Genomic DNA, 72089 nt, shown 5'->3' with positions numbered 1-72089 from the left:
TCATGGTCAGTGGTCCACATCATATCCCACACTCTCCCACATTCCACCCAGTGGGCCATGGGAGGACATACAATGTCCGGTAACTGTCCCTGCAGCACCACTCAGGACAAATTCAAGTCCCAAAAACGCCCCCACATCTCATCTTTTCCTCCCACTCCCTACCCCCAGCAACCACCATGGCCACTTTCTCCACAGTAATGCCACATTTTCTTTGATTACTAATCACAATAGTTCATGAATAGAATATCAGTAAGTACACTCTAATCCATACTCTATTCCTCTATCCTGTGGACCATGGAATGGAGGTAATTCTTAAGTACCCTGCAGGTCTACCCCTAGTTGAAACTTTAAACATATAGGCTTATTAACATAGTCATCTGTACCAAGGGCCCATCATTAAACCATCCTTCTTCACTGATTCTTTGCCCTTGCACTTGGGGGATTGTTGCTGTTCCATTGGGGAATGTGACAGAGCTCCCCAGAATGGGAACTCAGCACTCCCTCAGTTGTGTATAACTCGACCAAAAATGACAATACCCAATGAACATCTGAACATATCTATATACCTTATATGCATGTCCTGGGGAAATCCCTCCCACCCATGCATCCCCCATCAATGACATCCCACACCAGTGCTCCTCCCCTGCCATAGTTGAACCCATCTGTGATCCAAAAGTTCTCCAAAAATGAAGCCTAATATATTGCCAAATTCAATTGGTAGGAAAATGAAAGAGTGATAGGTTTAAATATTAGAAATAGAATACATAATAATTTAGGAAAACTAAAAGTAAAAAATACATTGGGTATTAAAAAATGAAAATTATCATAAAACTTTTTTTTGGACATGTTGCCTTTCATCACTGTAATAGGTGTTGCCCTGTATGTACAGTGGCAAGACAAACTCTTCCATTTCTTCTTCAGTGTCTAAAACATTAAAAAAATTTTCTTTATTATGTCTTCAAAAAAATTTTACATCACAGTTAAATCTAATGTAGAATGTAGGGGACTCCCATATACACATCAAACTCTTTTCCCCCTTCTTCAGCAATGGTCTTTTTATATATGGATGTTACATTTGCTGCAATTGATGTACAGATATTGAAACATAGCTACTAACTATGGTTCCATTGTGGTTTACATTATAGTTTACATTTTAGACTGTACACTTTTATAAATTTTTTATGAAATTTAACATGGCTTATATCCATCATTCTACAATCTTGTGGAACACTTCCATTCCCCCCAGTTACCCCACCTTCCATCTATTCTATTCCTCTATTCCCCTCCCCTTGGGGCCCGCAGTGACAACCAAGCTTCACTGCTTGAAGGATAAGGTTCATAGATACTTGCAAGAATGTGAGGGGTTGACACACTATTCTGTCTTCCCCCATTGGCAGTTACCCATGCCCTCGAGAGACACCATCCCCTCTGTTTGAGAATATCAGGCCTCCCCATGATGGGGGTACAACACCTTCCTGCTTATTTTATAGGTCTCCACCCACTGATATAACACACTATGACAACATGAGCACTCACACACTCCATAACAGCCTGCCCCAGGTGGCCCCTGTGCCAAATGACCCCTGTCAAACACCTTAAACCAGTAACCCTTTATTTTCTGAAGATTTTTCTCAACATTATAGTTTCAACCACATACCTAACAATCTCCCACGTTCACCTGCTCCCTCTCAACCCTCCCCCAATTCCATGGACCATCTGACCCATCCTCCCAACCCTAGCCCCCCTTCAAGCCTACAAAGCCCAACCCAATAATATTCCTATGCCCCTGACTTATCCCTTCACCACACAACTCTTTACCTCCACTTTATCATAGATTTCACTCCTGTAGGAATCTACAACTGCCAAGCAGATTTGTATCCATCAACCATGTGGTATCTAAGCCCCTTCTCGGTTTAGAGGTGGAGTGGACATCACCATCCCAGGGTCCACAGAAGGGAGGACTAAAATATGGATTAGAGTTGACTTACTGGTATTCTACTATAGAACTATTGTGATACTAGCAAATGAAGAAATTTTATCATCTATATGGAGACAGTGGTCATGGTAATTGCTGAGGGCAGGGAGAGGGAAGAAGAGATGTGATGGGGGAGCATTTTTGGACTCGGAGTCATCCTAAATGATATTGCAGGGACAGATGCCAGACATTATGAATCCTGCCATAGCCCACTGGATGTACTGAGGGAGATTTTAAACAACAATGTAATGTATAATCCATGAGGTGCAGCAGTGCTTCAAAATGTATTCACCAAATGCAATGAATGTGCCACAATGATGAAAGAGGTTGTTGATGTGGGAGGAGTGGGGGAGAGGGAAAAGGTGTGGAGTATGTGGGAACCTCATATGTTTTAATGTAACATTTTTTGTGATCTCTGTGTCTTTTTAAAAAATACAATTAGAAAGAATTTTAAAAAATAAAAAACAAAACAAGAAAAAAAAACTACCTCTGAAAATGCAAAAAAAAATCAATTGAATCTTGGTAATGAAAATGTCTTGAAAACTAGATAGCAGTTATGATTGCACAATATTGTGAATGTACTAAATACCACTGAATGTACCCTTTAAAGCATTTGATTTTATATGTATTTCATAATAATAACATTAAAGAAACCATTTAAAAAAACTATACAGAATGGTCTAATGTTATTTTTGAAAATGTAATAATATGCCTACTTCAAATAGGAAGTTTCATTTCAAAAGAGACATCTGGAACATTGTCACTAGAGTTATGGGAAAGATCACCATTACCAGAGTCTTTGGCTTGTTTTGAATACATTGTAAGGGTCCTTCAGCCACAGGAAAATTAAGCTCTCACAGTTGGCACCTATTTTGGCTCCACTACATCCTTGAGCACCTACAGTAGATATTACAGGGAGGCTGGCATTCTGTGTGAATTAATTTCCTAATAAAGAGATATGCTATGAAGAATATAAGACTCTTGCTGAATAGACACCATTGTACTGAATGTACTGAATGGACAGGAAAAGACTATTTTTAACATTAATGAGGAAATACAAGGCTTTAGAATAATGTAAGTTTACATAGATCCTGAAATACCTAAAAATCTTGCTTCTGTAAAATTGTCCATTCTTCAGAATCTTGACAACTTCTGCCCTATAGTTTGCAATTCGGAAGACCCTCAACTGGAAAGCTTCATATAAAATATCAAAAAGTTTCTAAACTTTTCACATAGCAAAATATCCATGCAAAGATCCACCCAGAGCTATGTGAATTACTTAAATCTATCCATAAACTATGTTTGTTATTCTTAGGTATTATGAATATATATTTAGTAAACGTTCTTCCAAGTAACTTTCTTAAGGTGACCTTTATAATGCCTTGTTCTTTCCATCACTATATCTCAGTGGCCCAGGTCAGGTCAGTGGCAGTTAAGAAACCCAGCCAGGTTGGGGGATGCCAGGTCCAGTCACCAGTCACCAACAGCTGGTCCCCCAGGAAACTGATCATTGTTTTAGGTGAAAGACCTCAAATAGAGGTAAAAACATTCCTGCTTTACAAATGTTACTCTTATAGGTATCTATTTTCTAAAAAAATAACACCCTAATGATTTAGATTTTTTAATCTGTTTAGAAATTCATTTCCTGGAGAATCAAGGCTAGGTATGTTCAGAACCTGCAGCCAGGCAAGCTCTCCTGAAAGCCTGTAAGCCCCACATTTCTGCAGCTTTGGGGAGAAGTAGGTACAGCAGCAGCATAGACATTGCTCTTGCTGCTCAGCCACATACCAGGTATCTACCACCACTCTTTCAACTCCAGAGTATCTCTGAGGAAGGGTGTTGTAAAGACTACAAATAGGATACAAACCCCAGAAGAGGAAAGGGGTCTCTTCTTTTACACCCCAGCTGGATCCAGACTACACTGGGAGGCTGGAGGGTACCTGGCAGCCAACTCTGAATGTCCCAGCATCACAGTCAGGGATTCTATTGCAAACCTGAAGACACGAGACATTTAACGTGGGGAAAGTGGCTTGGCCATGAGGCTCCTCTGGGCAGTCCGCAGGAGCCACGGAAGGCTAAACTCAGGAATCAGCATCCTGTCAAATTTTACACCAGGGAAACTGAGGAAAGATCCTCCAGTGAGGACAGCGAGTTTCTTGTAACTCTCTCACTGCAATTTCCTCTGCCTCAATGGAGTGTCTCTTCTTCCCCTAAAGTGCCAAAATTAAAAACGTAAACACTGTGTCTCTTTGGGAGAGATGTCCATATGGACATATGAAGTAATTACGTCAATGTGAGAGGTTCATTGTAAATGTGCGCCCTGGTGGTCGTACACTTTTTGGTGGCTTTTAAGGTTGCTCTGACACTGCTCATTCTGAATTACAGGATGAGACACATAAAAGCAGGAGGCCCAGGGCCTCCTCTTGAGGGCAAGCTGGCCCACATGGCAAGCTGGCCCATGCAGAGTGCCAGCCCATGCTGGAATGCCACCCTGCAGAGGAGTACAATCCTGCACAGGAATGACGGCCATTGTGAGAAAGTCACCTCGTGTGAAAGTGTCAGCAGACATTGAGAGCTGGCGCATTAAGATGATGCAACAAGAGACACAGCAGAGAGAAAATAAGACATAACAGAACTGGAAGCTGATGTGGCGCAAGAAAGTAGTCGCCTCTCTCCCACTCTGGAAGGTCCTACGATAGGTTCCTAGAGCCAATAATGAGAATACAAGCAGACACAGAAGAACACACAGAGAATGGACATGGAGAGTAGACAACTGGGGGCATGAGGTGAGGAGAAATAAATTAAATTAAATTAAATTTTAAAAAATGAATAATTTTTTTAAAAAGGGAATTGACACAGAGTCCTTACAGCAGAGCATGCCAGGAACTGGAAGACCTGGGCTGCAGCCTGAAGCACCTTCACCCACACTGCCCAGCACAGGTGTGGGGTGTCAGGTCACCTTTACAGGTCTGAGCTCCCTCCAGGCAGATACTAGCCCCTCACAAGCCAACACTTTTCTCCCAACGTCTTCTTCCTGGGGCCTGCACCCTTCCCTAGCTCCACCCTATAGTCTGCCCATTCCTGCCAAACTGGGTCAGGCCTGTGCAGTGCCTGCTGAACTCAGACCCCAGTGGGGTCTCTCCCTGGGTAAAGTCCCTCATTGACTCAGAGAAAGTGACCTGAATCCCGGAGGACTGGGAGCAGGCTCTGAAATCCTTGCTGCCCTAATCCCGCCCCTCCAAGCCACCCTTTGCCCACAGCTCCCTGCTCCTTGCTGGTGGGGCAACACCTTCAGGGTAGGGGGCCTTATTTATTCAGAAAACATTAAAACTGCCAAAACCAGGAAAAAATCATGGCATACTTTAAGGGCTTACTGGACTTTATCAAAGATCCCTTAACATACAACTTAGGAATATACTCAGTTGGAGATAAGGTCAAATCTAAATCTGAGTCCATGTGGAACAAGAGATCTAGGCCCTGCCCAAGAGTAGTCATGAAAGAACATGAGAAGAGATCTTGTTTTCTTTGCTTACTTGATTCACAATCTGGTATGTTATACACTAAAAAACTGTTATTATGGTAAATCATGGGCAACTTGAGTGTGTTTAATCCCTAGCAGGCCTAATTAAACGCAAGAAAATAAGGTTATTATTTCACTCAGCTATAAGAATGAATTAAAACATTTATTATGATTGCCATTAAACGATGGGCCATTTACTTTACATATATGTCCTTTCATATGAGATGAAATGATAATCCTGCTGAGACCTGAAGAATGAGGAGACAGCCAAGCAAAGTGCTAAAAAAAAAAAAAAAGCGTGCATTCTTGGCTCTAGTCACAGAAAAGGAGAATGAGCAGAATGGGTAAAGCAGTTTACTAGTTCAAGGAACAGAAGTGAGAATGGGGGAAGTGGTTGGGGATTCAACTGTAGAGTTAGTCTGAAGGCAGTCCATATGGAAAGATTGTATCCAAGAAGTTTCCCACCCTTGGCCTGATGTCCCTCAAATGTATTCTCTACACTGCTGCTAGGACATTTATAAAATAAAAAAGGGCGCTTATCTAAAATCTTTCAATACTTATTGCAGTCTGCATAATAAAATTCAAAATCTTCCACATTTTAGATCAGAAATCTAATAGGCTGGCTGAGATCCACCTCTGCAGCTCATCTACCACCAACACCTCAGCGTTAACTCACAGTAGATGTCAGCATATTTCAAACAGAGTCCTAAGGAGCAGTTCCTCAAGATGGTAATAAAATTCTGGTCAAGTAAGTTTGAAAAAGTGGGGAAATATTTAAACACAGTAATGGGCATTGGGAATATACAAGAGCCTCAGAGAAGGTAGCACTTGAGAAATGAACTCTGGTTTTTCACTGAATACCTACTAACATCTCTAAGAAGTCAGTTGGAGAAATATTGAAGGCCTTCGGGAAAACTAACATTTCTCACAAGGTGATATGCTCTCTTGCGTCTCCACCTCTGGCTGGGTTGCCATCCATTTATTCAGTCATTTGTTCATTCCAAAATAATCATGCTGTGAGCCACACTAGTGAACATATGACTAAAACAGTCACGATAAATGCTTTGAACTTGGCAGCATAGTGGGTGCACCTGTGCTGGGCAAGATCAAGAAATAGTCACCTTTCCTTCTCCTTTGGAGAGGTATCTCTGAGAAAGGTTCAGTGTTTTACTTCATGTAGTTTGAAGTTTGTTATGTGTGCATATATTTCACTTATTATATATTCCTGACAAATTTATCCTTTCCTGGATTGGGAAAAAAATAATTTCTGGTGATATTCATCCGTTCCTTCTTCCACAGCCATGTGCTGAGCAGCCATCCTGAGGCTCCATGTGTCCTAGAATTCTGTCATCGCCCCTACTCACCTCTACTGCCTCACCCTTCCCAATCACCCACGGGCATTCTCCTCTTCAGGCACAGTGAACTTCACTCAGTCATTCTTTAAGGAAGTCATGCTTATCCTTGCTTCTGGACCTTTGCATGTACTCTTCCCTCTTTGGACCAGCAACTCAGTGGTCTCTTCCCCATGGAATCTTCCAACCCACAGGACAGGCTGCTGCCCCTCCTCTGGACCTGCTCCATTATAGCACACCCCCTTGTACTGTATTTGCTTCTTTAAATATCTGCTTCCTCCACTAAACAAGGCAATTCTTAGGGCAGAGAATGGATGTGTTTTGATTGTTGCTTTACCCTCAGGAAACACCCCAGAGCTTGGTACTAAGGAGATTCTCATCAAGTGTTAAAAGCAATAGTGAATGCTCATAAAGTCCTGGGACCCAAAGTGGGAAATCAAGCCAGTACAGTTGCTTCTATAATCAGGAAATACCTAGGACAAGCATTCACATTTAGCAAAATGGAAACTGTAGATTAGAGAAGTCATTGATCACAGATTGAAGGCTAGGACCTGGCAATTCACTGAGAAGGAAGATTTATTATGACCAGGTGGGCCTGGCAGACTCCTGTCCAAAAAATCGATCCCCGCACCAGTTTTGTAGATTGCTTTTATACATAGAGTATGGAGGGGATGGAGTTAGTAAGCATTTGGAGTGAAGAGTTAGGTTTCAGTTTCTCGGGGCTTGGGGACTTTCTGGGAACTAGTCAGGCTGGACTGGATGGTGTAGTTATAAGAGGCAGGGCTGCAGTTCTTGTTCTTTGCATGGACACATGGCTTATGCTTGAATGTAAAGTTTTGTGAGGTTACACCCACAGCCCAGGTCATTCTTGAATAAACACACAGCCCATATCATTCCCCCTTTGAGCCTGCTTAAGTTTCTTAAGCTTTGACGTCACTATTTTTGGAGTCATGAGGTGGGTGGCTGTCTGTTTTAACCACATCATCTATTAAAGTGTGTATCCTAGCTATTATTAAGGGGAGGAAGCAGGGAAGTATGATGAGAGCATGGGAGGAGTTCCAGTTCCTTACTGCCTTTACTACTTATTTTTCCCACTAATTTTCCAGGAGGGTTCAATGATAAAGTTTTTGCGGAATTTTGGTGGTCCACCCTGGCCTCAGGATGAAGTCTTCTTCCTAGCGGCAGAATCTTGGGGATGGTTTTCCAGCAGCCATATTGAGGGCCACTGATGTCCACGTGGACTTGCCAGGTTTTAGATCCATCCACCAATTTTCTATCATACTAGCCTTTTTTATTCTCTCCTTAGAGAGTGTGATGGTTAGGCTATTGTGTCAACTAGACCAGGTAATTGTAGCCAGTTGTTTGGTCAAGCAAGCACTGGGCTAACTGTACTACAAGGGCATTTATAGACTTTAGTCACCATTGACTTTACTGCAGTGGTAAATCATAGATAGCTGGTTATAATTACATCAGTCAGGGAGATTGCCATCAGCAGTGAGTGACACTTAACCCAATCAGCTGAATCCCTTAAAAGGGGAATGATTCCAGCATTGGGAGAGAATTTCTCAGCTAGTTTTTGGATAGGCAGCTCTCCCAGAACTCATCAAGAACCTTCATTGGACTTTCACTGCAGCCCCTGGCTGTGGCCTGCCTGCAGAATCTGGGCTTGTGCATCCTCACAGCTGTGTAAGAGACTGTCATAGAATTGCATACTATTGACAGATATCTCTTGTTGATTCTGTTTCTCTAGAGAACCCTGACTAGTACAGAGAGATTACACTTTTAATTTTAAAGGGGTCCTGATGGGAGATGATCTTTCTTCTGTAGCTACTTCCTGATGGTATGGGGTAGTTATTTCTACCTGACAAGGTGTAAAACCCTCTCTGCTATTCTAGGTTGGAGGAAGATGGATCTGGCATCTGGGGTAAAGCTAGATCAAGTTCCCATATGGCTCACAAGATGTTGATTCTGGAAGAAATAAACTTAATTAGAATTTTGAGAATATATGGTTCCACTAAGAGGACACTGGATAAAAGGTCAGATGATGGCAAAGGCTGCATTTTCCCAAAATTGGTGGGAAACAGCATTCTCCCTTGATTTATTTTATGCTGTTAGTTAACTTTAGAGAGAAATGGCAATAGACAGTGGGGTTAGGTATTAATTGCCAATTTTAATTTTTATGGTAGGAGAGAATGGAAAAAGGCATTGCCCTTTTAGTTAAGTTAAAGGAGATGAAAACAGACAAGGTCTGGTTTGCCTTCCCCCTAGCAATAGGCATTTGGGTTAGAGTTAGAGGGAACAGTTGTTTTTGACATAGACATTACTTAGCTTTATTTCCTGAAGTGGTATTTAAGTTCGTCCAGTGACTGGCATTCATACATCCCATCAGGTGCTTCTTGTGAACTGGCACTTTCTTGGGCAGCTGGCTTCATTCAGGATAAGTGCACCAAGCTGGATATTCCTTTAACTTTAATAGCTCTGGGAGGGATTAGAACTACAGAATAAGTCTTTTGTGTGTGTTTTTTTTTTGTTTTTGTTTTTGTTTTACATTTTTGGCTTTAATTGAGTAATTCCTAGTAATTCTTTGAACTGTTTTTACCTGGCTTTGTCTTTTTGAAAATGCATTTGGCTAGGCTAGTTAGGGCATCCTTCCCCAGATGAGTGGCTTGGCGAAGGCCATGAAGGACTTTACACTGAACTGTTCCTGGCAGGTAGCCTTGAGTATCTTTAACAAGCCACCCATCAGTTTCCAGGGTGAATTCCAGGCTAGCTTTAAACTTCATGTAAGGGCAATTAGCTCTGCTTTCTGGGCTAAAGTTCCAGGGGGAAGAGCTTTGGCCTCAATGGTTTTAAATTGAGAAACCACTACATAGCCTGCCTTTTAAATTCTTTTCTTAATAAAACTGCTTTCATTTGTGAACCATTTAATGTTTGGGTTCACAAGAGGTTCATTCTTTAAATCTGTCTTGCTTGAGTAGTTTTGATTAAGGGTCTCAAGGCAGGAGTGCAGAAAGGGTTTTTTAGGATCTGACTTTGGGTCCTCCACTGGTAGTAGGGTGGCTGGGTTGAGAGTTTGGCACACCCTTATTTGCACCTTGTGGGTTTTTAGTAATTGAGCCTGGTATGAATTAACCATCTACCTGTGAGCCACTGGTGGCCCCTGGCCTCAAGCACATCCTTCACCTGGTGAGGGATGAAGACTGTGAGAGGTTGCCCCCAAGCTAATTTGGTGGCTTTTTCAATTAAAAGCACTGTTGGCCTCACTGCTTTCAGGCAAGGTGGCCATTCCTTTATGTTACAGACATGTTCAATAACTACTCAGAAAATGCAGTTGACCAGGACTTTTGACATGCTTAATATCCTTCTGCATGATTTACTAGAAGTATTACCATAATCATCAGACATATATCTAGAATAGGATATAGGTACAGTATTTAATACTAATTAATATACTACTCAATGCATAAGTTTTTCCTTGAGCTTTAATTAGTAGCTTTAAGTTTCAGGTTTGCAATACCATACATGTTATCTCTCCATGGAAGCAAGCTATAGTGCCAACTGTGTTAAAGTTCTACTCACAGTACTTTGGTATTCATTGCTCCTCTTGGTATGTTCTTCTCAGAAGCTGCAGCACCATTGACCCTAGAGAGAAGCTAGGAAAGCAGGTTCCAGTATTCCACTAGCCTTGTGCATAGTGCTCTTTGGCACTATGAAACAGTGCCGGTCTGGAGGCGATATCCATTGTACATTTGGCTGTACTGAGTTATTGTTGGCTGCTGCAGGAGTTTGAAACTGCAATGTAGTTCCCATCCACTTCAGGAGCACAACCAGAGATGTAGTAGATACTTTTATTATTTTAGGGGTCAGTGACAAACCTAGCCAATAACTCATATGGAGAAGTACCCTGCAGTGTATTGAAGGTCTGGTTTGAATGCACAAGAGAGTTTGACAATACTGAAGTCTATCTCTTGATTTGTACATACCTTTGAAACATTTTTAATGCAATGTATTACATATGAAATGAACTTTTCGTACTTTGCTTTTTACTTCTACACTTTTACCATGACGATGTTAATTACACAGGTATTTTACTTTAGCAGTAGAGGAAAAACTACTTTTTTCTATTTTTAAAATGAAAACTGAAGATTCCCAATGGAATTAACTTTTCATTACTACCACTTGAATATGCACATTGAGGTGACTTCCAGACAGGTTTTATTGCTATGAAGTTAGTTTTTGCTGCTAACATCAATTTAGGTTTTTAGTTAATAATGGTTTCTTAGAACTAGCCATTTAAATGCTTCAGCTTAGAAGATGCTTTTACAAACTCTTTATAATTAACCACAACTACATAGACTGGTTAACTTACCTTAGATTACACTTAGCAACTGATGGATTTTACTTTATTCAGTTAAGAGGGGGCAAATCTATATTTCTTCACCTTAATTTCATTAGATATGAACTTAGAATTATCATATTAAAGACTTAATATATATAATGTTAATTTATTAACTTGGTATTTTATAAACCAAAGAGTTAACACCCAAGCTAAATAAACTGAAACTATTATAGTTTATACAGAGAATGTTTTTTTCATTTCTTTACAGGAGGTTAAACCCTTTTTTAATATAAACTGAATTTTTAATCTTTCTGCTTAGAAGAGTTTTAATCTGTTACACCTAGCCCCTCCCTCAGATCCCCCCACACACAAACACACACACACCACACAAAGAGAAGAGAAGGCCCTAGGGGCTGGATAGGTTAAAGAGCTCAGGAAAATCCTTTCTCCCCTTTTTAATAGTCCCAATATTCATATTTCTGTATGACCTTTTATCCTCCCCCTTTTTTAGCTTAATTCGGGTTCTAGAAATATTTATTATATATAAAACTGCATATTTAATTTTTAACAATTTCAACAGAGCTTTTTATTTTTTTATTTTTTATTTTTTAAAGATTTTTATTTATTTATTTATTTAATTCCCCTCCCCTCCCCTGGTTGTCTGTTTTCTGTGTCTTTTTGCTGCGTCTTGTTTTCTTTTGTCTGCTTCTGTTGTCATCAGCGGCTCGGGAATCTTTTGTCCGCTTCTGTTGTCATCAGCGGCTCGGGAAGTGTGGGCGGCGCCATTCCTGGGCAGGCTGCTCCCTCCTTCGCACTGGGCGGCTCTCCTTATGGGTGCACTCCTTGCGCGTGGGGCTCCCCTACGCGGGGGACACCCCTGTGTAGCACGGCACTCCTTGCGTGCATCAGCACTGCGCATGGGCCAGTTCCACACGGGTCAAGGAGGCCCGGGGCTTGAACCGCGGACCTCCCATGTGGTAGACGGACGCCCTAACCACTGGGCCAAAGTCCGTTTCCCCTCAACAGAGCTTTTTAAAGAATTATTTGTTAACGATATTATTATCCTGATATATGAAGACACATACTAAGCAAATAGGCAGACATGAATAGTTTGACACAGAAACACAACTTAGTTACTTAAAACTTTCATTCTTTTACAAAACAAGTTTAACTGTAAAACAACATTTGAATGATTTTTCAGAAGGCTTTTTCTAATTTGCACTATGACCATGCAATTTTACACAATAATTTCGTTTTTTAATTAATGGCTTATAACCAAAATGTTCCAAATGCTCTAATACAAGTTTCTTTTTCCTCAGAACTTTATATTTTACCATGATTTCAGCAGACTCTGGATGAGCAAGACTAATTACATATGAATTCACTAAGACTATTAACGCCTCGGAGGAACTCGTTTCTCTCATGGATTGCTACTTTTAGGAACCCTGACACTCAAGGCAGGTTTGTTTTACTTCCCAGTCCTCAGAAATACAGAGGCTACTGGACTGGAGAGTGGATGTTTAACCTCAAGGGTTAAGAATTCTACCAGGCAGCAATTTAGTCCACACTTGGAGTCGTGAGGGAAAGCAGGGTTATTAATACCAGTAGAAGAGGAGACAGTGATGCCTCAAATATGCTTTTCCTGAGTCATAGGGACAAAAGTTGTTAAGAAATAACCATAATCAGGGGGAAAGGGTGGGGCCAGACTTGCAGTACCATAAACAAACACAAACTCAGTTTAGAATTACCATTACAATAGCTGAAGTTTAAGGGTCAGGCTAGTTATAAAGTAACCATAATTAAAGGTAAGTTTAAGTTATAATTACCATTACTATAGTGAGCACAAGATAGACTTGAAGAAGCCATAAAGAAAGGTAAATTAGTTTAAGATTACCACTATAACACTCAAAATCTAGGCTACAGCCACTCTGCTATAACAAATTCAGTTCTTTTCTTTCTGCTGTTTTATATATAAAGGCATTTATATAATGAGTTTAACTTTTAGTTTTTAGAAAGTTTTCACTTAAAATCAATCTGGGCACTTTAGTTATTAACTAAGCAATTAAATCAATTTCATTAGTAACAACTTTGTGAAGTTTCTGTTTGTTTTTTTTCCCAGCAATTAAATAAATTTTACTTGTGATTTATGCATTAAATTCATTATCAAGACAGTATTGACATTTAAACTTTCATTTTTAGGTTACCTTTCACTGTTATTAAATTTTTAACAGGTGAATTTCAAATCTGATTTTCTAGGCATAAGCAAACTCACAAAGTTAAATGCAGATTTTAAAGCTGAACACAGAGTTAAGCACAGATTAAAACAGGAGAAAATTCTATACCTTTAGCATTTCTAGGAACTGTTTCATTTTAATTTTAATTGATGGCATATGAGCTATTTTTATCTTGATCACTATTTACACCTTTTATAGGCACAACCGAGTTAACACTAACGGAAATTTGAGGTTTATTTTCTTTTTTTTTTTTAAGGAGACAAGATATGAGGTTTCTGGGCCTCAGATCTATCTGTTGCTTTGTTTCTTTTACACTGGCTTAACTGGAATTCAGGTTTTTATACAGAGGCTGCTCTGTGGCCATGCAGAACAGCAGCAGGCAGAACTTCCCAATTCCTGAGGAGACTCTAATGGGGAGCCCGCTGGTATGCCAGAAGCCACGCTTATCATTCTAGGAAGAATGAAGAGACATGCTTTTAGTTGACTGACCCGGCGTCCCAGAGTTCCAGCCTAAGCAAAGTTCACCATTTCACACAGTTCAATACCACCATCCAGAGGCATGAAAACATACACTGGCACCAAACAAACGGACAAACACTAAAGAGCCACAGCACACAGACAGAAATATAAAGTTCATTAATTTGACTCATAATTCTTACTCTTTTAGTATGGTTGTTTTTCAAGCTTTCCATCATTTCACATTTTTTATTTTTATTGCTTTTAAGATTTTTCAACTGTAGCCAAAGGGACTCACATAGTATTAATTCACAACCTTGGGGAAGTGTCCTATTCTCAGACATGTAAGCTATGGGAAGGGGATTGTGAGGGGGGGAGCCTCCAACAGGACCCCTCGCCCACCCTTGTCATCCACAGAACAAGCTCAATTGCAATCCAGCACCAGAACAAAGACTATTTCTGGCCAAACTTTTCCACCGCTCAACTCATATTCAGACCAACCTTCGTTACAAAAGCCAATCCACTTTTCTGTAACCAAGACCCTCCAAATCCAGACCAATTTTTCAGGATGTATCCCAGTGGGAAGCACTGGGGTATTGACAAGGGAGTGGGACTTCAACCCGCAAAACCTCCCTCACCACCGCCAAACTTTGGACTTGCAGTTAACCAGAACCAAATAGCAGGTCGGTATAAACCCCTACTTGGATGAAGAGCCCTGGAGGGTGCCTTCACTGCTCGTGACCAGATGAGGTAGCCACAGAACTGCGGATTAGGACTCTGCTCTAGCCCTGTGGTCTCCACAGTTAATTGCACAGCCACCTGCTTTTATTCTTTTCACACCTGGAAAAGACGGCTTCCCCTCCAGCTTCCTGGAAGTACAAGGGTCCTCTCAGGGGATGATCAGGCCCCCCTTCTAACATTTGGTTAGGCTTTTCTTACACTATGCCCCCAGGGGACTTACCTCTCTGGCATGCAGAGCTTTTCTGTTCCCTTCTCAGGGTTACCCTTTAAACCATTCGGTGTCTCGGGTTTCTTCTGGGAGGGCTCCATCAGAGTCCACAACCTCTTTCTGGACTAAAGGTATCCAGGGGCGCCCTGGGCTCGGGTTCGCCTGGGCCCTCCCAGCTTCCCCAGAGGCATCTGGAGGGGCAACCAAATGCTGCAGTCCCTGGCCTTCGCAGTGATCCCAGACGAGCCTCCAGAGATGTAAATTAGAGAAGTCGGTGATAGTGTATTGAAGACTAGGGTGTGGGAATTCTCTGAGAAGGAAGATTTATTACAACTGGGCCCTCTGCAGAGTCCTGTCAAAAAACTGAGCCCTGCACCAGTCTTGTAGGTTGCTTTAGTACAGAGAGTATGGCAGTATGGAGTCAGAAGCATTTGGCTTGAACAGTTAGGTTTTGGTTTCTCGGGCTTGGGAACTTTCTGGGAACTAGGTATGCTGGACTGGGTGGCGTGGTTATAGGAGGCAGGGCTGCAGTACTCGTTCGCATGCACACATAGCTTATGCTGGAATGTTAAGTTTTGTGAGGTTACACACATTAGCCCAAGTTATTCTTGAATAAACACACAGCCCATATCATAATCAGGAACTAATTTGATTGCATTTAAAACTATGAGGCCCTGAGAGACGACGCACTTCCCTCTCAGCGGTGGGGAAGAAAGGCAGGAGTCCAGAGAGAGCTTCCTCCAGCCTTGGTCGTTCAAGAAAGAGCTGATCTCAGGCCTAAAATCCTACACAGCGAAGGCTCTTAGCTTTCCAGAGTTTTAGCTGGAAGGTAGAAACTGCGCTGGAACAGAAGGTACAGGCTACTAGGGCTGGACATCCATCCCTCCTGCCTGACATAAGAGAGAGATGCAGCTTGTGAAGGGGGTCTGCAGGGCATCCAGGGCCTTGTTCACACCAAGCCCCCCTGAGTCCAAGGGTCTCCCCACGGCCACCTGAGCGGTCGATGCTAGACTCTCTTTCGGCGTGGCCCTGGGTTCACTCTACCCCTATAAGCAGGGCGTTTGCGGAAGATTGGTTTGCAAACTTCATCAGGGAGAGACCCACCTGCTGCCCGTCGGGCCCTGTGAGCCAATGCATGAGGGCGCGCGGGCCAGAGTCAGCGAAATGCAATGCGCAGCCGCCACCGCCAAACCGACATGTTGGAGCCAGCGCCGCCGCCTCCTTCCCGGCACCCTCCGACCGGGACTGAGAGGGGGCCGCCACTCCTCCGCCTCTGCGCCCGCCGCCCGCCCGCCCCGCCTGGGCCGCAGCCTCTTCCGCCCCAGCCCCGGTCCCAGCCCCTGCCCCAGCCCCAGCCCCGCCGCTCGCCGCCTCCGCGCTCTCCAGGCCCCGCCGGTTCCCCAGGCCCCGCGGGTCCCCCCGCCCCGCTCCTCCGCGGGCCCGCAGCGGCCGCCGCGCCAACATGGACGCCGCCAGCGCCTTCGCCCGGGAGGTGAGGGGTGCGCGGGCAGCGGGCCGGGGCTGTGTCTCCCACCGCGGGAGATTGAAGGCTTTGGGCGGGCGGGGGTGCTTCCTGCCCGAGCTCCCGGGCGGCGGGGTCTGAGCCGACAAGCCAGGGATCCCGGGCGAGGTCGCGGCGGTGGCCCCGGGCGCGGACCCCACCCGCCTCCCAGCGCCCGCCCTGGTCCGCTCCGGCCCCTTGGGCGCGGGGTCCGCTAACGTCACCCCTGGAGGTCCCGAGGCTCCTGCTCGCTGCGCCCGGCCCGCCCTGGGCCCCGCGGCGCCGGAGCCAGCACCGGGCTTAGGACGCGGCGCCGCTGGCGTGCGGGGGCGGGGGCGGGGGCGGGAAGCGGGAGGGTCCCGGGCGCTGGGCGGAGCGGGGCCTCGGGCCTCCGGTTGCTCTGGCCGCCGGCGGCGCTTGGGTTCTGATCCCCGGGAGCGGAGTTGGAGAGCGTTCACCCTCTCCGCCGGGATTCGCACGCCTGGGAAACGGGGTTAGTAAACGGGGTGGCTTCTTTTCCTTTGGAGTCGTGCCCATAACCCTCTTACAGCTCTATGACCCAACGTAACCCCGAAAAAGTTGGATGAGAGAGAGGATATTTGCTCTTCCTCAGTCCACTAGTAATCCAGCTTTGCCCTCCAGTCCGCCACCCTAGGCCCCCCTCTCCAGGTCATTCATTCTGGGCTTCCACCAGAGGATACGTTTACGTGTGAAAAGCTCCCCAAACCCGGAAGGAAGCTGTCTGCCGCCTTAAAGCTCTCCAGTTGCCTCTCAAATCATTCCAGGTGCTGGCCTTGTGTAGGGCCCCATCCTAGTTACCAGAATGGATTGGGGGACGGGGGGGGGGGGCGGCTTGACCACTGGTGCTTTATTAATAAAATACTGTTACTGGTGTTATAGACCAGCGATATTGACCAGACTCAGACTTTGAATAGAGTTCTAATTGAGAGCTTCATTAGCCGCTCGGTGACTACTTCATCACATCAGAGAGAGCAGCCCCCGATTCTCAGGGAAGGGGTGGTTTTATAGCTTTAGGAAGGGGGGCGTTTACTATTAAACAAGCAAGCAGGCACAGAAGCGGAACACTGCGTTTAAGTGAAGATAGCGTATCTATTTTTTTCTTTTTGAAAAGCCTCTTCTTGTGAGCAGTCCCATGTTATTTTATTGGCACTCTCCTTGGCGGCAGCCCTAAGGTAATTATTGGCACTCTCCTTGGAGGTCGCCCTAACGTATTTATTGGCACTCTCCTTGGCGGCAGCCCTAAGGTATTTATTTATCTGAAGGCACTTGCAACTCCTATTTCTTAATGTAGTTCTATTCCTGTTTTCCAAAAGTGGCCTTACCCTTATACTGGTGGAAACTATTGTCACGTGTTGAATTGGATTTTCTTCCACAAAATATAAATCAAGTTTGAAAAAAATCCGATGTGATAGTTTAAGATGTCTTGATAACGTTATTGGAAAAACTTGCTGCATGCATCGCACAAGATTTTTGTAGTTTGGTTTATAAGAGTTACGGTCAGTAACTCTTCTTTCCATTTGCAGTGCCATAATTCGAGAGCCTCTAGTTATGGGAGCCTCTAGTTATGGGGCATTGAAGACTGTTTATTGCCTTACAAATTATTTGTTTTCCATTAATGCATACATAAACTATCGTAACTGCAATAGTTGTAGCATGTATTGAACAATGTCTTGCAAAGTTCATTAGTGATGATTTTCAAAGTAACACAATATTTCTAACTTTGATAGAGAATTTGTGATACTACCCTAACTATTTCAGGTTTGAAAGTTGGCTTTGTTTTTTGAAGGTATGATTCATTGAAATATGGCTCCAAGAGGGCAAAGAGCCCCCATCCCAGCAGGTGTGCGGCAAATACTTGTTTAATGAATGAGTATTAAATACAAATGCAGATCAGTTTGTTGTTTTTGTTTTTTTTTTTACAAATTTGAAGTACATTTCCCTCCCAAAAGAAAACCTAACTATAGAATATTTTTAATGGCAAGTTTTAATAAACAAAAGGAGTTTTTAGAGTACTCAACATCAAAAGTATTTAATTCTGATTTAGGCCTTAGGGAATGACATTAAGCATATTAAGCAAAGCATCTTCTATTAACTCTGAAAATGTGTGATCCATCACTAGTTTTTACTTTGAAAAAGCAATATTAGGAATGGTATTGACTTCTTGAAAAGGGGAAGTGGGATTTTTAACGTCTTAAAATGTGGAAAATTAAAAATTCCTTATTGTTGCTCTTATTTTCCTCCTTAAATAATTTTCATTTATATTCCTTGGCTTTTTTATGTGAACTGAAAATTACGTTATATTAGGTTTGTGTTCTCAATTAAAGCTGTCTTTTGCTAAATTTAAACTTTTTCTAGAGACAGTAGTCTTACTTTAAAATCCATATTCTTGATTTGTAGTGCTTAACTATTTCTTCCCATTCATGATATTGAAGTCAGAAGATGCTGGATTCCACTAGGTTCTTGGCTATGTCCTCTAAAGAATGTAAGAATATCCCAGTTTAGTTAGGCCAATAAAAAGTGTTTATTGAGAAATGAGAGAAAAGAACAGGAACCCATACCCAAGATGTGTATGCCTGCTCCTCCTGGCAAAGAGAAAGAATTTGGTTTGAGGGGCTGCTTTTATTAAACCATCGTTCTCCCCTCCCCTTTCCTAATGTTGGGGGGAAAACCCCAGCTCTTTGTTGTCCTGATTGGTTGCCCCATGTGTTAGCTCTCATGGGACTAATGATGAGACCTTTACTTAAGGGTTATCTGAGACCAATGGGGAGGCCTGTTTGGAGTTATTGGGATTGAGGAAAAATGGTTGGAACTGATGAAATCCCAGCTTGACTAATATCTTGTTCTGGAAGATGTTGATTCTGGAAGAAATAAATTTAGTTTGAATTTTGAAGATAAATGGCCCCACTAAAAGGATAAAGAAGATGGTAAGTGGCCCAAAAAGGGGGCCAGCCGTGACATACTGGAGCACAGGAGTGAGAAAGGCAGGTGCCCCCAGAGGCTGTGTCCTGAAGTTGGTGGGCTTCATCTTGAGGTTTCGAATGCTGTCTAGGACTATTCCGGAGTGATTTATAATACATAGAAATGATGTTCCTTGAGAAAAGGCAGGGTCCTTCCTGTGCTGCCGTTAGCATGTTTAGTGCTCTGCGACTTTGCAGCTCCACAGCAGCAAGAGAGCCTGTTTGCCGTCTGAGGGCTTCTAAGGCATGGCTCTTGGGTAACTCCGTGGAGCGGCAGTGTAGACCTGCTGGGTTTGGTATAAACTGCCAACCCCAGCTCCCACGGCAGTGGTGACGCCTAGGACAGGCAGGAGGGCGATGGGAAGAGACACTGGCCTTTCATTACTGCATGGTGAGGTTTTCAGGACCATAGTAGATAGAGGGGTGATGTATGCTCGTGAGCAAAAGTCCGTCAAAGAGGAGGCGAGGAGAGGTGGCCTTGTCTCCACAGAGAAAGAAAATTCTGTCTTGATCGTTTAAAGTAGCAGCAAATGTGAGATTGGTTACTGGTGAACCAGTGAACCGGAGCCCTCTTCAGAGCGTTCAGTACCAGCTCTCTGGTTAACCTGCTAGCAGTCAGCTGACAAACACCTGCAGGGCCCTGGGCTACAAAACAGGATGCCGCTCTGTGTGTCCCTGACAAGGTTGGTTTCTCCTCCCAGGCCATGGGGGTCTAGTTTATGATAGGCCTACGGCCTCTTTGGTGGGGTGTCGTGGTCAGCTTAAGTTGGTTTTAGGAGCATAGAGTTTCTAGAGCTAGCACGGCATCCCCAGTGGCACTGGGCAGTGTTCAAATACTGCCTGTTCCTCCCCTAGGCCGCCAACTGTTAAGGTGGTCTTTGGTGCCTGTGAGCATTGTGGCGTTGATGGGTACTGGGTCAGGTAGACGTCTGGCCCCCAAACCTGAGGGGAGGCAATCAGCATACCTCAGTGTTTGACCAGCTGGGGGGCCACCCAGAAGGTGTGGTTACAGGAGGTAAAATCAAGTTGGCCCTGGGAAGGAGGGGAGGAGGGGTGTTGGGAGGCATTGGAGTAGGTACAGATGGAGAAGGTATTGTAAGTACAGATGCGGAAGGTAGTGTAGGTACAGATGGGGAAGGTAGTGTAGGTGCAATGGGGAAGGTGGTGTGGTAGGTGCAGATGGGGAAGGTGGTGGTGTAGGTGCAGATGGGGAAGGTGGTGGTGTAGGTGCAGATGGGGAAGGTAGTGTAGGTGCAGATGGGGAAGGTGGTGTGGTAGGTGCAGATGGGGAAGGTGGTGTGGTAGGTGCAGATGGGAAGGTTGTGTAGGTACAGATGGGGAAGATAGTGTGGTGTATGGGGGTTGGAACAGGGGGAGAGAGGTAGGTTCTAAGGTGATGCTGCCAGCTCAGAGTGTGGTGAGAAGCTGGTGGATGGGTGGTCGGTATTCTGCCTGTGCATGGGATGATATGGTGGCAGTAGGCAAGATGCAGTGCCAGTACAAAAAAGTCCACTCAGGAAAGTTCCTTGTGGTGTGATGATGCTAATCATGGGCACATCTTACCAGAAAACCTTATGTCAGATTTTATAAAATACCTCTTTCTAGTAGTATTTGTCAGACTGATTTTTTTGGGACTATATCTTTTGACTGTTTATCTCTTATGGAATATTAGAATTGATGTATAGAATCTGACCAGCTAGGTAAACCATGCACTCTATTTAATAGTACAATTATAAAAATGTGTTTTTATCAATTGTAACAAATGCATTAATGCAAGATATTAATATTAGGGTGGTGCATGGAAATTCTATGTTATGCATGATAATTCTTTAAATTCACAACTACTCTAAAAAAAATAATAATAATTATGATTAAGGCCATTAAGATCAATCAGATTTGATAAATGTGGCAATATGGATGAACCTTGAAGACATCATGGTGAGTGAAGTAAGCCAGACACAAAAGGACATGTATTCTCTAATCTCACTGAGCTGAAATTATTAGAAAGCAAACTTAGAGAGTCAGAATCTGGAGAATACATTACCAAGGGACAGGTTGGGAGTAGGAAATGATTGTTAATTCTTGAAAAGTACAGAGTTTCTATTTGGATTGATTATAACATTTTGGTAATAGATGGAATGATGGTAGCACAACATTGCAAATGTCTTCAAAGACACTAAAATATCCAAATATGGTTAAAAGTGGAAATGTTAGGCTGTATATATGGTTTTACAACAAACTAAAAAAAAAATGGAACTGCATTATATAAAAAGTGAATCCTAAGTTAAACCATGTACTATACTTCATAGTAAAATTATAAAGATGTTCTTTCATCAGTTGTAACAAATGTACCACGTAATGCAAGCTGTTACTATTAGGAAGGTATATGGGAATCCTGTATTTCATGCATAATGTTCTGTAAACCCACAACTTCTCTGATAAAACATATAAGTATGAATAGAAAGTAGGATATACACATATGAAGATACTTCCTAATTTTGATGAGTTACACTCAGCTTATATTAATTTTATTATAAGTAGCTTTTAAGTAGCTTATATTAATTTAATTTATTTATTTACTTTGCCACAAAGCAATTTATATCCCAAATGTAAACAACAGCCATTTATTATCCACCAGTTTCTGTGCATAAGAAGTCCGGGAGACCCTAACCGGTTCTTCTGCTTAGGGTGTTACCAGGCAGAAATCAAGAAGTTTTTCCCTGTAACTTCTAGGGAAGTTCCAATGTGTCTGTTTTTATGCCAGTACTGATGTGGGCTATGGGTGGGAGCCTCTTTGTCTCTTAGTACATAATCTAAGCTGTCTGTGACTTGTGGGTGTGGGACGATAAGAGGCTGCAGTCCTGCCCTTGGTAACCATGGCAGCGACTCCAGTCCCGGGAAACGGTTTAACAATGCAAAGTCTATATACTTTAAATATACAGGGAAAATGCAGACCAAATGGGCTAGAGGCTTATCTGGAATGTGTGAAGTCCATGCTGGGGTCTTACCTAAGATGTGGAAGATATATGCTAATTCAAGCCTATTGAGAACTGGCCTTTCTTCCTGTATAAAAGGGACTCAGGAGTCTTGTTCAGGGCTCGGGTTTGCAACAGGAAGCTCCTGAGTCAGGCCGGCCATCAATAAACCATTTTTCCTTCTCAAAATCATTCCTGAGTCCTGGCCTCTCTATACGCAAATAATTGAACCTCTCTCAAGTTCTACAACAGTACCATGCTATTTTTACCATTGTAGGTAAGTAAAATGTTTTAAAGTCAGGAAGTGAGAGTCCTCCAGCTTCATTCTTTTTTTTTTCCTTTAAGACATTTTTGTCTATTTGGGACCCTTTACCCTTTCAAATTTGATAATTGGTCTTTCCATTTATGAAAAACAAAGGCTTTTGGAATTTTGGGATATTGCATTGAATCTGTAAATCAATTTGAGTAGAATTAACATCTTAATGATATTTAGTCTTCCAATTCATGAATACAGAATTTCTGTCCATTTATTTAAGTCTTCTTTGGTTTCTTTTAGCAATGTTTTCTAGTTTTCTGAATACAGGTTCTTTATATCCTTGGTTAAGGTTATTCCTAAATATTTGATTGTTTTAGTTAGTATTTTAAATGGAATTCTTTTCTGATTTCCTCCTCAGATTGCACATTAGTAGTATATATAACTGCTTTTGATTTTTGCATATTAACCTTGTATCCCACCACTTTGCTGAACTCGTTTATTAATTCTAGTAGCTTCGTTGTGGATTGTTCAGGATTTTCCAGATGTAGGCTCATGTCAACAAATAGTTACGTTTTACTTCTTCCTTTCCTATCTGAGTACCTTTTATTTCTTTGTATAGCTTAATTGCTCTAACTGTAATTTCTGGCACAATATTGAATAATAATGGTGACAGTGGTCATCCTTGTCTTATTCCTGATCTCAGTGGGAAAGCTTTCAGTGAATTGAGTACAATGTTAGCTGTAGATTTTTCATATATGCACTTTATCATATTGAGAAAGCTTCCTTCTGTTTTTATATTTTGGAGTGTTTTTTTATTAAGAAAGGGTTCTGTATTTTTCCAGTGAATTTTCTGCATCAATCGAGAGGATCCTGTGATTTTTCTTCTTCATTTTGTCAATGTGGTGTATTACACTAATTGATTTTCTTGTGTTGAACCACCCTTGCAAACCAGGGGTAAAACCCACTTGATTGTGATGTATAATTCTTTCAGTGTGTTTTTGGATTTGGTATGCAAGTATTTTGTTGAGGATTTTTACATCTATATTCATTATAGAAATTGGTCTATAATTTTCTTTTTGTTATAGTATATTATCTGGTTTTGATATTAAGGTGATGTTGGCTTCATAGAATGAGTTTGGTAGCACTTTTTCCTGTTCAACTTTTTGGAAGAATTTCAGCAATATTAGTATAAGATTGCCTTAGAATGACTGGTAGAATTAACTGTGAAGCCATCTGGTCATGGGCTTTTCATCTTTGGGAGGTTTTCAATGGCTGTTTCAATTTCTTCACATATGAATAGTTCGTTGAGGTCTTTTATTTCTTCTAGGGTCAGAGTAGTTGTTTCATGTTGTGATGGTTAGGCTAATGTGTCACCAGGTTAATTGTGCCCAGTTGTTTGGTCACACAAGCACTGGGCTAATTTTAGTTACAAGGGCATTTATGGACTTCAGTCACCATTGACTTCACTGCAGTGGTAAATCAGAGATAGCTGATTACAGTTACATCAATCAGGGAGATGGCCATCAGCAGTGAGTGATGCTTTATCCAATCAGTTGAATGCCTTAGAAGGGGGAAGTGATTCCACCATTGAGAGAGAATTTCCCAGCTCCTCTTTGGACAACTAGTGTCTCCCAGATCTCATCAAGAACCTTCACTGTACTTTCATCAGAGCCCCTGGTTGCAGCCTGCCTGTGGAACCTGGACTTGTATATCCCCACAGTCACATGATAGACTCTGATAAAATCTCTTACTATTGACAGATATCTCCTGTTGATTGTTTCTAGAGAACCCTGACTAATATATGTGTGTTTCTAGTAATCGGTTTCGTCAACGTTGTCTAGTTTTTTGGCATACAGTTGTTTATAGTATGGTCTGATGGCCTCTCTTATTTCTCTGAGGTCACTGGTAGTGTCACCCATCTTATTTCTGGTTTTTAAAATTTGTGTCATCTCTTTTTTTCTTTGTCAGTCTAGCTAAGAATTTGTTGATTTTATCTCCAAAAAGAACCAAATTTTGGTTTTGTTTATTTTCTATTTTTTGTTTTTTTGTTCTCAAATTCATTCATTTCTGCTCAGATCTTTACTATTTATTTCCTTCAGCTTGGTTTGGGATTAGTTTACTGTTCTTTTTCTGCTTCCTCCAGGTGTACAGTTAGATCTTGAATTTTAGGTTGCTCTTCTTTTTTAATGTAGCTTTCAGGGCTATACATTTCTCTCAACACTGCCTTTGCAGTATCCCAAAGGTCTTAATATGTTGTGTTCTCATTTTCATTCATCTCAAGATATTTTCTGAATTCTCTTGCAATTTCTTCTTTGACCTACCGATTGTTTAAGAGTGTGTTGTTTACTCTCCATGTATTTATGAATTTTCCTTTTCCATCCATTATTGATTTCCAGCTTCATTCTGTTATATTCAGAGTGTTTTGTATAATTTCACACTTCCAAAGTTTATTGAATCTTGTCTTGTGACCTGATGTTTGGTCTACCTGGAAAAGGATCCATGAATGCTTGAAAAGTATGTGTATCCTGCTGTTTTGGGGTACAGTGCTCTATAGATGTCTGTTAGGTCTAGTTCATGTATCATATTATTCAAGCTCTCTTTTCATTTGTTTTTTCCAGTTGTTCTGTCCAGTACTGACAATGGTACATTGAAGTCTTCAAGTATTATTTTAGAGAATCTATTTCTTCCTTCAGTTTTATCAGTGTGTACCTCATGTATCTTGAGGCACTTGGCTTAGGTGCATAAATATTTAGTATAGTTATTTCTTCTTGGTGAATTGCTCCTTTTATTAATATATATTGACCTTCCTTATCCCTTATAACAGTTTTGCATTTAAAATCTATTTTTCCCAATATTAGTATCACTACTTCAACTCATTATAGGTTACTTTTTGCATGGCATATCTTTTTCTAAACTTTCACTGTTAACCTGGTTGTGTCCTTATGGCTGAGATGTGTCTCTTATACACAGCATATTAGACAGTAATTTTTTTTTTGTCCATTCTATCAGTTTGTGTCTTTTGATTGGACAGCTCAAGCCATTAACATTCAATGTTGAGTTGCTGGAAGATGGTATCTGTGGCAGTTTGGCATTGTTTACGAATTCCAAAAATAGATATTGGACTGTGTGTGTAAACTGGTCTGTTCCTCTGGGTATATTAGATTGTATTAAATTCAGAGGTTTCACTTGATTAAATTATGATGAAGGCTTTGATTTGTTACATCAGTAGGACCAAGGGGGCGGGGACTTAAAGAGAATACGATACCACAGAAGAGAGAGTTGGAATTTTGATGTGGGGCTAAGCCAGGCGAGTAGCCCATGTAACTAGCGCCGCCGCTCAGCACATTGTCGGATGAGAAAACTCTGGCAAGCACATGCTTTGGGGAACACCCTAAAGATGGTGCTGAAGCCTGAGGCGAAAGCATGCGGGTCTGCCCCTGTACTTGCCTCACCCCCCAGCAACAAGAGCAAACGAGCCTACCAGCCTTGCTGAATTATCATAGCCAATCAGCTTTAGACACGCCTGCTAACAGCATATAAAAGCTATAGCACTTCCTGAATAAACCAGACCTGTGTCAAGAACCAGCGTTTCCGGAGTGGTTACTGAGTGTTCTTTTGCTCCGTCATCCTTACCTCTGCCTGGTCCCAGTTCCCCGACCCAAGCGGGCAACAACTGGCACCCGAAAAGGGACCCTGCAGTAATCCTACAGTGAGCCACCCCGCGGCTGTCTCGTCTATAGTCGGTAAGTGACCCTTGCCATGGGTAATCTTTCCTCAACTGAAAAGGCCCCCAGGCGCATGCCCTGCATGCTCTCTTGGCAAGTAGGCATGTAAAAATCTCTGAAAAAGACCTAAACCAATATTGGGATCTTGTTGTGTGCTTTAACCCCTGGCTTTCTACTACTGCTTTGTAGGATCCCGCCACTTGGGCAAAACTGCTTAAGCGCGTGCATTCAGCAGAAGTTCATGAAGGAAAAACCTTTCCTCTCGGTCTCATTCCTGCTCTCTTAGCTATCCATGCTTGCCTTACTGGTGCCCTGTTAGAAGAGCCTCCCCCAGTCCCCCTTATGGTCATGGCTGCTGCTCCTTCTGTCCCGGCACCTCCTTATGAGCTGCCTAACCCTCAGTCCCTAGACCCATCTCTAAAAGAAGTCCTTGGGAAATGGACTTGGCCCAGTGGTTAGGGCGTCCGTCTGCCACATGGGAGGTCCGCGGTTCAAACCCCGGGCCTCCTTGATCCTTGTGGAGCTGGCCCATGCGCAGTGCTGATGCACGCAAGGAGTGCCAGGCCATGCAGGGGTGTCCCCCGCATAGGGGAGCGCCACGCGCAAGGAGTGCACCCGTAAGGAGAGCCGCCCAGCATGAAAGAAAGTGCAGCCTGCCCAGGAATGGCGCCGCCCACACTTCCCGTGCCGCTGACGACAACAGAAGTGGACAAAGAAACAAGACACAGAGAACAGACAACCGGGGGAGGGGGGGGAATTAAATAAATAAATCTTTAAAAAATAAATAAAAGAAGTCCTTAACAACTCTGAGACTTCCCCTCCCTCACCAATGAAAGCCTCTGAAACTTCCCCTTTGCTTGCCCTGCCATCTGCCGGTAGCTCCTCTGAGCAAAAACCTTCTGTTTGCTCAACAGCGGCAGGAACCCCTAACTGCAACCTCCCTGCTCCCCCTCCCATTGAGGAGGAGCTAATCAGCTTTACCTCGGCAGAACCTCCGCCTCCCTGTGCCTCCACTTCCTGGCCGGTGGCCATTTTACCTTCTACCTCTGCTTCCTGGCCGGCAGCCATTTTACAAGCCGTACCTTATACCCCCATTGCCACTTCCGATGCCAATCCGCCAGGCCCGTATATTGATCTTTATACTCAAGCTTGCCAGTGCCGTGATATGCTTCCTCTTCCCTGCCAATGGCTGCAAGTCTTCCCTGTCAATCAGAATCGCGGCCCAGTGCTACCTAATATTTGTTACCCACACGAGCACAAAACTATTTCTGCTCTTAGAAGAGCTGTTCAAGAAGATGGGCTTAGCAGCCCATATGTTCAAATGCTTTTAGATAATCTTTCTACTGAACAAAATTGTCCCACTGATTGGAAAAACTTAGCTAGAGCCATCCTGCCTATCAGAGACTATCTCACCTGGAAAGCTCTATATTATGATGAGGCAGAAATAGTTGGGCAGCGCAGTGTAACAAATAACATTAATATTCCTCCCGACGTGCTGAAGGGAGAGGGACAATGGTCTCTGACTACAGTACAAGCTGCTGGCCCTGCCAGTTATTTTGATCACTGCCGCACCTGTGCCAAAAAGGCTTTCCAACAAATTAATCCCAAAGGGAAGCCTGTTCAACTAACCAAGCTAATCCAAGGACCCAATGAAGACTTCTCTAACTTCTATGGCCGTGTAAAAGAGACAGTAGACAGAAAAGTCTCCCATGCTGCGGATACGGATGCATTACTCAAAGATCTGCTCTGGGAGGGAGCAAATTCAGAATGCCGCCGAGCAATTACGCCATTGTGCAAAAGCACGCCTGGTACATTCAACACATTCGTTCCCATACTGGACTCCCAGGTCCTCTTGCCAGTGGCAATGCCCTAGCAGACTGTTCGTTAGCCATCCGACTTGTAACCACAGATATTGATCAAGCAAGAGAACTCCATGCAAAATTCCACATGTCTGCTCACTCCCTACGCTGACTATTTCCTTCTTTAACACACCAACAATGCAGACACCTCACCCACGCATGCAAACACTGTGGCCCTCTTCTTCCGCTGGGCCCACTTCAGCCACGAGGAGTTAACCCTCATGGCTTGCATCCAAACGCCATTTGGCAAATGGACATTACTCATGTACCAACCTTTGAAAAGACAAAATTTCTTCCTGTAATAGTGGACACCTTCTCCAAATATGTTTTTGCTACTGCACTAGCTGGGGAGAAAACCAAACATGTTATCACTACCTGTCTTCAGGCCTTTAATCAAATGGGCATACCATGGACTATAAAAACGGATAACGGGCCCTGCTCTTCTTCTAAGCAATTACAGGAATTCTGCAAAACAAAGCACATTACACACAAAACTGATATACCATATAATCCACAAGGTCAAGCCATCATAGAAGTACACACGCTATGCTCAAACAACAAATCAAAAAACAACAGGGGGAATTCCCCCAGGACACTCCCAGAGATACCTTAAACAAAGTCCTAATTACCCAAAATTATTTTTCATTCGATGATACAGGCTATAACCCCGCCAGCCGACATTGGGGTGGGCTTAAAGATGCCCCAACCCCCTTGCCTCTAGTTAGGTGGAAGGACCCCCTCACCAATGAATGGGAAGTGCCCCACCCCCTATTAACCCAAGGGAGAGGGTATGCTTGCCTCTTTCCAGAGAATGCAGAACAGCCAATCTGGGTTCCCAGCCGGCTCGTTGGACCAGCCAACAAGGATGAGCTCTACACCTAGCAACCCCCCTGCAACTGATGCCAACAGCCATCCCTCTTCTTTGCACCAGATCAAAGGAGAATAACCCATCAAATGACTGCGTGCCCGATGACCACGGAGACACGCACCTCAACAACTAGTCAACGGGAGACATCAAAAATTTATGCCGCGAAGCTCAACGCCTCGCACCCCTAAATCCAACACCCGAGCAATAGCTTTAAATGCCACTCTATTCACTGATGTTCTCAATGAGTTATGTTCCTTCTTCTCCCTCCCCAACCTTGTTACCTTTGCTATAGTTGGAAGTGCCTTTATTATCAGTGTGTTTTGTCTCAGATGTGTAATGCTTCAGTTGTATAAAATGCAAAAAGATATTAAGGCCTTAGCAATTGTTCAGCAGGCAACAGTAAGTGCTCTGGAAGCAGAAGAAGGCAATGCAGAAGCCCTATCACAAGCCGCAAATATATTCAGCCTTGCTGTTCTGCAAAAACTGCAGAACAAAAATCATCAATAGGATTGCCACAGAGCTTGACTGGTAGCCAATGACGGGTAAGATCCTCAGAGAAGGACAACCTAAGACAGGCACAGTCACCTTGGCCCACCCATTATACAATGTTGGCTCTGCGCCTCGCTTCTTGAATTAAAAGGAAAGGGGGAAATGAGGCTAAGCCAGGCGAGCAACCTATGTAACTAGCGCAGCCACTCGGGACTTTGTCGGATGAGAAAACTCTGGCAAGCACATGCTTTGGGGAACACCCTAAAGATAGTGCTGAAGCCTGAGGCGAAAGCATGCGGGTCTGCCCCTGTACTTGCCTCACCCCCCAGCAACAAGAGCAAATGAGGCTACCAGCCTCGCTGAATTAGGATAGCCAATCAGCTATAGACACGCCTGCTAACAGCATATAAAAGCTATAGCACTTCCTGAATAAACCAGACCTGTGTCAAGAACCAGCGTCTCCAGAGTGGTTACTGAGTGTCCTTTTGCTCCGTCGTCCTTACCTCTGCCTGGTCCCAGTTCCCCGACCCAAGCGGGCAACATTGATGCCAGAACCACGGGAAGTAAACACACAGGAGAAGAACAGGGAGGAATAAAGCTGGCTTTATAGACACAGCAGATGCCCTGGGAAGAGAGAGAGCCTGATAGTCCACAGCTGACCCTGTGGAGAGACCAGAGCAGCTGAGCCCCAGGGAGAGAGACAAGCTTTATACCAGCCTACAGCTGAGACCAGAAGAAACTGGGACCACCTAGCCTTAAGAGGAAGGGGAAGGCTGAACCCTTACAGAGACCGGCAGCCATCATGTTCCCTCACTTTGGTGAGGGAAGTAACTTATGATTTATGTCCTTGTGACTGTAAGTTTCTACCCTGTTGGAGATTTGGGCCCGAAGGGTATTGGGAATGAAGACAAAGAGAAAGAGAAAATGAAACAAAGAGAGAGCTGGGATCAGGGGGTCTGAGAGTAAAGACTCATCAGAATACTTTATTGTTTACAAGGGGCTCTCTATATATCCCAGTCTACGTAAGAACAAGCAGCAACATGCAGTTACCTATTAGCATTACTCAAGATCTAAGGAACTTAAAAATTTCTCAAGGTACAAAGTCTAAGTGTTGTATTTAACTACAAAGTGTATATGCTCATCTTTTCTTTCAGCCTTTAACAGCTTCATTTTGTTTGCTCAAAACTCTTAATTGCTGCATTCTTTAGGTTGCAAGTGTAGCCAACAGCATGTCTCTCCTTGTGAGACCACTATACCTCAGTTTCCACCATTTCCCCCTTTTTGTTTTAGTCAAGGTGACCGTGCCTGTCTTAGGTTCCCCTCCTCTCGAGAGTCTTACCCGTCACTACCCCAAGTAAATACCCTTTATAAAAGCCAACAGAATTCCTGTAGTTTGCATTAGCACCTCTTTGGCTGACTAATCCAGCATCAGTAGGCAGGCGGGGTTCAACTCTTTCACAAAAAACAACAGAGAAAGGGCCACAGTTGGCTCAGAGACCTGCTTTGGGGGTCAGCAGACTACGACAGTGCTACAGAACTACCAGGTGGGTGAGAGAGAAGAAGAACCGGAAACACAAATATGACTTGCCAAAACCCCAAAGAGGCTGGGAGGGACTCTGAACACTCACCCCCAAGATATTAAGCCTGAATAAAACCCCTGGCTCACTGCAGACAACTGAGATGGGAATGTATGTCCTCCATGTCAGTTGTTATGAAGGAAAAGAGAGGTGGAATAGTGAGGGCTTCTCTTCCGTGAATTTCGGCCAGCAGAGCCCACTTTGAATCTTGGCTGTGTCCAGCCTGTAACACTAGAAGGCAGAGATTGAAAGAAACAGACCTTGGTGGAAAGTGCCCCTAACCTGGCATCTCCTGACTGGTATGAAAATTGCATGGAGAAAAAACGCTCTTAGGGCTCTCTCTACCGAAAATCCTGGGAGAAAATCTATGCTCCATTAGTGAGCCCATGGCCCAATTTTGATAACTTAAACTGGGAAATTTTAAAAACTTAAAATAAGTTGCACCAAATATCAAAGAAGAGCCCTGAAAGAAATAGGCAAGAGAGAGCAGTTGGCCATAAGAGTCAATTCACCAACATATTCAGATGACTAGACATCAGCAACAAATTTCAAGCCATACTAGAAACAGGAAGACCCAGGAACGGGGTGCAGACCAGTTCCAAAGGGCCTCAGGGTATGAGTCAGGGAAGATGCCCTATGCTCCTCTGGTCAGCTTACCAAGGCTGTGCTTTCCTGGCCTGAAGAGCAGATGGTACACTTTGGCAAAATGTTCCCTGGAGCTCAGAGAAGCCTGTGAGTCTTTAAACCTTCAACTACATTCCTAGTGGGTATAGGATTGAAGATGAAACAGTGGTCCCAGTCCACGGCAGACTAAAATAGTGTTTCAGAGCTTGGGCACAGTGGTCTAAATTTGCCAATCAAAAGCTGTTATCATGGGGTAGCAGGTTTAGCTCAGTGGTTGAGCACCTGCTTCCCATGTATGAGATCTTGGGTTCAATCCCTGATACCTCCTAAAAATTTTTTTTCGGAGAGTAGATGTAGTGGTTGAGTGCTTGCTTCCCATGTATGAGATCCTGGGTCCAATCCCCTGTAACTCCCCCCAAAAAAATTATTTTAAAAAAAGCTATTATCAGTTTTTGGTCATTGACATCCCCTATTCTTAGGGAGGATGGTATCTACATCCCTTTCAGTCCATAGAAGCCAGCTGTGCTGAGACTTTAGGCTGCTCACCTTGACTGGGTAGGATGTGTGCCATCAGCTTTGGCAGGGTGTTATCCACATTTTTTTTAAGGTTTATTTACTTATACCTGCCCCCTCATTTTCTGCTCTCTGTGTCCATTCGCTGTGTATTCTGTGTCCACTTGTATTTTCATCAGGCAGCACTGGGGATCTATGTCTCTTTGTTGTTGTCATCTTGCTGCATAAGCTCTCCATGTGTGCGGCACCACCCCTGGGCGGGCTGTGGATTCATGCGGGGCAACTTTCCTTGCACGGGGGCCACTCCTTGCGCAGGGGACACCCCTGCGTGGGCTGGCACTCCTTGCACGCAGCAGCAGTGCACGTGGGCCAGCTCACCACACGGGCTAGGAGGCCCTGGGTATCGAACCCTTGAACCTCCTACATGGTAGGTGGACGCTCTTTTTTTTTTTTTTTTTTAAATAACAACAATCTGTGTCTCTTTGTCCTGCTGTTCCTCAGATATGGACAGTCTTCTCTGGCCTCTGGATCCCAGAACAGTTGTTTCAGTTTTGCCTGACCATTAGCTGTTTTTGGAGGAGGAATGAGTCCTGTAGCTCTCTACTCTGCCCTCTTCCTTGGAAGTCCTTTCTTACACAGGGTTTCTCTAGTGATATTTGCAGGTATATTCAGATATTTTAAATCCACTAAAATTAGGACGTTAATAAAAGAGAAATCCTTCAATATCACCCAATTAAAAATTCAAATTCTTACTAAGAAAACCCAAACACGTATGTAGTACTTGGTGGTCGGTATTTAAGTTATAATTGTTGCCCTACAAAAATGAAGTTATAAAATAGACTTGTCATTTAATCTTAGGAGAGTTGGTAACATTTTGACATCTCTTAGGGAATACTATGTGGTCTCTGCCCCAATACTCCCCTCCTCCATGCTTCATCTCAGTGACCTGTTTCATGTTTGTCATATTCCTTTCCATCAAAACATTTCATATGTCCTTATCGTCACCTTATTTTTAATCCCAGTCTTCTTCCATGGGATTCTAGCTCTTTGTCCATATATACCCAGTTTTCTGATTCCCAGGACTTTGGATATTTCCTGTTAGAAAGACTAATGTGTAAAGTATTTGTAAATTAGACCTTTAACCATCCTTCTCAATGGCTTATTCTCTTTGTTCTCCAGCACTAGAGGATGATTTTAACTTTTTGTCTTGTAAATCCAATCAAGGTGAACAGGATGTGTCTAACTGAGTGAAACCCAGATTACTTCCAGTAACTCTGCAATCTGTGAAATCAGGGTTTTTCCCTGGAAAGGGAATACAAATAGAGGTTGCATTTTCTCTTATAAAAAGCTAAACAGTTCAGAACTTGGGAGAAGAGAAAAGAGTGACTTTTCTGAGGAGCCTGCATCAGATTTGAGTTGACCTCAGTATCCCATCTGTATTTTGGATTCTGAGGTGTTCTCCAAACAATGAATTGTGAGCTGACCTTACCCCGTTACCATTTACTGTCAGTTTCCATACATTGTATCTATGGAAGTACTATGTTAAAATACTTAAATTTTATTGGTTTGGGTTTTACTTCCCAGGGTGTTTCAACACTCTTGCCAGTTGAGGCCAACCTTTTTCAAAGACCAGCAATTAGTGGTTTATCATCATGTCCCTCCTGTTCTCTCCTCCGTGCTCCCTGACATGGTTTACACCTTCTCCACTTAAATCCACTATCTTTGAGGGGTTGGCTACCATTATCTCAATGAATTCACTGAATGCCTCTTCAAATTACTTGATTCTTCAACAAAATCCTTTGGTAATTTTTCTCTATCTTGGACTTCTAGGTCAAAACACTCTGTTTCTGCCCCCCCCCCCTCTTAAACATTAAATGTTGAAACTCCTCCAAACTCATTTCCAGCCCTTCCTTTACTCCTCCCTTTTCACCTAGACAAATTCCTCCATTTGTTCACATCATTTATTATCTGTGTTTGTAGATCTTCTAAACCTCAGTCCAAATTTCACATCTGAGTCCCAGACCAGAACATAAAGTCTACGCTGATATTCCCATAAGTAACGTAGATGGACTCATCACATTTTGAAAATAATGATGTTCTTTAATTATCCAAACCTGCTGGAGTGAATTTACTTGTCCCCCAGTGGCTCAGTAAAGAAACATTGGAGCTAATCTTCATTCAAACTATTGGTTTTTCAACCAGAGATTTTCTCTATGCAGAAATGAATAAAAGTAACCTTGCACTGTCTCCTCTAAAGTGTCAAACCCTATAGAGCTGAAGCAGGCTAGTAAGATAGGGAATCAATAGATGAATCTGGAACCTGGCAAGAAGTGCCTGTGGACATCAGCAACCCCAAGATGGCTGCTGGAAGACCCTCCCTGTGATTCTGCCACTCAGAAGAAGACTTCCTCTGGAAGCCAGGAGAAGCCCCAGATATTCCCTAAGGACTTTATCATTGGGCCCTCCTGGGAGATTGATGGGGGAAATAAGCAATCAAAACAGTAAACAGCTGGAACTCTTCCCCTTCCATTAGCAAAGAGGTGGGATCATTAACATTTCAAAAGCCAGACAGAAGGCTTGAACCAGATCTCTTGCTCTCATGCTTGCTTGCCTCTGGAACCAGACCCCAGCTGCCTCTCCCCTGCTTAAGGTATCATGGGAAGTTATAGCTTGTAAATCAGCCCTCTTGGTCACTTTTCAGCCCCTTTAGCTCCACCTGGGACACCTGATCTGTTACTTTCTCCCAATTCTCTTCCTTCACTACCTAAATAAATTACTGGCCTAACTCACCCGGCATTGTCTTGAAATTCATTTCTGCAGCATAGCCAAGAACCTAGACAACATCCAGTAACAGAGCCAGACTCTGTTTTAGTTGCTAGCAGGACCATATGCCCTTGGATTGGTCAGAGTTGACCTCCAACATATACACTTTTATGAAAAATAAGAGATTATCACTTGCCTCGAGAATATTTTTGGGTAATTAGGCTGAAAATACATAGGGAAATACAAGAAAACTGTGAAAGTGGAGTAATTGCAAAAATGCATGCTACAAAATAAAGATTACAGCTTTCAATTTTAGAAGTGTGACTCTAGTAAAAGAGTCACATTGTTTACAACAGAGGAAATTTTGTTAGATTACAAGTCTTAGAAATAGAGATTCATTGGAATTTTCTTGCTATAGATGGTATAGAGTAATTGCTTAGCACAGCCAAAATTCCTAAAATTCCTAAAGTTGTGAGGACTCTTGGAAAAGAATAGAAGGTTGATTTTGAAACTTTTAGAATGAAATGAATGATACAATCTGTTTTGCTTAATAACGTCTCCATGATTTATCTAATTTGTGGATAAGGATTGTTGTAAAGAAGGCATGCTTTGATTAGATTTATCTTGATTGTCATCTGAGTTAAATAAGGTGTGTCTTTTGGATTATAGGTCTGATGAGAGTATTAGCTGTATAAAAAGGGAATCCACCATTGAAATGCTGTTTTTTTTCTACTGAGAAAAGGACTCTGAACTCCAGAGTGTGGTAAAAGCAGCCTCATTAAGACTTGGATGAATGCCTTCTCTGTCCACACTTTGGTGAGTAAGGAAGAAAAATTTAACTACGCAGAAGAGTCTTCATTTTTTGTGTCAATATTTTGTTGTTTTTAATATCTCTTTTATTAGTGTGCAGGCATTTAGGCCATGCCATTAGAGGTCAGCCTAAGTGATTGTGCAAATGCAAATACTATGGATTTATAATTCTTTAGCAATTTTGAAAGGAAATTCATCTAATATTACTATTCAGGGAAGATTTTTATGCAGTTAGACAAGTGGGAGAGACAGACAAATGAGCAGACAAGCAAATACATATATAATGAAAAGTATATGTGTGACCGGAAGGAATAATAGAATTGTAATACAGGCTCCAGGAAGGTCAAAGACTATCTTGGGTTGGGAGTCATTGAAGGGATCTCTGAGGAAATGGCAAAAGAGAGACTGAAGGAACATGCCTTTGATTTGGAAAGTGTTTGAAGGGCTTGTGGCAGAAATGAAGGAGTATTATAGTGGTCAGTGCTGAAATGATATCTAGGCTTAAGGGAATTTGTGTGCTTCTGGTGGTGATTTCAAATTCAATCCTTGACTGTCTGATGGGTTACTAACTAAAATTTCCCTAACTTGAAGGAAAATACTTTGTTTCAGTGGCATGGCCTTAATTATATGTCTTGACTGACACATACAGATTAATCCAAGATTAACCTCTAGAAGAGAAGAATTTAATACATATCTGGGTGGGAGGGGGTAATGTCAAGTTATATTTGATATTTTTGTGCCTACATTTATGAAAATAGTGCTCTGTACTGTAATTTTAGGACCAACAGTGGAATCAGTCGAAACGATTGAAAAACTGATATAGTCATGGCACTGTACAGATATGGATAGAAAGGGCCTATGATTGAGTCTTGAGATGTTTTAATATTATTGTTTGAGGTACACTGCAGAGCACAAGAGGAAGGAGTGACTAGAATAGTTTATATACACTAAGGGGACTGAGAAGACAGAGAAGTTTAGAGAAAAATAGTTCCAATTCTTTTCTGTTTCCCAGTTATAGACTGAGACACAAACAGTGGATTTATTCACGGGGTGCTCATTGGAGATGGTAGCATGATTTATTTAAGAGTCAATCAGGAATCCTAGTAAGTCCTCATTTGAGGCAGTGTTAGGAAAGGGTACATGTGCTCATACAGTTTGCAGAAGGATGAACAGGCGTGAGAATACTAGTACTGTGGGCATTTGTTTTCACTATAGAAAAGAAAAAATGAGTTTAAATGGTGAGGTAACCGAAGGTGAGAAGAGGGAGTGGTATGTGTTAAGGAATTCAATTTTAATCAGATAATTTCTGAAGAAAGAGGAAAGACAAATTCAATTAGAGACATTTATCTTAATCAGGTTTAACATCACCATTGAATGAGAGAAGCAATTAGTAATGGGTATGAATGGTGGAATCATTGAAGAGATTATGATGCCTAGCTGAGGAGATTATATCATTATATAATTATTCATCTGATTATTATTAATCATATATTAATAAAAGTGATGTAACATGAGAATATGTGAGGCTCAAAACTATGGGACTATGAGTGATTATAGTACATGGAGAAATGATCAATTATGAGGACCTAATCAGTTTATCAGATATATTTGAAGTTGCTAGGAGTCATGACTCTGTGTATAGACCTAAACAGTAGTTTAGTAATGTGCTGTGTCCAAGGAAGTAATGAAAGAAAAGTAATTAGAGTCCCCTCCTATGATGGTAGAGGTGGTAACTAGGTATTTATTGACAGGTGGGATAAATACAGCAACATCAGATGTGTTCTTAGGAAGCATATGCAGAAATGAGTATGTGCTGATTACAGTGGACAATAAACATTAGGTGAGGTGGAAGCTGATGTTTGGAAAGTGGGTTAACTTCATTGTAGGTTTCCTGGGACAGGAGAACCCTGTGCATGCAGTGTAATTCTGTGTACAAACTATTAGAAAAGGAAGTTTTGACAAGTTGAGGACTCTGATTATTGAAATGAGAGGTGACTTTCCAGGTAAAACCTGGGTGTGGCATGTAACTAAGGAATTTAAGATCAGGAAACATCAAGGAAAAAATCAAACTCTAGCTGTGTCTTTCTCTAGCCGTGTAATTTTATATTACGAAATATTCTTGAAACTCTCTTCATGACATTTGCTAAATGGGTAGGTTGTCCATTTTTCAGTAGGATTGTGAGGATTATATTTTTAAAATATTTCACACTCCAATCACATTTACTACAATCATTTTTCCTGGCCTTGAGATGTAAATGGCTCAGTTAATCCTAGCTCTGTTTGTGACATCTTCTCATTATTTGTTCATGAAATGCATGTAATTATTAGTGATATTTTAGAGGAGAGCTTAGAGTATATACATCCTTTACCTTACATACATAATGTAATATAGGGATGGTGGAGCTGATGATTAATATAGGATAAGATTTCACTAAAATATCAGATGTTTAAAATAGATTTTCTCCCAAATCCCTTTATTCTGTATCTTCTGAGTAATGCACCTCTTAGTCCTATAAGGAGGATGACAATGACCTTATGACTGATATACATCTTCTATTTTTGATGCAGGGCATTTTTTAAAATCTTTATTTCTAAAGATACAAAGATCACACGAAATGTTACATTAAAAAAAAAGAGGTTCCCATATACCCTACTTCCCCCAGTACCCTCCTTCTCCCACAGAATGACTTCCTTCATTAGTGTGATACATTCATTGCATTTGATGAATACTTTTTGGAGCATTGCTACACAGCATAAATTATAGTTAACATATCCATTTCATTCAGTGGGTTATGGCAGGATATATAATGTCCTGCATCCGTTCTGATGTAGGGGATTTTTATGACTAGGTTTGCATGGTGGGAGACATTGATCCCTCCCAATTGTTCAAGGCCTTGAATTGATGAATCCTATAAAATATATTCTTAAGTTTCTTGGTTCAAGAACCAATGCTAGTACATAAACCAAGAATAATTATATATGAGTCATTCCCAACTGTTTTATCTGGTAGTTGAGACCTAATTCCAGATGTGATATGGTCAGGGAATCCTATGTTTTAGAATAAGGGGTGGAATCTAAAGTCTGTCAACATCATGGGCTAATTAAGTAATAAATACAATTCAGTGATTTTCAAGTTCTTATCTGTACAATGAAGGTATTGATATCTTATCAGCCAGAGAAACCAAGACCTCTGACACCTTGATCCTGGGAGAGGAAAGTCCTACCACTGTTTCTCTTGGAGCACACTTGAGGTTCCTATTGATTGAGCTTAGGTTTACTGATAAGTGAAGGGTTTGGGATTCCTGACCCAAGGGTTTGAGTCTAGAAACTGTGGTCAAGATTTGAATCTTAAGGCTTCTTTTCTCCATTCTTAGCTTTGCTTTGCTCACATCATACTTCTCTGGTTGTGAGTGAAAACTGAATGTAAGACAGTTGTCAGCTGAGCAATTGACAATGCAACCACAGGTGAGTAAGGAATTCTTTAACTAAAATTGTACCTCTTTTGCCATAAGATGGTCATGTTTCTCCTATTGGCATGGATATTCCAATTGTATTCACGATGTATTCAAGGATCTCAGTTTCACTTAAATTCCTATAAAACTCTACAATAAATGTGGTAAATCAGGGACCATCAATAAATAATCTTCTCTCAAACATTATAGTAGTTTGTCCTGGCTTCCATTAAGGCTGTCTATTCTCTAAAATCATGAGAGATATTTATTTTTCTCACTGAACCCATGGCATCATTGGAGAAATAATGCATTCATGAATCATGTTAGTGCCTGAAATTGGCTTAAGCATGCAGTGAACAGACTTCAGAGAGGTGAGTAAGAATAAAATTTAAAGTTAGTAGGGAGACTGAAGTTTTAGCAAGTGCATTCAATAAGTGCACTGTTATAGGTGCTGGGGTGTAGGGTTCCCCATTGTTGCCAGAAGCACAAAGAACTGTACTAAATAAAAGGAAATGAGAAATCATGTATTTATTTGCCCCATTTTTAATTAATGTTTTGTTGGAATATTTTCACATTTTGAAATATTAAAATTTTTAATTCAGTTGGACACAATTGCCCATCTTCAATGTTTGTAAATCAATTTTACTCAAATTTTATAAACCATACGATGTGTAGGGAATCGTTTTCCTTAATTATAGCTGTGCAGTCAGGAGGTGTATAATAGCTAGAAAAAAATGGATGCACCCGTGAAACTTTCTGAAGATTTGGAGAGACCAGGAATAATTAAGGGGCTTCTTTTACTCTTTGACAGAGGAGATGAAGATACAAGAGAAAATTAAAACTGTTGTTTCTAGCCCCCAGAGTATTGGAAATGGGATTATCTTACTGCAGAAATAGTCTAGGGCCATCTTTTTTTTTTTTTTATAGGCCAATGTGATAGTCACTGTATAAATGAGTTTTGCCACTTAGGAATTCAAAATCATCATAACACCATTTTTTATTTGTGTATATAGTTTTATGGTTCACGAAATACTTTCCTAACATTTACTAAATTCTTAAAACAATCCTATAAAGTAGTGTAACTTAAAAGACTACTGGTTTTACAACCCTATTCACAGAATAATAAGGACTCAATATTTCCTTCAAAGTGTTTCCAAAGTGGTATCTCACATGCCAACAAACCAGCCTACAGACATCACTTGTCCCCTGCTCCACTCATTCTCTTTCTTTTTTTTTTTTTCCAAATTCTACTCAATTTATTCATTTTTTTAAAAGATATTACATTAAAAAAATATGAGGTCCCCATTCACCCCCACCGCCCCCACCCCACCACTTCTCCCCCCAAATAACACTCTCCCCCATCATCATGTCACATCCATTGCGTCTGGTGAGTACATCTCCGGGCATCGCTGCACCCCATGTCCTGTGTTCCACACCATAGCCCACACTTTCCCACGTTCCATCCAGTGGGCCATGGGAGAACATATAACATCCGGCAATTGTCCCTGAGGCACCACCCAGGACAACTCCAAGTCCCGAGAATGCCTCCACATCTCTTCTCTTCCTCCCCTTCCCCGCACCCAGCAGCCACCATGACCACTTTTTCCACATCAGTGCCACATTTTCTCGATTATTAACCACAATAGTTCATGAATAGAATATCATTAAGTCCACTCTGATCCTTACTGTATTCCTCCTTCCTGTGGACCTTGGCTTGGTTATGTCCATTCCACATCTATGTCAAGAGAGGGTTTAGATTCCACATGGATATTGGATGCAATCCTCCTGCTTTCAGTTGTAGGCACTCTAGGCTCCATGGTGTGGTGGTTGACATTCTTCAACTCCATGTTAGCTGAGTGGAGTAAGTCCAATAAATCAGAGTGTAGGAGCTGAAGTCTGTTGAGGTCAGGGCCTGGCTATCATATTGTCAGTCCAGAGATTCAAATCCTCTAGATATATCTTAAGCCCCAGCACCAACTATAATTCCAGTAAAGTAGCATGAAAGTCTTGTGAAAAGAGATCCCATCTGGGTCCAGCTCCATCATGCAGAAACACCAGCTCCAAAGAAGGGTCAACTGGCATGGCAGTGAACCCCATCTGCCATGACCATAGAACCTCTGGGTCTCTTTAGCCCTCAAAAGGACCAATGCCTGGGGTTGTATCTACTTTATCTGTCTCTGAGACTCTGCTCAGGTGTGCATAAGGGCAATCCTTCTGACAACCTCCAGACTCTTTTTTAGAGACTCAGCCATATAAACTCATTTGTCCTTTCCATTTCCCCCTTAATTTAGGTCAAACAGCATTTTTAACTCCTATTATTATATGTAGACAGGGATATTCTGCTGGTCCGCATTGAACCTTTAATTCAAGGTCATTTTCTAGTTGCATCATCAGCTGGTACTTGGTAGTGATTCCTTGGTGCCAGGGAGGCTCATCCCCAGGTGTCATGTCCCACACTGGGGGAAAGGCATTGCATTTACATGCTGAGTTTGGCTTCGAGACTGGCCACATTTGAGTAACACAGGAGGAAACTCCAAAGCACAGTGCTCCTCTAGGCCTCGTTCTTATTTCAGGCATATAGGCTCACAAGCATAGTCATTAGTATCAGGGGCTCACTTTTGGACCCTCATTCCTTCCTGGTCCTTACCACTGCACCTGGGGGACTGCCGCTGCTCCCCTAGGGACCACGACAGAGCCCCCCCTGGCCAGTAAGCCAGTACCCCCCCAGCTGCTGTTTTTAATTGTTTCTACTATGAGAATATCCAAACATTACCATGCACCCTGGACATATGCCCTGTATAACTCCCTGTCAACCATATATCGCCTGTCAATAACATCCCATACCAGTATTCCTCCGCTGCCGTTGTTGAACCACTCTGTGATCCAAAACTTCCTGAAAAGTGAAGCCCAATATACTGTCAGGTTCCCTTACTAGTAAAATGGAATATAGTGATGAGTTTAAAGGTTAGATATAGAATACATATTGATTTGGAAAAATTCTACATCCTTTTTCTTTTCTATTTTCCTAATTATTGAGCTTCTCTTCATAAGAGCCCTAGATCACAATAATTCATATATACAATATACAGTACTCCCACACATCCACCATAAAACCTTTTCCCTTCCACAGCAATAATCTTATAACTTATTAATATCATATTTACTGAAACTGATGTACAGACTCCGAGACAATAGCTTTCAAACAAGGTGACATCTGTGCTTACATTGTGGTCCATACTTTAGGATATACAATTTTCTAAATTTTTAGTTATCCTATGTTTTACATTATGGTTTACATTATTAGTCTGTCGTTCCCTATATGTTTTTGGTGTAATATTACATGTTTTATATCCATCCTTGTGTACTCTCGTGAAACTCCTCTCTTGCCTCCACATTTACCTTGTTTCCATCCATTCAACATCCATTTTCCCCTCCCCTTGGGGCCCACAGCGACAGCCAATCTCCATTTCCCGAGGAGCCATGTTCAGAGATACTTGCAACAGTGTTGAGGGCTTGACTTGCTCAATGCCCTAATGCCTTGGGAGCCACCCTTTCTCTTGAGAGATATAGTTCCCTCTATTTGATGGCATTAGGCCTTCCCAGGATGTGGGTCCACCCCTACTCTCACTACTTGGTCTCTACCCAATGGTACAACCCACCCTGGCAAAATGAGCATTCAGACATTCCCCAGGAGTCCATCCCGCATCAGACCATCCCCTCTGAGCATCCTAAACAGGTAACCCTCCTAATTATATTTTGATATGGTTTTCTCAGCATTTTACTCTCAACCAACACCTGACACTCTCCTATGTTCGTATGTTGCCCCTCCCTCCCCCCAATTTTTTGGGCAGTATTACCCATCTATAGGGCCATCCTTCATCACAACAGTCTCAGTGGTTCCAGGCTTAAGATCTGGGATCATGTATTCTTCTACATGATAATGGACACCTGGTTATGTAGAGTTGATGGAGGCAGCACCTACTGATCCTGTGTTCTGTATGAAACCTTTCAGTTCTATAGAATTCGGTATATGTCCTCAAAGCCCCTGTCATTTTAATGAATAATAGATCTCTGAATTGACTATAGCTAGAAAACAATTCACACTTTAGGTGATTGGATCTGTGAAAATACATCACATGTTGTTAAATGATTTTATACATGAGAGGAATATGCGGCATCTATACAGGGAATAACCTAACCATATACATTGTGTAAAAGTGACATATCACGAATGTAGCTTGCCTTAGGATGAGTCTGTAGATTTATTTGGACTTGGTTGAAATGAGTGTTTTAGTTACGATGCTCAAATACAAGTTTTGTAATTGGCATCAGGAAGTCATAATTAAAAATTTATTGGGAAATTTCCAAGTGTATTTCACACTACATGTCATGTGAGAGTCCTGTACAATTCCCTTTTGTGTATTCAGAGTTTGTATGTGTCTGTGAATGTATCTTTAAGGTAGATGGCAGTTCAGCATTGAGAGTGATCTGGCTGGAACTCTAAATACATTTTGAGCTTAATGTACACCGTTTCTGTTTCCTCAGTACTGTAATTTTGAGCCTCACACACAGGACATTGGTAAGGTTTCCTGTGTGAACCAAAATTACTCCAATCTTTTAGAGGTTAGTGACCTTCAAAGATGTGGCCATAGACTTCACTCAGGAAGAGTGGGCCCTGCTACACTCATCCCAAAGAAAGCTTTTCAGAGACGTTATGCTGGAGATTATCAATCATCTTGTCTCAGTTGGTGAGTCTCTCAAAATTTATCTTTTCTTTCTATACTATCTATCTACCATCTCTCATATCTATCGACTATTTACGTATATATAATAAATCATCTTTCATTTTTTAATTCAAGCATCTAAATCAAGTTCTCTAATTCGTTTCCTTACTTTTTACTTACATGTATTTCACTCCAATAGAATTTAAACTTCTTCAACACTTTCTTGAATCTCAATTTCTAACATTCAGGGCAGTCTTGACAACTCAATAAATAATTTTTGGGTGGATCAATGTGTGACTATTTTGGATTAAGTGTTATACTCCAAGGGCTATGCTAAGGCATCAGAACACAATACTAAAAACATCGTGTATACTCTTTCCACAAAGAATTGATATCATTCTTCAAAGTCATGTTTATTGGGTTCTATTAGAACATAATAATCAAACATGGTAGAAACATAGAATTTTTCCCAATTTAGAATATAGAGGATTCTGCAGACTCTCCGTGAACTTGGCATGGGCAGCAAATACTAGTGGGTCCACTGAAATGGCACGTGGTCAAATGTTACATCCTTTCTGTTGAGATATTGCTAGTATTCTGTGTTGAAGGTACTGTTGCCTTGCTGACCTTCAATGCTTAACTTACTCTTTGCTAGTCTGACATGGCTTTTCACTGCTTAACTTACTCTTTGCTAGCCTGACATGAACTTGATGGTAGTACACTGTCATTAACACATATCAAAATCCAGGAACCTTTTTCCTACAAACAGGATATCAGCTCTGCAAATCAGATGTGCTTTCTCAGTTGAAACAAGGAGAAGAAGTGTGGAGAGAAGAAATAGGATTTCCACAAAACCAGAGTCCAGGTAAGTGCTAAATCCTTGTGCAGCTATAGTAGATAGGCATTTTCAGATAATGAAAAGATGCTTGAAAACATGAACTTCGGGTTTAGTGAGTTATGATTTCTGAAATATAGGTGAGAATATTGGGTAAATTTTCTTTATATGTGGTCATTATTCCATATGCTTCCCAAGCTCGATTCAAGTGTCTTTGCCTTTAAGAAAGGGATATTCATTTGCTATGGAATTAGATCATGATCTTTCTTATGATCCTACTCTTGTGAGCTTTTCCACACTTTTTACCTTTCTGAGGTGCCAGCTTTTTAAATTTTTCTTAAATTTCAATCCTGAAAATCTTTTTCATGTTGTGATCCTACTCTTTGAAAATTTTCCCTCTATTTAACTTTTTGACTTCCCAGATTCTTTACGTAGTTCTCATATTTCAATCCTGAAAATCTTTCCTAACTGTAATGTCCTATAATGTTTTCTTCTGCCTAGAATATTCATTCATTTGATAATCCTTCCCAGCTAAATGCGAATGTTTGCAACATAGTGACAGGAATATTTGGAACTTCCCATCATTTTCATTCCCATAATGCTACTGTAAGATTTTATTGTGATTCTTTGCAATTATTACAGGCAGAAAAAGTGCCATTAAAAAACAAGAAATGATATTCACTCAAGCTGTCCTTAGGAAAGGCACTTCAACAATCATGTCATTGGTAAGCTTCATTGTGAGAATGCTAGTTTTCAAATAAATACCTGGGGATGGAATAAACTAGGAATTTGTACATTCCCATAACTGTAATACATGTTGGGGTTAAATGCTAATCCAGTAAATATATGTGATAATTTGAATTTAGAGAAAAATTAATCTGAACTCCAAACTCTCACCTGAGTTCATTTAAAAAGATGATTGCTTAAATGTGGTTCACATATATAATCTTTGAAACATCATGAAGTTCAAAATCGATCAGATTGCTGTGTAATTAAATTGTCATAATAGACAAAATCTACATGGAGGAGAATAATGTGTACATGAAACTAACTTATGAAAGGTATTAAAGCAATATTATCAGTGGTGGATTAGTCTAGAATTCATATGTTATGAAACGACAAAATTTGTGAATATGACACATATTTTAGGTTCTCTCATTTACTTCCCTGCAGCAGAAAGCCTACACTCACAAGAATTCCTTTAATTGTAATTATCTGCAAGATGATTCTACTCACAGATGCACCGTGGCTCAACATATATCAATTAACTTGACCAAAAAAACGTATGTCAGCAAATCACTTGGAAAAGTTCTAAATGACCAACCATCTCTTAATCAACATGAGCATTTTCACACTAGAAGTAAATCATATGAATGCTACCAAAATGCTAAAGCCTTAGTGAAACACTCTGGCATCAGACAGTACAATGGAATTCGCATTGGAGAGAAATCCCGTGAATGTTATCTGTGTGGGAAATCCTTCAGTAGAAGTTCTCATCTTAGACAACATGAGAGAACTCACACTGGAGAGAAACCCCATGAATGCCATCAGTGTGGTAAGGCCTTCATTCAGTATTCTCAGCTTAGAGGACATCAGCGAACTCACACTGGAGAGAAACCCTATAAATGTCATCTATGTGGGAAAACTTTTAGTCAAAGTTCTAATCTTCAAAAGCATAAGAGAACTCACACTGGAGAGAAAACACATGAATGTAATCAGTGTGGGAAAGCTTTCAGTCAGTATTCTTATGTGAGACAACATGAGAGAACTCACACTGGGGAGAAACCCTATGAATGCCGTCAGTGTGGGAAAGCTTTCAGTCAAATTTCTACTCTTAAAAGACATGAGAGAATTCATACTGGAGAGAAAGACTTTAAATGCCATCGTTGTGGGAAAACCTTCTTTTATTGCTCTTCCCTTAAGCACCATGAGAGAACTCACACCGGGGAGAAACCCCATGAATGCCATCTATGTGGTAAAGCGTTCAGTCAGAGTTCTAATCTTAAAAATCATAAGAAAACTCACACTGGAGAGAAACGTCATGTGTGTCATCTATGTGGGAAAGCTTTCCGTCGAAATTCTCATCTTAGACAACATGAGAGAACTCACACCGGGGAGAAACCCCATGAATGTCATCAGTGTGGAAAGGCCTACAGTCGATATTCTCGTCTTAGAGAACATGAGAGAAGTCACACAGGAGAGAAACCCCATGAATGTCATCTATGTGGGAAAGCATTCACGCGCAGTTCCACCCTTCGGCAACATGAGAGAATGCACAATGGAAAGGAAACATAAGAATATCACTTATATTGGAAAACCTTAATTTTTCTAACTTTAGGTAACAGATTACTCAGACATTCAAACTATGAATGTCAATACTGTGAGAAAGCTATCAGTCAATATTCTGACCTTAGATGAGATGAGAGAATTCATAGTATAAAGGTTTTGGGAATAGTATAGACTTCAGCTATATATTTAACCTTTAGAGACACCAGAGAGCTCACACATGGAATAAACACTATGTTTGTAATCAAGTGCAAGTTCCTGTAGTCATTGTACTACTTCAGTTAATCAAAGGAAATTCATACTGGAGAAAAGCATATGAATATCATCTCTGTAGCAAGGTTGTATTTCTATGAGAGGTAGTTTTTGAGGGGATTGAACAAATTGGGTGTCTGAGGACTGAATTATGGATATCAGTTATGAAAATGTTCTAGATTTTGGGATAGGAGAATGTGTGAAGTCTGTTTTGGAAGTCTAGGGTATATCAACATAGATGTGGTTGCCTCTAATGGGTAAGTGATGGGCATTTGGGGGGGGTCACTGATTACATGTTTGAAGAAAACAAAGAAAAATGTCCTTTGTTTCTGATTTTAGAGGAGCAATACTCTTATCTGATTGACTAGAATTTTTATGAGTGGGGAGAGGTTCCTGCACACAGTAGTTCACTGAACAAAGCAGAGATTCAGCCTCAGCAGACTTACAGCTCCTACTCTCCTCTTCATTGGACTTACCCAGGTCAGCTGACCGGGAGGTGAAGATGGTCAACCACCACACCGGGGAACTAAGAGTGCCTACAACTGCCAGCAGGAGAATCACATCCATCAACTATGTGGAATCTAAGCGCACTCTTGATTTAGAGGTGGAGTGGACATCACCATCCCAGGGTACACAGGATGGAGGAATAAAATATGGATTAGAGTGGACTTACTGGTGTTATAGAACTATTATGACTAACAATGGAAGAAATTGTATCACTGAAATGGAGACAGTGGCCACGGTAGTTGCTGAGAAAATGGAGAGAGAAGAGATGTGATGTGGGGACATTTTCGGGACTTGAAGTTGTCCTAAATGATATTGCAGGGACAGATGCTGGACATTATATATCCTGCCATAACCCACTGAATGGACTCGGGGAGAGTGTAAACTACAATGTAAACTATAATCCATGCAGTACAGCAGTGCTCCAAAATGTATTTACCAAATGCAACAAATGTGCCACAATGATGAAAGAAAGAGGTTGTTGATATGGAAGGAGTGGGATGGGGTGGGATGTGAGGTATGGGAACCTCTTATATTTTTTATTGTAACATTCTTTGCAATCTGTGTATCTTTGAAAAAGAAAAGCAATTAAATAAAATTTTTTTAAAAAGCAGAGGTTCATATAGTTCTCATTGCCCCTTGCTGATGGCCCAGTAGTAAGTATTAGCCCAGGCTGAACTCATGGGAAATATCATCTTGTCCATAATCAAGGAAGTAATTCCTAACTCTACAAGGACCATAGGCAGTGCCATTATGATGATCCACATTTGGATATTCTGTCCTTGACATTATTTATTGAAAAATGAAGATCCAGTGCATGCATATATGGAAGCCTTACAGCTAATTTCATCCATAATTTTGAAAGGCTGCTGAATGATTTCCTACTATAATGTGCATGGTTGGAGGTATTTTTCTCACCCCTACTCCTCATAATTTAGGTAGTATTGAAATACCAGATGTTTACCCTAATTAGAAAACTAAAGGATGTCTTCTCATCATTCTGTTACATGCAGATATAATGGCAGACAGCTTACTGTTGGCTGATGTGTAAGTGAACGAACCCTGAACATCTGGTGTCCTCAGGAAGCCAGGTCAGGGAGCATGGGCCTTTGTCTGGTGTTGCATCCACATCACTGTTTATGGGAACCTCTGTCACCCCCTCATGCAAATGTATCTTTTCAAGGGGACCTTCAGAAGCACCATCATGAATTTACCCTGTCAGTAGGCACTTCCAGGGGGAAGTATTCTGATTACTCTGGACCCAGGCTATGATGAGGTTTTCTAGCCTCAGGAGGACCTGAGAGCTCTTGGTAATTCTTTCCATTTAGACCAAGTTCCAGTAGTATACTAGAAGTAGACTTTTGCAAGAGCATTGGTTGGACTGTGTCTGGGAAATATGTGGTCTATAAAATCCATGGCTCTTGGGAAACGGACTTTGGCCCAGCGGTTAGGGCGTCCGTCTACCATATGGGAGGTCCGCGGTTCAAACCCCGGGCCTCCTTGACCCGTGTGGAGCTGGCCATGCGCAGTGCTGATGCGCGCAAGGAGTGCTGTGCCACGCAAGGGTGTCCCCCGCGTGGGGGAGCCCCACGCGCAAGGAGTGCGCCCGTGAGGAAAGCCGCCCAGCGTGAAAAGAAAGAGCAGCCTGCCCAGGAATGGCGCCGCCTACACTTCCCATGCCGCTGACGACAACAGAAGCGGACAAAGAAACAAGACACAGCAAATAGACACCAAGAACAGACAACCGGGGGAGGGGGGGGAATTAAATAAATAAATAAATAAATAAATCTTAAAAAAAAAAAAAAAAAAAATCCATGGCTCTGCTTTCCCTCTAACCCAATATAGAGGTGCCAGGAGATACTAAGATATAAAATATGCTGGCATAGTTGTAACACCTTCTCTCCAGTTCATTGGACCCACCCAGGATAACTAACAAAAGGACAATGACAGACAATGCCCATCCCAAATGTCAGACAGCCAAATAAGCCAGTTCCATATCTGCCCCATGGAATCTAAACCCTTGTCAATCAGAAACTGAGCATCACCACCCCCAAATCCTCAAGATTAAAGAATGAACAAACAATGGGGGAATACAACTATGGACTAAAGTAGACTTATTATCTTTCAACATTGTAAGAACTTGTATCATTGATATAAAGGCAGTGGCCATCATAAGTTCTGAGGTTAAAGAGAAGAGAGAATAGGTGTAACATGCATTTTTGGGGGGACATTGGAATTGTCCTGCATGACATTGCAAGAATGTATACAATCCTTATACATTTTTTCAAAACTATTAAAAATTGAGTGATGTAAAGTGCACACTATAATGTATACTATAAACCATAGTAGCAGTGCTTCAATACATGCTCATCTATTGTAACAAATGTACCATGCTAATGAAAAATATTGTTAATGGAGGAATGTGTGGTAGCAGAAGGGGGTGGGTATATATACAGAACCCCTTATATTTTTGATGTAACATTTATGGAGTCTAAAGCTTCTTTAGAAGTAAAAAAAAAAACTACAAAAAATTAAGGGTGTCTGCTTCTGCCCAACCCGAATGATTTGATTTTCTCTAATTTCCGTATTTATTAAGCAGCTTTTGTGTTAATTTCCGCCAAAGTACCTAATTTTGTTGCTTATTTTTTTTTGTCTTTAATGTTCTACTTTCCATTATATTAATTTATGACAAATATAATTATTTTAAAGCCATAGTTTGAATATGCTTGTTTTATATTAGATATTTATATCTAATATAATATCACAGAACCATCTGAAATATATCCTACTGAAATGCATCCTGAGATATGGCTCACGTAAAAAAAATGATTTTGGAAAAATTTTTTGGAGTTAACTCACATACAAGATTCTCTGTTTTGGGTATTTGCAATATACACTAATATATTAACTATCCTGCAGTTTTTAGAAAAATGCATTTATTTAAACTCTTTCAAAAACTTATTTGATATTCCATGGCATGATGTTAGTAGAAAGAGCCTGTGTGTTGGATCAAAATAAAACCAAGATTTGGAAAGCAGCTTTGGCTCAATCAGTTGGGCTACCATCTATCACATGGGAGTCCCTGGGTTCACATCCTGGGGCCTCCTTGTGAAGGCAGGCTCACCCACACACTGTGGAGAGCTGCCAGCCTGCAAGTGCCGCAGAGAGCCGCCTGGCCCGCAAGTGCCAGAGAGCGAACTCAGCAAGGTGACACAACAAACAAAAGGGAGACAAACAACAAAAAAAAAACCACAGTGAGTGGACACAGAGAGAAGACAGCAAGCAAGCAGCAAGGGGGGGAAGGGAAATAAATATATGCAGACAGAAGAACACACAGCGAATGGACACAGAGCAGACAGCAAGCAAAAAGCCCCGGGGGGGGGGGCAGACTTTTTAAAAAAGCGAGATGTATTTCTCGAAAATAAAAGAATCTCCCATGGCCAGTAGAGTATTCTCCTTGTCTGTAGAGTGATTTCCTTGAGACACATACATCCAAGTAAGTCAGTGTGGTCTACCATGTTGATTGGCTGGAATGATGTGGAGTGATGCCCAAATACTAACAGAGCCAAGAAATTTCCTTAGGTTGTTGATTCCAGGAAAAGCCTGTGTCATTAGGGCCATTGGATCATGGCGTTCTGCATCACCGTGAGATAACCTAGGGAGTGAAAAAGATAGTATTACTTAACACCTCTTCCCTTACCTTCTGGGGATCAAGGTGTCCTTGCCCAATAACTTGAGATAAGGATTGCCAAGATATGGCCATTCAGCCTGTCAGAGACTTCAAGCCACAATATATGCAGGGTCTCATTACCTCTATTACTTACCACAGGCCTTCCAGGCCTGATTATCCAATCTGGGGAGGGAAATCATATCCACTTTGATAGTCAATGATATCTTCCACATGTGCTGAGGTCGGAAGTTACATGTGTCACCAGAGGAACCAAGTGCTGTGGCCACGTACCATGGAGTCCTACAGGAGAGAGGCAACTTCCTCAACTCGAGGATGGACTTGGGGGAACTTGCAGTAACACCATCGTGAAACAGATCACAAATAAGCCCCAAGGATTGTGTTCTCAGTTGGGTATGATGAGGTTGGGATTCCTTTACAAGGCTGTAGCCTAATTAGCAACTGCCTGGACTTGCACCCTCTCAGTGTTCACTATTTCCCGTCATGTGTTGTGGTGTTAAGTTCCCCTTCCACTGGAATGCAGGATTCAATGTCCAAATATCTAATTACACAGGGCTTCCACCCAATAAGTTCTTCCAGATAGCTTTGTGTAGTTTTTACTTGAGTTAGCCATTTCAGTGTCCTATTGCCCCATTTGCTTAGAGGCCACTGGGAACATGAATGGCCATTACTGGGCCACATGTGTAAATGAGATACACCTATGTGATTGGAGTCTTGTATATCTAATCACATGGTCTAGGTGTATTTCCAGGACTGCAATACTGGTCTTGGCATCCATATGATCAAAGTGAGTTGCTGTCCCATATCTATAGTATGTTTCTAAAATGATGAAACTCCACTGGAACCCTTGACTAATGGCAGGCCATCTAAGGTAGTCAAGTTGCCAGTCTTATGCAGGTCCTAGACCCCAGCTAAAATGGCCTTCCACACCATGCTGTGTGGTCTGAAGGCATTGTCATGAGTCACATGACAGTTCTGTGTCTTTGGCCTTGGCCTCTTCTAGAGGAAGTCCTCATGATTTGTCCATCCTTGTATCTGAGTTAGGCTTCTGTGTCCTATTTTGTGGTGAATCCAGGGGGCAATCAGAGCAACTTGTTGGGTATATTGGTCATCTGCATTGAAATTCCTTTCATGTTCGTTTTCGAATTGCCTTTGCAATGGGTGTCGGCAATGGTGACAAATTGATCTCTCAAGGTCACAAGCTGTTGCCATAGCTCTTATGCACACATGGAGGAGTTTCATATAATCCATTCATTGATTTGCCATCCTGGACCAGAAGGACAGGCAGTTTGCAAGAGGCCACGAATCTGTAAATATGTAGCAGAAAGTTATGACTGGCCTGCACAGTCATCACCACCACATGGTGTACAAACCATTGGACAGAACACCCTCATCTGCTCTCAGTAGGTGCCATTCTTGGGACATGATCGTGGTAGCCCAATGAATGCCATGAGCTATGAGTTTGGCCATTTAATCTTTGAACCAAGACATACTGTCAGCTGTGCTGGCCCATTTAGCTGGATACTTGAACAAAATGAAACTTTGTTCATAGAGCCAGCTAACTCCCTGTAATCATGCTGAGGTTTGCTCTTGGATGTACCATTTCATTTAATGATGGAGCTTTGTTGAACCTGACTGACTATTAGTATTATTGAATACCCCTTGTGACTGTGGACCATCCTAACCTTAAAAGTCACAGAGGACGCAGGAACGGTTGAATTCTCAGTCTGAACCAAGTCCCATTAACAGGGTAAAAACTGCTGATGGAGGGGGTAAAGCCCTATTTAGTGATCACCTTGGATAGTTTCCATGTCTAAAACGCATGTACTGGTACACTCCAGCAGCACTTTTTTGCCACAGACTCCCACCTGTGTAGGGAGGTGTTTCTGAGACCTGTACTTCCATAAGAGTGACAAGCTCCATTTTCCCCATTGGCAGAGCTGTGCCACTGCACATTGGTGACAAATGGGTCATCACAGGAAAGGGTGTGGGGCAAGCATTGGCTGGGATAGAGGGTGTCCCTGGTGGTTTGATAGGGGTGAGGCTTCCAGGTACTGAAAAAGGCAGGGTGGCATGGGGAGGTGCCTGATTGGATGTGATGTTGGAAGCCAAGCAGAAGCACACCTCATTGGAAGCTGCTTGACGGAAAGCCCAGGATCCTGGGAAGCCCTTGGCCTCCGGTCCACAAGACTGATAGCCAGGCACTACCAGCCATGATGACTCACTGCCTGCCTTCCATCTGCTGCCCTCTGCAGACTGTGTGTGCGAGCCAGGAAGGAGATGTACCACAGCAGTCAGTGTGCCTGGGTGGCTGGTGATGCCAAGCAGTGACAGGTAACCCTCAGCCAAGCTCTAGGGGCATGAAACTCCAACAGCTGGGCCAGTCTCTGCAAGATGGCACAGGGTAAGGTAGGCCCTTGAGGCTCCCTGCTGCAGCAGCCATTATCTATGGCCATAAAACCCTGAACACAGCAGAAATTGCCAGATCTCAGGAGCTCATCAGGATCAAAGATGGTTAGTCCTCAGATGGGAAACTCCCAGGGAATACCAGGTGCTATAGGCTTTCTCCAGCTGCTTGTCTCTCTCTCATTTTCTCTTCTTGCACAGGGGATAAGACCTACCACCCATGCCTCAGACTCCCTTGGGCCAGCAGGGGTGGGCAGCGCTGACTGGTTGAGGGTGGGCTGGGCTCCAGCAGAGGGCCCGGGGCATACACATCGGAGTCTCCCTGACCTGGTGGGATGTCACTAGCCAAGGAGCGGTGCCTCTTGTAGCCTGCGTGTCAGGGTGCTCAGGGCCCTGCCCCCTTGGCCTCTAGTCCACCAGACCAGAAGCTGGACACTGTAGGGGCTGCATCGCCTTCCTCCCACCGCCCTCGCCCTCACTCTCTTTTTCTTGGCTCAAGCCAGGTGGGAGGCTCACCATGTGGGACAGGGCACCTGGGAGGTAATTCCTGTTGTTTAAGCCAAGAAAAAAGAGGTAACTCACTTTAAACATTGGTATTCTTTTATTATGGCTACATTTCTTGGCAGACACCTGTCACCTGCTGAACTATGAATCATGATGGGAGCACCACCGCCATGGACGATTTTAGGTTTTGTCCCTGTCTGAAGTGCGATTTGGGGTCCTTATCCCATCAATTTTCGGGATCCCAGTGTTGGCAGCTTGCCTCAGTTTTCCCAGGAGTGAGGTGGTGGCAGGTTCAGCACACATTCTTATTGGAGATCCGAGATGGGGAGGCACTGCCCCTGCCGATAGGGAGTGGGCACAGGGTGTGCCTTGCTCCCCGACTTGGCTTTGCCTGGATCTCCTGTGAACATGCCCCCTCTCTCCCACCCTCTGTCTGTCTGCCACGTTGTGTCTGGAGTCAGCACTGCTTTCCTGTCACGTGGCTATGTCCTTTCTTTTTTCTTCCTCTTCACCCTGATTTCTGGCTTCTGAGACCTCCCTGTTGTGTTCTCTTTTTTTATTTTATTGTGGTAAAATATACATAAAAATCATTTTAACCCGCTTAAGTGTAAAATTCTGCTTCATTTAAGTACACTGACAATTTTGTATACATTTTACCACTATTTCCAGAACATTTTATCATCCCCCAAAAAAACTCCGACCCATTCAGCCATAGCTCCCAATTTCCCTAACCCCCTTCAACACTCTTCTGATTTCAGTGTCAATGAATTTGCTTCTTCTAAGTATTTCATATAAGAGAAATCATTCAGTATTTCTTTTTTTCTGGCTTATTTTACTGAGCATGGTGTTTCATACTTCAGGTTGTAGAAAAAAAATTTAAATTAGCCTTATTCAAACACCATGGAAGCCATTCAAATTGTACAATATATGGTTTTCATTGTAATCACATACTTGTCATTCATTACCACAATTTTAAGCATCAGGTTTTTTTGCAGATTTTTTATTACATTTTTTCATATGAAAGCTTTCCCACTGATATTTCCAGATTCTATATTTCTACCACTCTTAAAAATGGTTCTCCACTCTCAATACCTCTATTGAAACTTTTGTTGTCCATTTTCTTTCTCTGACTACTGAATATTCCTTTTAACACATACTCCTCTCTTGAAGTGAAACATATATTACCACATTGCCAAAATCTAGTCACTCTATAAATGTTGATATAGATTCAAAATGAATTATCTAGAAGGTATTTTCTTTTTTTTTAAAATTATTTATTTTTAAAAATTACATTAAAAAAATATGAGGTCCCATTCAACCCCACCGCCCCCACCCCCCACTCCCCCCACAGCAACACTCTCTTCCATCATTGTGACACATCCATTGCACCTGGTAAGTGCATCTCTGAGCATCACTGCACCCCACAGTCAATGGTTCACATCATAGCCCACACTCTCCCACGTTCCATCCAGTGGGCCCTGGGGGGATCTACAGTGTCCCATAATTGTCCGTGAAGCACCACCCAGGACAACTCCACGTCCCGAAAACGCCTCCACATCTCATCTCTTCCTTCCATTCCCCAAACCCAGTAGCCACCATGGCTACCCTTCCCACATCCATTCCACATTTTCTCTGTGGACATTGGATTGGTTGTGTCCATTGCACATCTATGTCAAGTGGGGGCTTAGATTCCACATGGATACTGGACGCACTCCTCCTGCTTTCAGTTGTAGACACTCTAGGCTCCATGGTGTGGTGGTTGACCTTCTTCAACTCCATGTTAGCTGAGTGGGATAAGTCCAATAAATCAAAGTGTAGGAGCTGAAGTCTGTTGAGGCTCTGGGCCTGGGTGTCATATTATCAGTCCAGAGATTCAAATCCCCTAAATATATCTTAAACCCCAGCACCAACTACAATTCCATTAAAGTAGCATGCAAGTCGTGTGAAAAGAGATCCCCTCTGAGTCCAATTCCATCACGCAGAAACACCATTTAAGCATCAGTTTTGCATTCTCTACCCTCAGTTTATCTCTTGGTAACCTATAACATTTAACTCCATGAGTTTGCTCCTTTTAATTAGTTCATATTAATGAGATTATACATGTCCTCAAGATTCATTCATGTTGCAGTATGTATCAGGTCTTCATTCTCTCTTACAGCTGAATAATATTCCTTCTGATTAGTAGAACACATTTTGTTTATCCATTCATTGGTTAATTGACACTTCTGCCATTTTCCTCCTTGGGCAATTGAGAATATTGCCACTATGAAAAATCAAGGTACACAGGTGTATTCACTTCACTCTTTTCAGTTCTTCTGAGTATATACCTAATAGCTGGATCTTATGGCATTTCTATGCAAAGCTCCCCAAGGAAATGCTGAACTGTCTTCCACAGAGGCTGTGTTATTTCACATTTCCACCAACAGTGAATAATTGTTCCTGTTTCTCCATATGCTAACACTTCTAGTTTCTGGGTTTTTGTTTGTTGTTTTTATTTTTTCTTAAGACCGGCCATTCTCGTAGTGTAAAATGATATTGCATTGTGGTTTTTTGTTGCATTTCCTTAATACGTAGTGATGTTGAACATATTTTCATGTGCTTTTGTCCATCTGTATTTCCTTTTTGGAAATGTGTCTACACACGTCTTTTGCCCATTTTTAATTAGGGTGTATTTTATTGTTGAGTTGAAAGATTTATCTATTATTAATATTAAACCCTTATTGGATATGTAGTTTCCAATTTTTTTCTACCACTCCATAGTCCTTCTTTTCAATTCAGTAGGTCCCATTTATCTATTATTGCTTGTGCATTGGGTGTAAAGTCTAAGAAATAACTGCATACCACCAGATCTTAAATATGTCTCCCTGCATTTTCTTCTAGGATCTTTAAGTTTTATATTTCAGTTACTGATCCATTTTGACTCAACTTTTGTATAAGGCATGATATGGGTCTTCTTTCATTCTTTTGCATATGCATATCCAGTCCTCCCAGCACCATTTGTTGAAGAGACTCTTCTGTCCCAGTTGAGAAAAATTGGCGACCTTGTCAAAAATCAATTGACTATAGATGTGAGGTTCTATTTCTGAACTGTCAGTTCGATTCCATTAATCAATACGGCTTTCTTTGTCCCAGTATGATGCTGTTTTGAACACTGTAGCTTTGAAATGTTCTTTATAGATAGAAAGTGTGAGTCCTCCAATTTCGTTCTTCTTTATGAAGACGTTTTTGGTTATTTGTTGGCCCTTAACCTTCCAGGTAAATTTGATCAGGGTCTTTTCTATTTCTGCAAAATAGGCTGTTGGAATTCTTGTTGGGGCTGCTTTGAATCTGTAAATCAATTTGGATAGAATTGATATCTTCCATGAACAAGGCATGCCTTTCATTTATTTAGGCATATTTTGATTTCTTAATGCACTTTTTTGTAGTTATCCAAGTCTTGAACCCCTTGCTTACATTTATTCCTAGACATTTGACTCTCTTCATGCCTGTTATAAAGGAAAAACGTTTTCTTGATTTTCTCATCAAATTGTTCATTAATATTGTATAGAAACATTATTTATTTTTGCACATTGATCTTGAATCCCACCACTTTGCTGAACTCATTTATTTTAGTATCTTTGTTGTAGATTTTTCCAGGTCTTTCTAAGTATAGGATCATGGTATCTTCAAATATTGAAAATTTTACTTTTTCCTTTCTGATGTGGATAATTTAAATTTTTTTCATGCCTAAGTGCTGTACCTAGAAAATCTCATACAAATTCGAGTAACAGCGGTGACAGTGGGCATCTTTGTCTTCTAGTGGATTGTAGGAGGAATACTTTGAGTATTTCACCAATGAGAATGATATTAGCTATGGATTTTTAATATATGCCCTTTATCATGTTGAGTAAGTTTCCTTCCTCTATTTCTTTTTAAATTTTTTGTCATTTAAAAACTTTAGCGATATATATAATTCATACATGAACATACATAAAAAAACAAGTGTGTAGTAAAAGTTGTGAACTTACAAAACTAACTTGCATATCATCATACAGAGCTCCCAAACATCACCCAAAACCTTGCATTGTCGTGAAACATTTGTTACAAACTATGGAAGGGCATCATTAAAATATGGCTACTAACTATAGCTCATATTTTACATTTGGTGTATTTTCCCCAACCCACCTGATAATTAGTACTGTGTATTAGTATATTTGTTATAGTTCATGGAGGAGCATTCTCATATTGTTCTGTTAATCATAGTCCATCTTCCACTACAGGATTCACTGTATTATACAGTCCCATGCTTTGTACAGTCATTTCAGAGTGTATACTCAGTCGCTCTCATTTTCATCACAGAGTTGTGCTGTCATCTTTGTCAATTTTAGAACATTTTCCTTTCTCCAAAATGAAGTAATCCCACATACCCTTTTATCCCCTATTGTGGTACTTAGAATTAATATATCTTGTTTGTCACTGCTGAAAAAATACTACACAATTTCTGTTATACATATAATGGCCTGAATCTGTCATTGCAGTGTCATTCAGGACAATTCCAAAGTCCCCAAAATGTCTCCATATTATACCATTTTTCCCTCTCTGTCCTCTAAGAATCTCCACTGGCCATGGCCTCCACAACAATAAGTTCTTCCATTCCTAGAATCACACTAAGTCTGTAGTAGAATAACTGTACATCTACTCCAGTCCATCATTCATTCCTTAGTCCTGAAGATTCTGGGCTGATGATGCCCACTCTGCCTCAAATTAAAAGGGGGCTTAGAGCTCATGGGGCAGATGGATGGGAATATCTTGCTTGCAATTGCAGACTCTCTATTCCTTGAGATGGTCATTGTACATTATCATCTCCTTGTTGTCCTCGGTGAGTCCAATCAACTGGAGAGTAGGTGTTACAACTCTGTTGAGATTCAGGGCCCAGCTGGCACATGGACAGCTCAAAGGTTTAAGTCACTTGGACGTACACCTATCAACTCTAATACTAACTATAGGTTCAAATAGAAGGGACAAAAGAGCCATGTGAAGGGAAACCACAACTTTTACACTAGGGAGCATAAAACCAAAGTAGTGTCCCCTGACAAGTACCAAACTCCTGAGCCATCAGCCCTACCTATAATTTCTGCATGTCTCCAGTGCCCTCAGGAGCCCCGCTATTTGAGACAATATTTACTTTGGCATTCAATGAGATACTGCTGAGATATAGATAAGCGTATCCTCTGGAATGACCTTCTGACTCTCTTTGAAGTCTCCTAGCCATATAAATTCAATTGACTTTACATTTTCCCCCTTTAATTCAAGGTCTTTTTCAAGTTGCATTGCTAGTTGGTGCTTGGTAATAATTACTTTGGTAACAGGAAGGCTCATCCCATGGGAGTCATATCCCATGCTGGGGGGGGGGGGGGGGGGGGAAGGTAATGCATTTGTATGCTGAGTTCAGCTTAGAGAGCCACCACATTTTAGCCACACAGAGGTTCTCAGGAGGTAACTCTTAGGCACCCTATAATACTAGGCTAAATTTCAATTTAAAAGTAAAGCTTCATAAATACAGTCATCAATATCAAGGGCCCATCAATACTCCATCCTCCTTCACTAGTCACTGTCCCTGTACTTGGGGGATTCTTGCTGTCCCATTAGAGAATGTGGCAGAGCTCTTCAGGATGAGAATTTGACATCCTTTTGGTTATCATGTGACTCTCCATCCACCATGACAAGGCCCCATGAACACTTGAACACATTCATATGCCTTATAGATATACTCCAGGTGAATCTCCTTCCATGTATCCCTCTAAACTGACACCCTGCACCAATGATCCTCCCATATCATAGCTGCAATCTTCCTGTGATCCAAAACATCTTCAAAAATGAAGCTAAGAGAAAAAACCAAATTAATAAGAAAATGAAGTGATAGTTTTAAAATAAATAAAATTTTAAATTAAAAAATTGGAATAAAAAATTAAAAATTTTTAACATTATGTACTCCATCACTGTAAGATCTGTTGTATTGTATGTACAGTGACATTTTCTTGTTTATTCCCCCAATGTCTTATTTTTTAATTTTGTCTTCAATGAAACTTTAGGTTATAGAACGGTGACATATAGAATATAGGGGATTACCATATACCCAATGGCCTTCCCCCTTCCTCATCCCTTATTAATAGGTTTTTACATGTGGGTGGTGCATTTGGTTTTTGTTGTTATTTTGTTTTTAAATTTTTTAATTTTTTCTTTTTTTAAAGATACATAGATCACAAAACATGTTACATTAAAAATATAAGAGTTTCTCATATACTCCCCCACCTCCAAACTCCTCCCACATTAACAACCTCTTTCATCATTGTGACACATTCATTGCATTTGGTGAATACATTTTGGGGCACTGTGACATCACATGGGTTATAGTTTACATTGTAGTTTACACTCTACCCTAGTCCATTCAATGGGTAATGGCACGATATATGATGTCCTGCATCTGTCCTTGCAATATCATTTAGGGCAACAACTCCAAGTCTGGAAAATGCCCCCATATCACACATCTTCATTCTCCCTGCCCCAACAACTCCTGTGGCCACTGTTTCCATATCAATGATATAATTTCTTCCATTGCTAGAGTAACAATAGTTCTGTAGTAGAATACCAGTAAGTCCACTCTAATCCATATTTTATTCCTCCATCCTGTGGACCCTGGGAGGGTGAAGTCCACTCCACCTCTAAATCAAAAGGGGGGTTAGATCCCACATGGCTGATGAATGTGATTTTCTTCCTTGCAGTTATAGGCACTCTTGGTTCACTGGTGTGGTGGTTGACTATTTTAACCTCCTTGTTAGCTGACCTGGGTAAGTCCAATGAACCAGAGAGTAGCAGTTGCAATTCTGCCAAGGCTCAGGGCCCAGCTGGTACATGGACAGTCCAGAGATTCAAGTCTCCTGAGCATACACCAATCCCAGCACCAACCACAGTTTCATTAAAACTGACAGAAGAGGCATGTGTAGAAAGGTCATATCTGAGACCAACTCCATCACACTCAGGAGCACAAATTCCAAAGTAGGGCACACTGATAAGACACTGAACTCCAGAGCCATCTGCCATGATCATAGAACCTGTGTGTCTCCACAGCCCTCAGGAGCACCAGTACCTGGAGTTGTATCTACTTGGCTGTCTCTGGGATCCTGCTAAGATATACATAAGCATGACCCCTCTGATGACCTCCCAACTCTTTTTGAAGTCTCTTATCCATATAAGTTCGTTTTTCTTTACCATTTCCTCCTTTTATTCAAGGTCTTCTTCTAGTTGCATCACCAGCTGGTGATTGGTAGTAATCCCTCAGCACCAGGGAGGCTCATCCCTGGGAGTTCTGGGGAGAAGGTAATGCATTTACATGCTGAGTAAACTCTTGAGAGCTCTAGGCCTAGTTGAATTTCAGGCACACAGGCTCATAAGAATAGTCTTCAATATCAAGGGCCCATCACTGGACCATCCTTCTTCACTGGTCTTTGCCCTTGTACTTGGGGGATTGTTGATGTTGCATTGGGGAATGTGACAGAGCTCCCCTGGCTAGGAACTCAACACTCCCTCATTTGTTGTATGTAACTCTACCTACTATGATAATACCCAACGAATATCCAAGCATTTTTATATACCCTATATACATGCCCTCAGGAACTCCTTCCCAACCATGTGCCCCCCATCTATGACACCCCACACTAATGTTCCTCCCCTGCCATAGTTGAACCCTTCTGTGATCAAAACTTCTTAAAAAAATCAAGTCTAATATATTGCCAAGTTCAATTAGTATGAAAAATGAAATAGTAATGATAGGTTTAAAGATTAGAAATAGTATACATACTACTTTACAAAAAGTAAAGTAAAAAATAAATTGGGGTATCAAAAAATGAAAAATATCATAAAAGTTTGTTATTGACATTTTGATTTCATCACTGTAATAGGTTTTGCCCTGTATGTACAGTGGCAAGGCAATCTCTTCCATTCCTTCCTCAGTGTCTACATCCTTTTTTACTAATTTTTAATTTTCTCTTCAAAAAAGTTTTAGATCGCTGTAAAGTCACATAAATAGTATAGGGGACTCCCATATACCCTACATCAAACCCTTTTCTCCCTTTCCCAGTAATGATCTTTTTACATGTGGATGTTATATTTGCTACAGCTGATGGAAAGATATTGAAACATAGCTACTAACCATGGTTACATTTTGGGTTACATTATGGTTTATATTTTAGACTGTACTTTTATGAATTTTTAGTTACATTATGGTTTCCCATATACCCAAAGCCCTTTCCCCTTCTTGCCCCTTCTTAATAACATTTTACCTATGGATGGTGCATTTGTTACAATTTATGTACAAATATTGAAGCATTGGTAATAACCATGATAAATGGTTTAAATTATGCTTTATATTTTGGATCATATACTTTTATTGGCTTGACAAAATTTGAAGTGCCTATATCCATCATTGTAAGTTCATGCTGAAAAATTCTAATGTCCTAAAAATGACCTATGTTCCATCTATTCTGTTCTTTCCTCCCCCTTGCTTTCTAGCTTGCTTTCAACTGATATTTACATCCAGAGATTAGCCATTTCAGCCACAATCACTTTTAAAAATCAGCAGCATTAGTTATCATACTAATCTATACTTATCTCATGATAAGGTGTTACTGTCAACTCTGTATTTCCACACTTTCATAGTAAAGCTTAATAAAAATTCTACTTACATTAAGCATCAGCTCCTATTCTCAACCCATATTCTATATCCTAGTAATCCATACTCTATACGTTATCTTCATGAGTTTACCCATCAGATTTAGTTCATATTATTCAGACCACAGAATATTTGTCTTCTCTCTGGATCCAGCTGAGCACTGGTCTTCATCCAAGTCACTTCTTTGGCTTCCCTCTCCCTCTGTGCAGCTGTGTTCTGGCTTGAGTGCCCTATCTCCCGTGGCTTCCCTTTCCCCCAACCAACTGGGTCTCCCCTCTTTAGCTGCCCTCTCCAATTGTCCCTCCAGGCCCACAGCTTCCCTTCTGTCAAGTAAATCTGCCTACCTCCCCACAGATGCTAGAGGAAGAGTGCAGCTTGTTCCCTACTCTGCCATCTTGGATCATCCACCCCTTATTTTTTAAAGCTTCTCTGCAAGCCTTCCTGTTCTCTTCCACTGAGTCAGTTCCTCTACTTCTTCCTTCCCTGGTTGCTAATTCCTATCTCCAAAATATTTACAGAATCAAGCTCAGATGACACCCCATACTCATCTTTCTTTTTCCTCCCTTGAAGATGTCATGTGGTCCAGTGCAGGTCACACCAACCCACTTGTAATTAATTCCATGACAGGATCGTCTACTGGGAGTACTGGAAGGCAGGTAAGAGTATGACGAGATTTCTTTTTGCTACATCCCACGATAGCAACCACATGAATCTTTTGCAATTTTATGTGGGTTCAGTAAATGTACTAGGGCTCAAACAGATTCCCAGGAAATGATGGTCCCTGAGGTTCTGCAGATTTAAACCACAATAATGATGTTTGTAGGATCTTTTGCAGAATTCACAGCCTATTTCTCAGTTCTTCCCCCAAATCACAAGTACTTCTTTACTGACATATATACACTTTCTCTCCTCATAGCAAAGATAAGGACTTATCACCTTCTCTTTGCAGCCTAATTCTGAGTTGTGCACCCTCAGATCTACCCTGTGTGCACCCTCAGATCTACCCCGCACTGCAGGTCAACAGAAAATAATGGTTTGGTGTAAATACAGTTGTCATGGGTGGGCATATGTAGGCTTATGACCTTCCAAGTGCAAACAGCATAATGCTCTGAATTGCTTGACTAATGCATGTTAAGCATTTATAGGAGATGTGTGAATGGTGTTCAAATGCAACAATGTTTTCTGGGTAAGAGGAAAAATGAGATGCAGTTTGTGACTGTGGGCATGTATATGTGTGAGAGAGAGAAACAGAGTACAGAAGTGGGAGCTATGGATGGAGTCAGAGGTCACAGATATGTCAGAACTATGTGCTGACATCTGCACTGGCTTTGTGATACACCAAACATGAAGTGATGGATGGAGATTTCTGTGACAAGACACAGGGCAACACACCAACTATTAGAGAATCTGGGTGGGGATCTATGGCTGTTTTCTATATGAATTTTTCAACATTCTGCATTTCAAAATTTTCATAATGAAATGGGGGTATTACTATGTAGAAAATAGATGGGGAATAAAGATGGTGTATGTGCATGTGTATAGCTGATGGCATAAAGATGAGGCATGTCGTGTGACCTGGTAGCCCCAGAGAGGGGACAAAAGGGAGATGCCCTGGGTAGGACCCCAGCCAGGGTAATGGCTAAGCTAAGTCAGATAACTGGGTGAGAGTAGAGACCTTAGGATGAGGACAGCAGATGCAAATTCCTCAGGCCTGGGGAGACCACAGGTGCCCCCATGTCTCCTGGGTACTCATATCTGGAGAGACCTCTGCAGTGAGCATGAGACTCCCTAACTTGACCAACCATTCCTTTCCAACATGAAGGGCTGGATGTAGCTTCTCTGGCCACAAATACTAATTCTTCTTAATCATGAAATCCTGTATCTCTAATGTGGGCCTATTTAATTTCCCTTTAAAAAGTTTTACAATTTTTTTCCCTTAGAGATTTTGATTGCCTTTTGTTATATTGATCTGTAGATATTTGCTACATTTTGATAGCATTTATATTTTCTAGTTTGTACTATTAGAATACATAAATAGACATGATTTTCTATATTATTCTTATATTCACCTACCTTGTATTCTAATACTTTGTGGATTTTTTATTATATATTTTCAATGTAAATTAATATATATGATTAAGTTTATTTCCTTTCTAAGCCTTATGTCTTTTAAGCATTTATTTTCTAATCTTGTTTACTCTCCCTAAAGACCATAGGACCTAGGTGTTTCCATAGCCCTCAGGAGCCCCACTATTTGGGGTAGTATCTACTATGGCTATGGGATCCTGCTGAGCTGTACATAAATGCCACCCCTCTGATGACCCTGACTTGCTTTGAAGTCTCTACCATATAAACTCATTTGTCTTTACCATTTCCCCCTTTTATTCAAGGTCTTTTTCCAGTTGCATCAACAGTCAGTGCTTGGTAGTAATCCCTCAGTGCCAGGGAAGCTCATCCCTGGGAGTCATGTCCCATGCTGGGGGAAGGTAATCCATTTACATGCTGCATTTGGCTTAGAGAGTGGCCACATTTGAGCAACATGGAGACTCAGGATGTAAGTCTTAGGCAACCTGCAACATTAGGCCAAATTGAAATTTCAAGCATAGTCATCAGTATGAAGGGCCAATCAATGGAACATAATTCTTCACTACTCATAGCCCCTGTGCTTGGGGGATTGTTGCTCTTCCATTAGAGAATGCAGCAGAGCTCCCCAGAATGGGAACCCAGCACTCCCTCAGTTGTCGCATGAGTTCCTAACCACTGTGGCTATACCCAACGAACTTCCAAACATGTCTATATACCCTTTATGCATGCCCAAGTGAACTCCCTCTCATGCATCCTCCATCAATGACAGCCCACACCAATGTTCCTCCCAACATAGGTGAACCCCTCTGTGATCCAAAATGTCAAAAATGAAGCCAAATTCAATTAAGAGGAAAATGAGATAGCAATGAGAGGTTTAAATATAAAAATAAAATACATAACAATTTAGAAAAACTACAGTTAAAAAAATGGGGTATTAAAAAATGAAAAATGTTTAAAATTCTTTTGACATTTTGCGTTTCATCACTGTAATAACTATTGTCCAGCATGAACTGTAGCAATTTCTTCCATTTTTTTCCCTCAGTGTCTTACTTCTTTTTTTCATTATGTCTTCAAAGAGGCTTTATGTCACAGTAAAGTCACATACAGAATATAGGGGACTTCCACTTATCATGATTTTGCCCATGTGGGCATTGGCTCATAACCTTCTTCTCCTTATTTACTGTAAGTCTATCTTCTAGACTCTAACTCTCTGAGATGACTCAATTTGCTTAAATTATATCAGAAAAGTGATGTAGTATTTGTCCTTTAATGCCTGGCTTGCTTCACTCAACATAAGGTCCTTAAGATTCATCCATGTTATCTGGTGTGTTAGTACTGTATTCCTTCTTACAGCTGAGTAGTATTCCATTGTATGTATATACCACATTTTATTTATCCATTCATCTTTTCATTTTATTTTATTTTATTTACTTTGTAATAATATTACATTAAAAATATATATATATGAGGTCCCATTGAACCCTACCTCCCCCACCCCACGTCTCCCCCCCCTCAGCAACATTCCCTCCCATCATCATGACACAGCCATTGCATTTGGCAAGTATATCTTTGGGCACCCCCGCACCCCATGGTCAACGGTTCACACCATGGCCCACACTCTCCCCCATTCCATCCAGTGGGCCCTGTGAGGATTTACAATGTCTGGTGATTGCCCCTGAAGCACCATCCAGGGCAGCTCCATGTCCCAAAGACGCCTCCACCTCTCATCTCTTCCTGCCTTTCTCCATACCCATCAGCCATCATGTCCACGTTTCTCAATCCAATGCCACCTTTTCTATGTGGACATTGGATTGGTTGTGTCCATTGCACCTCTATGTCAAGAGGAGGCTCAGATTCCACCTGGATGCTGGATGCAATCCTCCCACTTTCAGTTGTAATCACTCTAGGCTCCATGGTGTGGTGGTTGTCCTTCTTCAACTGCATCTTAGCTGAGTGTGGTGAGCCCAAAAGTCAGATTGTAGGTGCTGGAGTCTGTTGAGGCTCAGGACCTGGCTATCACATTGTCAGTCCAGAGATTCAAATCCCCTAAATATATCTTAAACCCCGATACTAACTGCACCTCCAGCACATTAGCATGAAAGTCTTATGAAGAGAGATCCCATCTGAGTCCAGATTCGTCACACATAAACACCAGTTCCACAGAGGGGCCATCTGACCTGGTAGTTAACCCCATCTATCCATTCATCTTTTGATGGACATTTGGGTTGATTCCAACTTTTGACAATAGGGTATAATGCTGTGAACATTGGTGTGTATATATCTGTGTCCTTGCTTTCAGTTCTTCTGGGCATATACCCAGTAGTGGAATTGCTGGGTTGTATGGCAGATCTATAGTTAGTTTTTTGAGAAACAGCCAAGCTGTACTCCACAATGGCTGGACCATTCTACATTCCCACCAGCAGTGGATGAGGGTTCCCATTCCTCCACATCTTCTCCAAGACTTGTAGTCCTGTTATTTTAATAGCTACAAGTCTAATGGGTATAAGATAGTATCTCACTGTAGTTTTGATTTGCATTGACCTAATAGCTAGTGATGTTGAGCATCTTTCCATGTGCTTTTTAGCTATTTGTGTTTCTTCTTTGGAGAAATGTCTGTTTAAATCACTTGCCCATTTATTTTGAGATATAGGATTTGTTTATATATGCTGGATATCAGGCTCCAATCAGATCTATGGTTACCAAATATTTTCTCCCATTGGGTAGGCTGTCTTTTCACTTTCTTGACAAACTCCTTTGAGGGCAAAAGGCTTTAATTTTGGGGAGATCTCATTTATCTATTTTTTCTTTCACTGCTGGTGGTTTGGGTGGGAAGCTCATGAAGTCACTTCCTATTACAACATCCTGTAGATGCTGCCCTACATTATTTTCCTCAGACTTTATGGCCTTAGCTCTTATATTTAGATCTTTGATCCATGTTGAGTTGGGTTTTATATAAAGTATGAGATGGTGTTCGTCTTTCATTCTTTTGCATACGGATATCCAGTTCTCCAAGCACCATTTATGGAAGAGGCTATTCTCTCCTAGTCGAGTGGGCTTAGTGGCCTTATCAAATGTCAGAAGTCTCAATTCAGTTCCATTGGTCAGTATGTCTATCCTTGTGCCAATAACATGCAGTTTTGACCACTGTAGCTTTGTAGTATGTTTTTTTAAGATTTTTCTTTCTCTTCCCTTTCCCCACTCCCAGGTTGTCTGCTCTCTGTGTCCACTTGCTGTGTGTTCTTCTGTGACCGCTTCTGTCCTTATCACAGCACTGGGAATCTGTGTTTCTTTTTGTTTTGCCACCTTGTTGTGTCAGCTGTGTGTGTGGTGCCATTCTTGGGCAGGCTGCACTTTCTTTCATGCTGGGCAGCTCTCCTTACAGGGTGCACTCCTTGCATGTGGGGCTTCCCTATACGGCAGACACCCCTGCGTGGCAGGGCACTCCTTGTGTGCATCAACACTGCACATGGGCCAGCTCCACACAGGCCAAGGAGGCCCAGGGTTTGAACCATGTACCTCCCATGTGGTAGGTGGATGCCCTATACATTGGGCCAAGTCCGCTTCCCTGTAGTATGTTTTAAAGGCAGGTAGTGTGATTCCTCCAATTTCACTTTTCTTTTTCAATATGTCTTTGATTATTTGGGGTCTCTTGCCCTTCAAAATAAATTTCATAGTTTTCCAATTAGGTAAAAACTGCTCTTTTGATAATTTATTGGGATTGCATTAAATCTATAGGTTACTTTGGGTAGGAAAGACATCTTAATGATATCTAGTCTTCCTACTCATGACCAAGGACTATTCTTCCATTTATTTAAGTCTTTCAGTTCCTTTAACAGTGTTGTGTAGTTTTCTGCATTTAAGTCATTTACATCTTTAGTTACATTATTCCTAAGTACTTGATTCTTTTAATTGCTATTGTAAATGTTATTTTTTCCTGAGTTCCTTCTCAGATTGCTGATTATTGGTGTAGATAACTGCTGTGTTCTCAGTTTCATTCTTCTCAAGATATTTACTGATTTGTCTTGCAATTTCTTCTTTGAACCACTTATTGAGTGTAGTGTTTAATCTCCATATATTTGTATATTTTCCCTTTTTTAGTCCATTGCTGACTTCCAGCTTTATTCCATTATGACCAGAGAATATGAGGTGTATAATTTATGTATCTTATCCAGGGTATCTGTTACCTTATTAATCCTCTGTTCAGATGTCCTGTCTAAAGCTGAGAGTAGTGTATTGAAGTCTCTATTATTGTAGAGGTGTCTATTTTTCCCTTCAGTTTTGTCAGTGTTTGCCACATGTATTTTGGGGCACCCATGTTAGGTGCATATATATTTATTATAGTTATTTTTTCTTGGAGAATTGTACCTTGTATTAATATATAATGACCTTCTTTATCTCTTATACCAGTTTTGCATTTAAAATCTATTTTGTGTGTTATTAGTATTGCTACTCCAGTCATTTTTTTGATTACTGTTTGCATAGAGTATCTTTTTCCAATCTTTCACTTTCAACCAGATTGTTTACTTACCTCTGAGGTGTATCTCTTGTAGACAGCATATAGATGCCTGCAGTGAGCCATGAGTTTTATCCAGGCTGTTCGCCATGAGGGTGGGGAATGGGAGTCATTCCTGGCCATGGGGGCTAGTAAGGCAGTTTTCATTTTGGCTTCCTCATCTCTCTGTCCCTCTCTTTATTCTATGGATTTGCAACTCTCTCCTGGTCTTCAAGTACCCACAGCAGCTCCCTTGGTCAATTTTTTGCCCTTCCTTCATTACTTTTTTTGAAAGACTTCAGCCCTACCTACCTACTCCAATGCCCTCTTCCTGGAAGTCTAAGAATATACAACTTTAATACAACATTTTCTATAGCATGAGGAAGGACACATGGAGGACAGTGATAGAAGCTAAACTTATTTTAATAAACCTCATTTTTTTTAGATGTGGATTAGGAGCAATGAAAATATTTTACATATTCTTAAAAGATTTTATAGCCTTTGAAAATAAAAGGCAAAATGAAATACAAGAGCTGAAATGTCTACCTTGCAAGCCACCCAGTCCATGAATAGCATTTTGAGGTTCTCCTTATCTGGCAATCACCTCTGGTATCATGACTGTGTCAATCATGGTCCTAGAAGAAACATGGACCATCACTCTGTCCCTCACCCTCCTGGAGGATGTGCATAACTATACTGATCACCAGATCCCCCAAAAGCAGGTTTTTGCCCTTCCTCTGTTGTTTTTGTGAGAGAGTTGAGCCCTGTCTATCAATACCAATGCCTTCTTCCTGGAGGTCTGGACTATATATCTATCCTTATGTCAGTATAAGATTGTTTTAAATATTGTAAGTTTGAGTATGATTTGATATCAGTAAGTATGAGTTGTCCATTTTTCCTCACTTTTCAAGATTATTTTGGGTATTTGGGGCCCTTTTCTATCCCATATTAACTGAGGTTGGGTGTTTTCATTTCTAGAAAAGGATGAGACTGATTTTGGTAGTATGGACTTTTTGATAAAATTTATTATTCCACTCCATGAACATGGGAAATCTTCCTATGCATTTATGTCTTCTTTATTTTCTTTTCTTTCAGAGGTGCTTTATAATTTTTGGAGTTCATGCCTTTCCCCTCCTTGGTTAAATTGATTCATCAGTATTTTTACTCTTATAGATGCTACTGTAATGGAATTATATTTTTTATTATCTTCTCAGATTGTTCATTACTGAAGTACAGAAACTAAGTTGAGTTTCATATGTTTACCTTGTATCCTGCAATTTTGGTGAATATCCTTCTTAGTTTTAGAAGCTTTGTACAGATTATTTAGGATTATCAGCAGAGGGGTTGGTTTTGCTTCTTCATTTCCAATTTGAATGTCTTATTTCTTTTTCATTCCTGACTTCTTTATCTGGAACCTCCAGTCAATGTTGCATAACAGTAGTAACAATGGGCATCCTTTTATAGTTCCTGATAATAAGAGGAAAGTCTTCAGGCTATCACTGTTTATTATGGTGTTTTCTGTGGGTTTTAATAAGTACTCTTAATAAGGTTGAGAAAGTTTCCTACTCTTCATAATTTTCTGTATGTTTTTCTCATGAAAGGATTTTGGACTTTGTCAAGCTCCTAATCTGCATCAATTGAGATCACTGTATGCTTTTTATTGTTCATCCCATAATATGATGTATTATATTGATAGGGTTTCTTATGTTGAGCAATCCTTACATGGCTGGAATAAATCCCTCTTTGTGATGGTGTATAATCTTCTTAATTTACTGTTGGAGTCAATTTGCTAGTATTTGTTGAAGGTTTTCACATCCATATTCAAAAGTGCTTTTGTTTTATTTTTTTCTTGTGCTGCCTTTATCTGGCTTCAGTATTAGGGTATTGCTGGCTTTGTAAAATGAGTTAGAATATGTTCCCTCCTATTATATTTTTTTGAAGAGTTTCAGGTGGATTGGTGTTAATTCTTCTTCAAATATTGGTAAAATTCAACTGTAAATTCACCTAGTCTGCTTTACTTTTATGGGAGGTTTTTGATTACTGCTTGAATCTCTCTCTCTTTTTTAAAGATTTATTTTAATTTATTCCCCCATTATCTGCTCTCCATCCATTTGCTGTGTGTTCTTCTGTGACTCCTTGTATTCTCATTAGGTGGCTCCTGGAACTGATCCTGGGGCCTTCCGGAGTGGGAGAGAGGTGAATACTCTCTTGGGCCACCTTAGCTCCCTGTTCTGCTGTTTTATTATTTTCTCTCCTCTGTATCATCTTGCTGTGCCAGCTCTCTGCATTGGCTGGCACTCCCACATGAGGTGGCATTCCCATACAGGGCAGCTCTCCCACACGGGCCAAATTCCTGTGTGGGCCAGCTCATTGCATGGGCCAGCTTGTCCT

The 72089-nt window shown here is 41.3% G+C and overlaps 1 protein-coding gene and 1 long non-coding RNA gene across 4 annotated transcripts; one reads left to right on the top strand and one right to left on the bottom strand.

Annotated features, from left to right (window-relative positions):
* Positions 1-13629: 13629 nt before the first annotated feature.
* LOC105746358 (uncharacterized) lies at positions 13630-15871 on the bottom strand. The gene is made up of 2 exons (XR_001118761.4): positions 14838-15871; positions 13630-13871 (listed from the first exon to the last, which is right to left on the bottom strand). It is a non-coding gene; the product is annotated as an uncharacterized lncRNA (long non-coding RNA).
* Positions 15872-16013: 142 nt separating this feature from the next.
* LOC101425975 (zinc finger protein 596-like) lies at positions 16014-48429 on the top strand. 3 transcript variants are annotated; one of them, XM_004461114.4, is made up of 6 exons: positions 16014-16317; positions 39138-39228; positions 43837-43963; positions 44709-44804; positions 45417-45499; positions 45948-48429. In XM_004461114.4, the coding sequence occupies exons 2-6, from the start codon at positions 39217-39219 to the stop codon at positions 47067-47069; spliced, it is 1440 nt and encodes a 479-aa protein (XP_004461171.1). In that variant the 5' UTR covers positions 16014-16317; positions 39138-39216; the 3' UTR covers positions 47070-48429. The 3 variants fall into 3 exon arrangements, with proteins under 3 accessions (XP_004461171.1, XP_004461172.1, XP_058152716.1); XM_004461115.5 differs by having other exon boundaries at positions 16106-16317; positions 43761-43963; XM_058296733.1 differs by lacking the exon at positions 16014-16317 and adding an exon at positions 35641-35769.
* Positions 48430-72089: the final 23660 nt, after the last annotated feature.

This window comes from Dasypus novemcinctus, chromosome 5 (genome assembly GCF_030445035.2).
Source record: "Dasypus novemcinctus isolate mDasNov1 chromosome 5, mDasNov1.1.hap2, whole genome shotgun sequence".
Taxonomy (NCBI): domain Eukaryota; kingdom Metazoa; phylum Chordata; class Mammalia; order Cingulata; family Dasypodidae; genus Dasypus; species Dasypus novemcinctus.
Note: the sequence above shows the minus strand (reverse complement) of the source record. Positions and strands in the feature narration are given on the sequence as shown.

Coding starts and splice junctions, on each gene's coding strand:
- LOC101425975 (XM_004461114.4), top strand. Junction 43,964..44,708: donor CAATCATCTTGTCTCAGTTG/GTGAGTCTCTCA, acceptor TCCTACAAACAG/GATATCAGCTCTGCAAATCA. Junction 45,500..45,947: donor CTTCAACAATCATGTCATTG/GTAAGCTTCATT, acceptor ACTTCCCTGCAG/CAGAAAGCCTACACTCACAA.